Genomic DNA, 72,089 nt, shown 5'->3' with positions numbered 1-72,089 from the left:
CCCTTTCTTCTGACAGATATAGCAAGTATCTTGACTTTTATCTCGAAAGGAAGGAGAGTAGTCCGTGGGCTGGTCTGAAGAGAATTTTCTAATGACCCCTCGCAAAACTCTGACGAAACTTTCGATTTGGCTAGTCTCTTCCATCGTTGTGCTCAGCTTGAGAGTGAAATGAATAGTGAAAGGACAAGACACACACCCTTTTATATACGCTGGTCTGCCATGACTATAAATTAGTCTATGGTGTTTAAACTTGAGTCATTTGACGTTTTTCACTCAAGATGAAACGATCCTATTCATTCGAGAAGAAAGAAGAAGAAAGTAAGAGGCAGAAACGTGATCTATCGCCTCGTACCAGGGCTGAAATCTTGGCACAAATTCATGCCAGTGATTTTGAAGAGGACATGAGTGAACCACAATCCGAACCGTCTAAACCAAGTTCGCCACCCTTAGTCAACCCTGAAAAATACTATTCCATTCGAGAGACGGAAAAGCGCTCCTCTAGAAAATTTAGAACCACGGCTTACAAATACACGGTGAAGTTTAAAGATTTCAAGGCTGAAGTGCCGTTAGAGAAAGCAGAAGTGTTTATCACTGGGGTCTGGGATTCTTTGCTCACCACACTCAAGCGACAATGTCAACCCAAAGAAGACTATCGCTTGAGACTTTCCATACAACACGACGGTTTGAAATCCCCTGTTTGGATCGAGTTTAGCACCCCTGAAGACTTGACCGCTTCCAAAGTCATGGACAAAATTCAACACGTACAACAATCTAATGACCAGTTTGACATCACCGATGGAAAAGCCACACTGGACATGACCCACGTCTCTCCTCCTCAAGGGACTGGACGCAAAAAGATGTTATTGGTGGACGACCTTCGCAACACCAAAACAAGTCTCGTCCGAATTTACAACCCTCATGACCAGATGTGTTTAGCCCGTGCCATCGTGGTGGGACGAACCTATGCCAACAAGAACGACACGGTAGAATGGAAAAGAACCTGGAAAACTGTTCAACAATCCGACCGAGCCAAACAACGAAACGAAGCAGAACTCCTGTTACAACAAGCCGGACTGTCCAAAGACACACCCTGTGGCATTCCTGAGATGCAAAAATTGCAAGATGTCCTAGCTCCTCGCTACACCTTGAAAGTGCACCCTCAAGAAATGCGTGGGCCTCTGTTGTTTCGAGGCCAAGATTTTAAGGACGGAAAATACATTCATGTTTATTATCACGATGAACATTTCGATACCATTACCACCATCACCGGATTCCTGGGATATGTTTATTATTGTGGGAAATGTGACCGTGGTTATAATAATCGAGAGCAACACAAACATTGTGGATTGAAATGCCCAGGATGTTCGGCCTCTCCACCCTGTCTGAGCGAAAGACCAGTGCCTTGTTCAACTTGTCTGCGCACGTTTGTCAGCCCTACCTGTTACCAACAGCATTTGAAGACGCAAGGTTCACAGAAGAAATGTGCTTGTCAACTCCTGAGATTGTGCCCTACGCGTGGACAAGGCATACTTACCAATAATACCAAGGCACACGTATGTTCAGGAAAGAAAAAATGTCACATTTGTCACCACATCGTGGACTTGGAACACCAATGCTACGTGCAAAAATACCAACCCCCACCAGAGAAAGAGGACGGTCACAAGAAGAAAGGCAATTTCATCTTTTTCGATTTCGAATGCATGCAAGAGACTGGCATTCACATCCCTAATTTCTGCGAGGCTCATCGAGCGTGCGAGAAGTACATTCAAGAACCTATCTTCAGTCATTGCCCTCACTGCAGCAAGATTCCTGGAGGGCGTGAAAAAATCTTTCGGGGACCAAACACGTTAGCCGATTTTGCCCAATGGGTCTTAGACCCCATCGACAAGACGTGGAGCCAAGAGGACATCGAACGTTACGGAGATTGTCATCGTCATGACACAGTGATGGCTCACAATTGCTCCGGATACGATGGACAGTTTCTTTTGAGATACTATGCGGAACAAGGCACCGAGCGTCCTAAAGTGACTTTGAACGGAGCCAAAATCATTTTCATGCAAGTGCGACAAGAACAGTTTAAAGATTCGATGAGTTACTTGGCCATGCCTTTGAGCCGAATTCCTAAAACGTATGGAATGACAGAAATGGCTAAAGGGTACTTTCCACACTTTTTCAATACGGAAGCCAATTAACACGTCGTTCTACCCCATTTACCTGAGGCTCACTATTACGACCCCGACAACATGCCTACCGAACAACGAGAAGATTTCTATGCTTGGTACCAGGCTCACGCCTCGGACCCTTTCGACTTTCAGGAAGAAATGCTAAAGTATTGTCGTTCCGACGTGGACATTTTACGACGTTGCTGTGGAAAATTTCGAGAACTGTTCATGGAACACGGAGGGGTCGAGCCTTTGAAAGAAGCTTGCACCATTGCCAAAGCGTGTTCCTTAGTGTATCGACAACGATTCATGCCTGAAAACACCGTGGCTGTCATCAGCCCTCAAACGACCAACTATGTCAAACGTCAATACTCGGTCAAAGCCCTACGTTGGTTACATTACTTGTGCGACAAGGAAGACAAATGGATTCAGCATGCCCGCAACGGAGGGGGTGAAAAGACCATCGGAACGTATTCGGTAGATGGCTGGGACTTAGAAAACCCAAAGATCGTGTACGAGTTTAACGGTTGCTTATTTCACGGATATCCCGTCTGTTACCCTGATCGTAGCACTAAAAATCAGTTTTTACAACGAACCATGGATGACTTGTACCAGGACACTTGTCAGCGGCGCCTAAAGTAGGAACAGGAAGGATACCAAGTGGTGGAAATGTGGGAACACGAGTACGATCACCGTATGAAAACCGATCCCGAGTTTAAACGCCTCGTGGAAAGTTACCAGTTCATGGACCCGCTGAAGCCAAGGGATAGTTTGTACGGAGGAAGGACCAATGCCACCTGTTTGCTGTACCAAGCCGACGAAGAGAAAGGAGAAGAAATCAAATACTTGGACGTGTGTTCGCTGTATCCCTACGTGTGCAAATATTGTCGCTTTCCTGTAGGGCACCCGCAATTGTTAACGGAACACATCGACCTGAAAAACATTCGACAATACGAAGGCTTGATCAAGTGCAAAGTTTTGCCTCCCACGAACCTATACCATCCCGTCTTACCTCACCATTGTCAAGGCAAACTGATGTTTCCCTTGTGCCGTACTTGTGCCGAAACGTGCAACCAAGATCAGCCATGTCAGCACACCCAGGAAGAACGTGCCTTGAGGGGAACCTGAGTCGGCGTAGAATTGTTCAAAGCTCTGGACATGGGATACCAACTGTTAGAAGTGTACGAAATTTGCCACTTTCCCAAGACACAACAATACCACAAGGGTGATCCCAGTCAGAAAGGCATTTTCGCCGACTACGTGGATGCCTTTTTCAAACTGAAACAAGAAGCCAGCGGCTATCCTTCCTGGTGTCACACTCCCGAAGACCAAATACAATTCAAAGAGAAATACTATGAACAAGAAGACATCTCTTTAGACCACATCGAGAAAAACTAAGGCAGGCGATCGTTTGCCAAAGTGATGTTAAATTGCTTGTGGGGTAAAATGGCACAACGACCGTGTTTACCTAAGACGGAGTATTTGACAGAACCTTCCCGCTACTTCCAGATGATTCACGACAAAACCAAATACATGAAACACGTGGACGTCGTTCGAGAAGATTTGATCTTGGTCAATTACTAAGAAGATCTGGACTTTGTACAAGACGACCCTTTTGGAAATGTCATCATTGCGGCTTACGTGACAGTCCATGCTCGCTTAAAATTGTACGAAGGTTTAGAACTGTTAGGGGAACGCGTTCTGTACTTTGACACGGACAGTTGCATTTACATTCATCACCCGAGTCAACAGCACCCTAACATCGAAGGAGACCGTTTAGGAGCCTGGACAGACGAGCATCCCGACGACAAGATTCTAAGTTTCGTCAGTGGCGGTCCCAAAAATTACGGCTACGAATACCGGGACAAACAAGGAGAAGTGCACACGACGTGCAAAGTGAAAGGACTGACTCTGAATTATCGTATCAGTCGTGTGGTGAACTTTGGGGTATTGAAAGAAGCCTTGCAATCGGGAGAGGATGAACACTTTAAAGTGACCACCTATCAACCGAACAAGATTGTACGTTTACCCACTCACCACATTGTCAGTCGACCCTTGGAAAAAGTCTATCAAATCGTGTACAAGAAGCGAGTTCGACTTCCCAATCATTTCACCTTACCGTATGGACACGTTGGTATAAAACATTGGTTGTAAGAGGATAGTCACCCGCTAGAAGGATGACTTCGCCACAGCAAGAATCGAGTGAGAAACCCGATGAGAACTCCAAGTTCAAACCCTACCATTTTCCAGTCTTCTTACCTGACTATTGTGATTGTGCCCGTCGATTGGACACGTTTCAGAAATGGCCTACGGATAGGGAAGGATCACCTTCTTCGCATGTTTTTGCTAGAAGAGGATTTGTCTACTTGGGACCTGAGTCAGGATTGGGATACGAGGTACAGTGTTTCGCTTGCGGACTGAAGTTACGAATGGATCTATGTATCTATAAAGATTCAGCTATTCTGGAACATACTCGATGGTCTCCGCACTGCCCTTACCTTTCTATGGCCTTTCCACCCATCACACTACGGTACAGTTATGACGGTACCTTAGAGACGGTACCTTCCAGGACAAGACATAAAAAACATAAAAAAGGAAAGATGTACAAGCTGGAGACTGCATTGCGACTAGTATAAAAAGGGGGCTATGGTCAAGATCGATAGTTCATTGTGACTATCAAGACCGAGCGAACAAGATGAATACTTTCAGAGAAACACAAAACAAGTTGTTTAGAAAGGCACAATTCAAGTGTGAGGCTTCGGAAGTGGAATGCGATTGTGAGCCTTGCAATGGGTACGATGCTGTACGTTGTGACCTTAGCGATGCCGTGAAGCATCGTGGGAACTTTAGTGTCACTATCCCTATCATGGAAAGTGATGCTGTGCGTGTCAAACCTGAGGGATGCGAAAGTGATGCCGCTCGTCCTCTTGGACATTTTACTGGGTTTCGTTTTAAAGGGGAATGTTCACCTTCACGTCTACCCCCCTACGGATGTCATCCAGCCCTGAGCAAACTCCTGTTCATGTCACCCAACCCTCATCGAAACGAACCTGTGAAAGACGAATATTCGTTTCCTGTGCGTTTGTCGGAATACTGCGACTTTGAAAATCGTCTTCAATCGTTCAAAGGAAAATGGCCTAAGTATCTGGGAGGACCGACCCCTGAAGAATTAGCCAGAGCCGGATTTTTCTACTTGGGCGAAGGAGATAAAGTCAAGTGCTTCAGTTGCGGTGTGTCACTTCACCACTGGGAACCGCAAGATTCGGCCTACGTAGAACATGCTCGTTGGTCACCGAATTGTCATTATTTACCCTTAGTGGCACCGGGACATTGAAGTAACTTACCATAATCTGTTCATGGATACTTTACAAGAGAACATTCGTGCTTTGCCTGTGGAGTTGAGAGAACGCATTTACCGAGAGCTGGTCAAAATACAAGTGAAACGTAAAGAACAATTGCATCCGTTACGTCACCGGTGTTTGAACCACTGGTACCTGAAGGCTATACAAGGACTGATTCAATTGAAAGTGTTCCATTGGACAGACATTGATCAACGATCCCCTAGTTTTAAAAAGGATTGGTTTGTTATGGACGATTATATCTACTACATCATTGTAAACTTACTGCATCGAATTCCAAAGGAAGAGTTAACGAATTACCAACATCTTGAACACAATGTCAACTTAGTGAAAGAGGAAACTTCTGAACGAATTGTAATGTGTAAATTAGTGACTAAACGATTTAAATTCGACACTGAAGTAAAACCATGTTTGTGCAAAGAGTACATTTCTTGTGTCAGATCAAAGAGGATTTAGTATGACCTATTCATGGATACTTTGCTAGAGAACATTCGTGCTTTGCCTGTGGAGTTGAGAGAACGCATTTACCGAGAACTGATCAAAATACAAGTGAAACGCAAACGCAGAGTTATTCAACCGTTTTTAAATTATGCTCTGTTCCAAAGTACAAGAAGACTGATTATGAGTGGATATTACATTAGGCACAAAGGTAAACGAGGCTATTGGCCACCACCCAAGGATTCCAAAAACAGTGTATATACTTATGGATACTTTACAAGAGAACATTTTGGGCTTGCCTGAGGAGTTGAGAGAAAGGATTTACCGAGAGCTGGTGAAAATACAAGTCAAACGTAAAGAACAATTGCATCCGTTACGTCACCAGATCTTTAACCACTGGTACCTGAATGGTATAAGAGGACTGATTCGTCAGAAATTGTTTCAGTGGTCAGACCTTGTTAGTGAGTTAGTGAATGAACGAAATGTTCATCATTTTGGTTACTTCGAGATTCACCTAGAGCAACGCATTGAGGAAGACGAGTTAAAGGATTACCAACATATGTTACGTGGAATCTACTTAGTGGAAGAGAAAACTTCTAATCGAAGTTTGAACTGTAGGTTACAGTATTCTAGATTTCCTACTGGAGAACGAAGATGTCTGGGTAGAATGTACGTGTATTGCTTCCGAAACAAAGAGAGCACAAAAACAGGAATCCATGCCACGGCTTATGTCACAAGTGATTGAACAGATTCCGTGGAAGGAACTCAATGACCATATTCAAACCGTGGATCATTACCATCGATTATTACAAGAACTGTATCCATTCAATTTGGGTCGACAAGTGGTGTGTGTTTTAGTGACTTGTTTTCTGGGATTTCGTTTACCAGCCGATTCTTTGTGGACTCTTTACGAACAGTACTTACCACCTCAATGGCCTTAAATGGTCACGAAAGACTCCTTTTGCTCAACGCCTTGCGGTTTCATCTGGATACTTCTCGACCTCAACAGGAAAAAAGATTCGTCAACTTTTAGCTACCCAAGACGTGTATGACGATGTGTGTGTAGCTTGTGACTTAAATCCCCTTTGGACAGATGTCCGTGCCTGGAAAGAATGGGATTTTGAGGCTTGGACCCAACAAGTGGCCCAGTATGCACGAGAGTTGTTCAAGGAAAAAAGTTACTTTTCAACCCGTGTTAGTGACGGTGCCAGAAGAACCCGTCACCCAGGACGGGACTGTCGTGGACAGGCCTGAAAGACCCTTTCGGGAGGACACTTGTGTGACCTTACCCCCTACTATAGAACTGGTTAGAACATTACCCAAAACATGTTGTACAGACACTTGTGTTTATTCCACGTTAATGGTTATCATGTGCCTTTTATCCTTGTACTTAAGCCTTTGGCTTTTATGTATTTTTGTCTTTCGTATTCATGTTTGAAACATTCAATAAACGTGTTCTGAAAAAAGTATATAAACTCTTGTCTTGTTTGTTTTCGTGTCACAAGTGACATTTCTCACACTATGGCTACCTCTGCTGTCTCTGCTCCCTCTTCCTCTACTGTCAAAGTCATCGACGAACACTTAGATCGTGCCAGTTGGGAGGCTTTGTATCTTCGCCATCCCTTTAACATGCTCATTGCCGGACCTAGCGGTTCAGGTAAAACCGATTTCGTCAAACGTTTGATCGAACATAAACATCATTTGATCGATCGGCCACCTCAGCGAATCGTGTGGTGTTACAAAGAGTGGCAATAGGCGTACAGCCTCTTGCGAGAAAGTCAAGGCGATTCCATCGTGTTTGTGGAAGGCATTCCTAAAGAAGACGACGGCATCGTCTCTGACTCTCGTCAAACCCATTTGGTCATTTTCGACGACATGTTAGGAGAAGACGAAGAAGAAATTAAACTGTGGTTCACGCGCAAAGGGCATCACCGTAATGCCAGTGTCGTTTACATCACCCAAAATTTGTTTCAACAAAGTAAAGCCCATCGCACCATCAGTCTCAATGCGCATTACGTGGTCTTGTTTAAAAGCCCTCGAGATAAATCGCAAGTGCAAGTCTTAGCCAAACAGTTAGGAACGCCTTGGCTGACTCAGGCGTACGACGATGCCACTCAAACTCCACACGCCTATTTACTCGTCGATTTGAAACCTACAACCCCCGATGATTTGCGATTTCGTACCAACTTGTTTCACCACTGGTGCCAAGACGGAGGGCCTGTCCTGTACACGTCTCCGTCCTCGACTTAATTTCACTCCACATAAAAAATCTATAAAAACCTCAGACCCTTTTTCGTCTGTCTCACACAACGTCAACATGACGTCCCTTCAGTCGCATCTTCCCGTCAACTTGATTCGTGCCTTGTATGGCATCAGTCGAGAAAAAAATCCACAAATACGAGCTAGTGTTTTAGAAGCTAGTCTCAAAGAACTCTTACGATGGTTCACGGTGACGGCACGTCAAATACTCCAAGGGATCATTCAGATTCCTCATCAAACCAAACGCTTTTTCGATCGAAACAAAGTCGCTTTGGTCCAACTGGCCGATCCCCGCATCGACACTCAAACCAAAAAACAAATCATTTTGAAACCTGGAGGGAGCGGTACTCTAGGAGGGGTCATCATTCGCTCTCTCTTAAGATGGGATCTGAATGCCCCCAAAGTTATACCCAAGAAAAAAGTCCAACGAAGCCCCAAGAAGAAAAAGAAAAAGACCAGGTCCCCAAGGAGAACTTCTCCAGTGGCGGGACCCTCCTCTTACCAGACACCACCCCGGAAAAAGAAAAGAGGCCCCCAGAAAAAGAAACAGAGAAAAAGTCCCCAGAAAAAGAAAAGTCCACAGAAGAAAACTAGTCGCAAGAGAGGCACTTCGGCCAGGACGCAACTTTACACTCGCAAACCACGACCTGCCACGGCAGTGACTGCGTCTCCGGCATCCTCACGTTCAACCACTTCTCCGTTGATGACACCAAGAACTGAAGAGTACTTGGAGACGTTGATCACACCAAGAACTTCTCCGTTGATGACCCCAAAAAGAACTTCCCAGTGGCAGGACCCTCCAATTTAGCGGCAGTGGCTGCTGCTCACAAAGTACCTTCTCCCAAAATCAAAGTCCAAGAAAGATCGGGCATGTTACAAAGTTTACTGGATTTGTCCAAGCAAGAACTGGCTCGATTTAGTCCGTTGGGTACCCCTGCACGACGTGTCATGCCTGTCCTCAAACTAATACGACGTAAAGACAATCAGTGGCGACGCGTTCCAGTATAAAAAAGGTGTGTGACCAAGTAGGGTATCAGTGTTTTTTGGTGCTCCTGAAGACTCAAAGATGTCACCCTCCAAAAAAACCCCAAGGAAAGAAAAGGAAAGGACTACCACCACGTTTAGTCAAACATGGGGACCTGTTATCTGTCCTGTCCAAAGCTTCTCCACCTCTACGAAAAAAACTCATTCAATCGGCCTCCAAAGAGTTCATCGATACCGTGTGCGAATGTTGTTTGAACGTCTTGAAAGGCACGATCCCTTTGTCCAAACACCAGAAACAATGCTTAAGCAAACATCGTCACGTTCCTCGCCTAATGGTTCAAAAGAAAATTCCCATTCGTCAAGAAAAGAAGATGTTGGTCCAACGTGGAGGCATTTTACCTCTCTTGTTAGGCCCCTTACTGAAAGGAGTCTTGGGAACCATGTTGGGAGGACTGGTGGGAGCAAGATAAAAAGGCCCTCGGAAGTCCCAAGATCTCAGAATCGACCCCTGACAACCCCATGGAAGGACGAAAACTAGCTTTAGTGCCTTACAAACGATGGATGGAATACCATCGTTGGCAAGAACAACGCACCCCGCATTTACCTCCCAATCCCAATTTGAGCGAGATGTCCCAGTTACAACACAAATTGCAGTCCTTGATGGATCGCCAAGATTTGTCCGAAACAGAAAAATCGCAAAAGTACGGTCAACTCTTGCAACGACTACAACTCTTTCACCAGAAAGCTTTAGACGAATCAGCTCTACCCACTTTGAAAGATTTTAAGACCTTGATGAAAAGTCCAGCTCCATCATCACTACCACCACCACCACCACCACCACTACTACCATCCCCAGGGGTCACCAGAGATGCTACCCCACGAAGGCCTGAGGAAGAAGAGATGCGAGAAGTGTTTCAAACACCGTCAGCAGCTCCCATTTCGAGTAAGATTGCAGCATCCTTGTTGACCCCGTCCCCCACACCCCAACGAGAAGAAATGAGAGCTTGGGTTAAAAAGATGATGTCCACTCCTCCTTCGACAGAAGTGAAAAAGAAAGAAGGGAAACCAGAAGTGAAAAAAGAAAAGAAGACCAAAGTCATTCCATTGCCACCTCCACCACCACTACCTTCGACTTCTACTTCCGTAGCCCATTGTACACGTAAATCCGTTTCTAAACCACCCTTTCGTCCCACCCAAAGTAGCATCACCGAAGAGTGGGTAACTTATTAACACACCAAAAAAATGGAAAAAGTCTTAGCCAGCATTTACTACGATCCCTCGCATCCTGCAGGTTACGCAGGAGTTCAAAAATTGTATCGTGCTGCCAAAACTCGATTGAAAAGTCTCCGTTTACCTCAAGTGCAACGATGGTTACAAGAACAAACTACCTACACTTTACACAAACCCATTCGACGCAAGTTTGCCAGAAGTCGCACCCGAGTGGAAGGCATCGATCATCAATGGCAAGCCGATTTAGCCGATGTCTCTCATTTGGCCAGCTATAATCGTGGCTACAAATATTTGTTTTGTGTCATCGACGTCTTTTCCAAATTTGCCTGGGTCGTGCCCTTGACTTCCAAATCGAGCAGCGAGTTAGTGCGAGCCCTGCAACGGGTGTTGAAACAAAGCGGTCGTCACCCTCTTCGATGGCAAACGGACAAAGGCACCGAATTTCTGAACCAAGCTTTCCAAAAAGAATTAAAGAAACGTGACATTCATTTTCTTACCACCGAGAATCCCGAAACCAAAGCCAGCATCATGGAACGTTTTCAACGTACTTTGAAGGAACGCATGTGGAAATATTTTACGCATCACCACACTCTGAAGTACATCGACATCTTACCGCACCTGGTGCAAGCGTACAACCAATCCTACCATCGAAGCATTCGACGTGCCCCGCAAGACGTGACTCCCGAGAACGAAGTGTTGGTGTTTGAGCGCCTGTTCGGTACGTCCCCGACGAGGGCTGTCCCCAAGAAAAGTGGAATGTTGGCCGTAGGAGATTGGGTGCGCATTGGCAAAACCAAACGCACTTTCGACAAAGGTTACTTACCTAACTGGACGACCGAATTGTTTCGCGTCACTGGACGAGTGCATGGTCGTCATCCTGCCGTCTATAAATTGGAAAACATGAACGGAGAAGTGCTCAAAGAAACGTTTTATTTGCCCGAGTTACAACGTGTGACCAAAAAAGAAGACGACGTGTACGACATCGAAAGCATTCTCGAACGCAGAACCCGTAAAGTGGGCAAACGACGTGTCAAAGAAGTCAAAGTACGTTGGAAAGGATATCCACCCAGTTTTGATTCTTGGATCGACGCTTCGCAAGTCATCGACTACAAAAAGAAGTGACCATCATGCCCTTTCACACAGACGCAGCTACGTCGACCACTCCTTCACCTAGTTCTTCTGTGCAAGATTTGCAAAAACAACCTTTGTGGGTGTGGTGTGGAGAACGTGTGCCTAAAACGCAAATCGTCTTTCTCTGCCAAATCTTCGTGGTGTATTGTGTCATCGGGGCAGCCATTGCCAATTTGAGTTTGCAACAAGGAGACAAACAATTGTGGACCATTTTATTGAGCAGTTGCATCGGTTACCTGCTTCCCAATCCCTCCCTGAAATTCTCTTCCAACGGGAACCACGGGAACTTTGTGTCCAGTGCCAGTGCCAGTCACCACTCCAACAACAACAATAACCCCATTTTGAGCGGAGACACTCCTCTGACGTCCAGTAACCCCTCGGACAGCCACAGAACTCTGGAATTATGAGTCACCAAAACCAATTTTACTTAACCTTACCCAGTGACAGTTCCATGGAGGTGTTTCCCAACAACACGTTGTGCTGTTACACGGCCAAATTGCCTCAGGCCATCCAGTTAGATCACGAAGCCCATTGGGAAGTGGCTTTGGTAGAAATGATTCACCCTACACAAATCCAAAACATCACTGAAAAGCAAAACACTTTTGAGGTCGAAATCCTGAACCAACAATTGCAACAAACCATAAATGAAATCGGGTTTTCAGAGGACACAAGACCATCCAAGAATCCACTCTTCAATATCTACACCTTGAAAATTCCGGCAGGGTTTTATTTTAGTGGCCAACATTTGGCGGACACCATTGCTTCCAGGTTTGAGTTAGCCTTTGGCAAAGCCCTGAACAGAATCAAAAAAAGTGTCACCCTGGAATACCATAAAATGGCTCGTCGCTTACTGATGAAATTTCAGGACACCCAAACGTTGTCCATCAGTTTTAATCGTGACTTGTTTGACATTTTAGGTGGAGACACAAAAATGGCTCCAAATTTTAAACCGAAGATCAACAGCAATACGGAATTTTACAAGTTTTTTCGATTCCCTGTAGAACTGAACCAAGGACTGAATTTGATCCTCGTGTACTCCGATGTGGTGGAGTACAACGTGGTGGGACACACCTACGTGCCGTTACTGCGTGTCATTCCTTTCAAAGTGGATAGTGCCACGACCAGTGACCAGGAAGGTGGAAACACTTATCACGTCCACCGCGAATTTGTACATCCTCACTATTTGCCTGTCAGCAAGTCCTATTTGGACACGGTCAACATTGCTATAAAAGGAGATTTGGGACAAAATATTCCATTCACCAAAGGAAAAGTCACGGTAAAACTCCATTTTCGAAAACGGTTCTCTCACGACTCGTAAGTCATGTATCCAGTGTACCGAGGGGTTGCTCGACAGCGAGGACACGGTTTAGGAGATATGTTAAAATCAGCCTTTCGTTCGGTGGCCCCAGTCTTGAAACCGATGGTGACACGCGGATTGCACGCCTTGAAAGATGCGGCACTGACGTAAGGCAAAGAATTTCTCCAAAATGTCATCATCGACAAACAAAATCCTAAAGAAGCCTTCATGAGGGCAGGCAAAAATGTCTTGCTGCAAACGGGTAAAGACATTTTGGGCCGACGAGACACACCTATAAATGCCCTGCATGCTACCGAGTCAGGCATTCAGCAAGGACAAGGCAGAAAGAGACGACGAAGAAAACACCCTTTCACCAGACTTCAAGCTAGAAAGGCCAAGAAAAGAAGAACCGTTCGAGACTTAGACGTTTTCGATTATTGAGAAAGAGAAAAAAATGATGCACCGAGAGTCTTGCGCTTGTTCCAAGTCGGAACTGGGTCTGTTTGCCATGCCACCCACCATGATGACGATGCAAGAATCCCAATGGGTGGAATTTCATCCCGTCTCCTCATTGACCGATTCCACTCCCATCGAGTTTGACATCAAAGGACAGCCCGAAGATTACATCGATCTGAATAGCAGTTACTTGTACCTGAAAGTCAAAGTTCTAGATAAGACAGGAGGTGATATAGACACTGAGCCAGTAGCTCCCGTCAACAATTTCATGCATTCCTTGTTTAGTGGAGTGGACTTTTACTTGAATAACAAACTAGTCAGTAGCAGCATGGATACTTACCCTTACCGTGCCTACCTGGAAAATCTCTTGACGTACGGAATAGATGCCAAGAACACTCATCTCAATGCCTGTGTGGTATGGGAAGCTGACGATGCAGACCAGTTTGAAGAATTCGAAACTGATGCAAGCAAAACACCAAACAATGACGGATTTCTAGAACGAAGAAAGAGAATATTAAATGGACAGAGTTTAGAACTGATGGATCGTTTGCATTTGGACATGTGGTTCCAAGAGAAATATTTGCTGAACGGGGTGGATGTCCGCCTGAGACTGAATCGTAGCAGTACCGCTTTCCATTTATTGGCTGATGCTGACGGTTACAAAACCAAAATCCAAGAAGCCAGACTCTACGTACGCCGTGTGGAAGTGTTACCTAAAGTGGGAAACGACATCAGTCAGACGTTGAGCAGAACGACCGCCAAGTATCCGATCCGACGCGTGGAAGTGAAAGCCTTCACCATTCCCAAAGGACAGCGATCCATGATCGAAGATCATCTGTTCCAAGGACAGTTACCTAAACGTTTGATCGTTGGTATGGTCGAGAATACAGCCTTCAACGGAGCTGTCAATAAAAATCCTTTCCACTTTCATCACTTCAACGTGTCCAAGATCGAAGTCAGTCGCGATGGCAAGACCTTGTGTACCCGACCTGTCGAACCTGACTTTACCAACAAAAATTACTTGAGATCGTACTTGTCCTTGTACGAAGCCACCGGCCAGTTAGGGACCAACACCAGTCACGGTATTACGTACGAAGATTACGTTGGAGGCTACGCTTTGTGGGCTTTTGATTTCACTCCAGACCAAGGCAGCGACGAGGGACATTTCCACCCTATAAAATCCGGCCAGATTCGTGTGGAACTTCAATTTACTAATGCTCTACCAGAGACGGTGAACGTCATCCTGTATGCAGAATTCGATAATGCCATAGAAATCAACAGTTTGAGAGAAGTTATTCTAGACTATTAGAAGCTATGGAAGACTGTTATCCCTCTTTACCTAGTGGAGAAACTTTGGACATGGTATGTGAGGAGACCATGGAAAAAGAAGAAGATATCATGATGAAGTCGAGATGGCCAGAACAAGAAGCCCATTTAGCCTCCTGTTTCGCCAAACACTTGGTCGAAAAAATGACGGAATTGATCAAGAAAGATTGCTATGGATGTCAAAATGATCATCCCAGTCAAATTCAACACGACAAATGCCTGATGTTGAGTCAAGAAGAAAAATTGGACGAGTATCTGGACGAAGCTTGGAGACTCATCTCGGACGAAGTCGTGTTGCATCAGTGGTATAAAGACTTGCGTGAACATTCTTGTCCACCATTAACCACTCAAGAGATCCATCGTATCGAACCTCTCCTGAATCAGAATGAGGAAACGAAACGAAGAAACGGTTATTTGTCAGACACTTTCAAGCAAAAAGTCAGGATCGAATTGATGACTTATTATTACCTGTGAAGAAGAAAAACACACAATTCAATGGATACGTGGGAACTTTATTACCTTTTGAACCACAGTTCGTATACGGCTTCTTGGAATCCCGTCGTCTGTGCTAAAGATGAACTCCCTCATCGCAAACCTCAAGACCATCTAGCTTATGTCATCAACACGGACGACAGTCATCTCCCAGGAACCCACTGGGTAACCGTTTACTTTCCTCAAGAAGGATGTGTGGAATATTTCGATTCGTACGGATTGCCTCCTTTGGAAGACGATATCATCGACTTTATGAGAAGAAATGCTCAGACCACCCGATTCAATAATGTGAAATTACAAGGCACAGATTCCTTAGTGTGTGGACAATATTGTGTGTATTTTCTGCATCATCGCAGCCTGGGCTATTCCTTAGAACATTTAATAACTCATTTTGATCCTCGTTCTTCTTCTAGAAATGATGTGAAAGTAGATCGATGGTTTTGTGACCATTATGCTTATCTTTTGTCTCAAGCTAGGAAACGTAGTGTCCATCAATGGCCTAATGACTTCCAACAGTGGAAATCACAATTTCATTCACAACGTTGTCAGCCCTGTTTAAAGTAGAGTGTGAATTGAGAAAAAATGTTTGTCATTAGAAAAAAAATGTTTGATGTTATAATGTTGGATTATTGTTAAAAATGTTAGAGTTGTTGGTTAGTGTTAATTGATTTTTTGAATAAAAATGTTGTGTTCTGAAAAAAATGCCTTTGTCTTTTGTTTGGCTATAAGACTGTTTGATTCATGCTCTTTGACTTCTTACTATCCCTCTCATGACACTCATTGAACGTTGCGACTCGAAAACCGTAGAGGGATGTTTTCCTTCACGTCCGCGCTTTGACTTTAAGAACCGGGGAAGTTTCCAGTCTAACCATCCATTGTCGACTCATCCTTCTACGAAGATATGCTCCAAACTAGCTAAGCTAAACGAAGCCTACGTAAATTTGCATAGGGTCAGACACAGCTTGATACCGAAGCCAGAAGAGATAGAGAATGTGAGAATGTTAAAAGTCACTGAAGACCTGATAGAAGAGCTCTTCAGAGAAGAAGTGAACAGGGAGAAAGAAGAATGGACAGAGAAGTACAGACTTCAGAGACAGCAGCAGCAACAGCAACAACAACAACAACAGCAGCAGCAGCAGCAGCAACCTGAACCTGACAGAGGCTTTGTCGATTGTCGTATCGACACCAAAGAGTTCTTCTTCTCTTTCCGAAGAAGCAGACCTATCGCCAGAAAGTCTATCCTCAGAGGACATCGCATTCTTAGAAACTAAAAGATTGCCATAGCAAACAAAAAAACAGCCCTTTTCAGGGCTACCCCCAATACTCTAGAAAAGAAATAACCATCAATTTGCCAATGTGTGTAGGTAGAGTAGTGTGAATATAAACACTAACTCTTTTTTATAGTGTGAGGGTATGTGTTTGTATATAGGATTGTGTGTTAGTAAGTGCTCACGTACGTTGGTGTGGATAGTAGATTAAGATCATGTCTTTTTTTGGTGTTTGAGGTGTGGGGAGAGTAGATTTAAGGTTAGATTACTTTGCGTATGTGGATAGTATATTGAAGTGATTAATGAAAAAAAAATTTTAGAATAGGAATGGGAAGTATAAAAAAAGTGAGTGAGTGTTTCTTTTAGGTCCGCGCGTTGTTTTTGGTCATGATCTAGGTAAGATCAATTTTATGTTTTTAGGGGGATGTTTTCCTTCACGTCCGCACTTTTACTATAAATTGAAACTCGTTCGGCAGTCCAGCTACCCTTGTTGATTGATCAACACCAGAATGAACACCAGACTAGCGAAACTGTTGGAACTTCATGTGCATCTGGAATATGCCAGGCGCCTGTTGAACGAACTGGCCGCGGAAGCCATTGTGGAAGAGGGAAGGATGAGACAGGAGGAGAGAAGAAACAAAGAAGAGGAGGAGAGAAGATACAAAGAAGAGGCGGAGAGAAGATACAAAGAAGAGGAAGAGGAGAGAAGAAACAAAGAAGAGGAGGAAAAGGAGAGAAGAAATTTCAGAATCCCAGAAACAGAAAATTGGGATTCTGAAGCTATTTATCCCGCCTCTGCTCTCTCCCCAAAAAAAGTAAAAAGCAACTGGAGAACAAGATGTGTATGTGGCGCCAGGCCTGGAAGGTGCCACCATTAACCAGGTGTCCATGAAGTTCCAAAACAAACAGCCCTTTTCAGGGCTACCCAATACTCTAGAAAAGAAATAACCATCAATTTGCCAATGTGTGTAGGTAGAGTAGTGTGAATATAAACACTGACTCTTTTTTTATAGTGTGAGTGTATGTGTTTGTGTGTTTGTGTTTGTGTTTGTAACTGCTCACGTAAGTTTGTGTGAATAGTAGATTATGGGTTTCTTTATTGTTTCTTAGCGTATGTGGAGAGTATAGTTTGGGCTTTATTATATGAAATGAGAAAGTAGGGGGATGTTTTCCTTCACGTCCGCGCGTTGTTTGGTCATGATCTAGGTAAGATCAATTTTATGTCTTAGGGGGATGTTTTCCTTCACGTCCGCGCTTTTCGTATAAGAACCCACAGTATTCGTCGTTCAAACCATTCTACAAAGAATAAAAAACAAGATGGCTTCGAACCACCTTGACAAAATGCAAAAATTACAAGACGTTTTGGACAATTTAGGAATAATGGAGCAGATGTTAGTGAGACTCAATGAAGACCACTATTCCTATAGTCCCCATCGAGTAAAGATGGAGATTAATAACTTAAGAAAAGTAAAGGACATAATAAGTGGTGTCATGAAAGAGATAAAGGAGGAGAAGGAGGATGAAGAGGAAAGGATAAGGATAAGAGAATGGAATGAAAAAATTGAAAAAGAAGAAGAAAATGAGAAGAGGAAGAAAGAAGAGGAGGAGAAGAAAGAAGAGGAGGAGAAAAAAAAGAAGAGAAAGAGTGTAGGCGAGAAAATAAGAAGTTGGTTGAGAAAAAGAAGAAATTAGAAGCAGAAGAAGAAGAAAAACCAAAGGCCCTTTTCAGGGCCACCCATATTTCTCGAAAAGAGAATGACTTTCCATTGCCTACCCCTTTTTTTTTAAAAAAAAAATTTTTAATTTTTTTTTTAAAAAACAAAATCCCATATTCAATTTCCCTTGACGCTAGACAGTCCCACGATTTTTCTCCATATTCAATTCCTCTTGACGCTAGAGTGACCCACGATTTTTCTCCATGTTAATTTTCCCTTGACGCTAGAGTGACCCGGGGGGGGGGGGTCTGTAATGCTAATTCCCATTGACGCTAGGGTGACCCACTTCACTACTATTGCCTCTTGGAACGGGCCCAAGTGGCCAAAACATATATGTATGCAAATATAAACTTTATTCTAAAATCAATTGATATTGAAAATAAAAGATTAGATAAGATCGATAATCCGATAGTTAAATATATATATATATATATATATATATATATATATATATATATATATATATATATATATATATATATATATATATATATATATATATGGGACTTTTTTAAAACACACTATATAAAAAAGAAACACTTTACAAACCATGGGAAATGGTGGGGGGTAGCAATACCAAACCCTATAATAATTAAATACGCAAATATCCTAAATAGATTTAAAAGAATAAAGGCAGAACCGAAATCACCATGGGAGGGGATATATATTTATTGTTTTTTTTTTTTTAATGAGAAATAGGAAAGACATCTACCAGAACAATACATTAGTTTAAAAATTGGAAGTAACGAGAAAACTTACAAAAATACAGGGATAATAAGGATTTGTGGGAATTAGATGAAAAACTAACGTACAAATGGTTAAGGGATACAATTACTGGTAAAAACCAAAACAAAGTACAACAGGAAAACTTATATGTAAATTGGGAAAGAGCGTGGGGACACTGGATCAAACTAGGATCACTTAAAATACAAAGCCTCTGCTTCAAATACATGCATGATGCATGGTTGACGGGAGAGGTTGCAGTGCGACGGCACATGGACAGAGCATCGCCGAAATGTCCACTGTGTAAAAATGCAATATTTATTATTATAAAAAACACCATGGTGCAGTGTGAAGCTAGGAAAATCCATAGAATAAAATTAATAAGTGAAATATGCAAAAGGGAGGAATATAAACACCAAAATATACTCTATTTAGATGGCAATTTCGACAACAAGAAAAACAACACTTTATTCAATAAATGAATATATTATAGAGACCATGAAAGCCTGTGGACAGATAATAGTGATTGGGAAATAAATCGGGTAACCTCCCTTGGATGATAAACTAGCACTTAAATATATCTCAATCATTAAATAATTTAAACTTCTCCTTTTGCAACCTTATAGAAAACAAAATAATGTATATCTAGCAAACAAGCTGGGATAGAGATAGATAGGTAAAGGGGAGGGGTAGGGGCTATGAGACTACCCCCAAGGGGGTAGCTGCCCAAAAAGGACATGGCCCCTGCTCCCCCCCCCCCGTTTTTCTTTTTTTTTTTTTTTTCTTTTTTTTTTTCTTCTTCTCTATTTCTGGTTTTTACCTTTTTTTCGCCAAATTCAGGAAACATTTCCTTTAAAGAGACAACAATTTAATGACAAATCTATCGCTAATTATTTTAATTATCCCTCTATTTTTCTTCTCACTGGATAAATTTTAGAAAATAAACAAATTTGGACTCCTTTGGCAGTAGTACTAAAAATAAATAAGGCGGCCCAACATGAGACGGGAGAAATACAGGAAATAAAGAGAGTATGGACCCCAACTCGAACCCAGCCGACCTAACATATATAACGCACTTAAGCGAAGAACGACACAGATTAACACGCTATTAAAACATTAGTTGTTGTTGTTTTTTTTTTTTTTTTTTTTTTTAAAGTTATCACAGTTCTTCGACAAAATTAAAAAAAAAAATAATGCGAAAATAAAACCTAGACCAAAAGAAAACGGGGCAAAATTTGAAATAGATGGCTATCCCTACAAAGAAACTATATAGCATACAAACACTATATCATCACACACATATGGCACACATGGGATATAGGAGACCTCTAGCCAAGGTCAACTTGAACACCAGGGATGAGATTTGGAATACGGTGATAGAAACCGACTCGGAAGAACTACCCTATAGAAAACACTAGGGTTTGAAATAAATACCCCGAGAAAACGTATTTTAAATAAATTTTTTATCGGAATCCTTTTTCAAAAATACAAACAACATATCAGGAGGTAAACATATACACATAAAACACCTTTGATTGTTTGGTTTCGGGGGCATCTGTCTAGTGCCCCCCCCCCCAAAAAAAAAAGATAGAAAGAAATATATCAGCGTTTATTCTTAAATAGGTCGCGCGAGAAAAGAGAAAAGTGTTCTCCATTGTAGTTATAATAGAGTACATGTATAACAGGTAAATTGTAAGCAACGATACGAGCCCCTGTGCCAGGAACTGGTCAGAGTATGTAACAGATAATTACAAAAAAAAAACGTTGCAACAGCATCAGAATATTGGGCTAATTTGATATTTTGGGAGAGGTTTTAAATAATTATGGTAACAGGCGAAGAATGTGAGGAATTTGAAAGCGAAGTAAAATAAGTATAAAGAGGGAAATGGACCACCGCATTCATTCTGATGGACACAAGGATCAGTTTGTTTTAGAGGGAACGGTATGTTTTTGTTTGAAAGATTTTTTTTTTGTTCGCTACAGAAACGGCTAACTAGTTCCGAAATTGTATCGATTTTTGTAGTGGACCTCTAGCTTCCGCTGCTAATTTTCTGCACAGTGATCCTGACACACAAAAAATAATATTTATATTTTACCACCCGGATTATCCATTCGGATCACTTCTGCTCTTATTATTCAATCCGTTCGACTCATTAGTTGTAAGATTCATTGATTCTATGTGATTAGGGTTCTTTTGTAATTCCAGCTTTGTTGAGAGTTTAAAATGGTATCATCAAAAGTAAAAGTTCTGAGTTTACTTTCAATCATCATCGCTTTAATAGCTTTTCTATACAAAAAGCACACTGATGATCGCTTACGAAAGAAACTGGACCACGTCCTATCCGGTTTGCTCCTGGCTGAGAAGAAAGCTACTCCACTCATCCCTCAAACCAGAATAGCGATCGGCTTTGGAGGATGTCTTGACTATGTATTGGACGCAATGGAATTTGCGAAGAAATTCAATTTGACAGCACCGGATGAACCAGAACACTATGACTCCGTGGAAAGCAAGGAACAATTGTCTAAACTGTTTGCTTATTTCTTCAGATATGGGGCTGCGGCAGAGTATGTAGAGCTCAAGATAAAGTGCTGCTGTACAGTCTGTTCTTGGACTGAATTATACATTAATGTAGTCTTTTGTGCGCCTTTACTGATCGGAAATATGCATTGTTGAATTTAGTACTAAAGTGGTTTACCGAATTCTGTTAATTCCTAATTATAAGGTAATCTGCACTTTAGCTGCCATCACAAAACTTGCATGCGGTAATCAACGGCACGATTTACCCAAATACTGCCAAAATATACCCCAATACACTCAGATGTACCCAAATACTGCCAAAATATACCCCAATACACTCAGATGTACCCAAATACTGCCAAAATATACCCCAATACACTCAGATGTACCCAAATACTGCCAAAATATACCCCCAATACACTCAGATGTACCCAAATACTGCCAAAATATACCCCAATACACTCAGATGTACCCAGATACTGCTAAAATATACCCCAATACACTCAGATGTACCCAAATACTGCCAAAATATACCCCAATACACTCAGATGTACCCAGATACTGCCAAAATATACCCCAATACACTCAGATGTACCCAAATACTGCCAAAATATACCCCCAATACACTCAGATGTACCCAGATACTGCTAAAATATACCCCAATACACTCGGATGTACCCAAATACTGCCAAAATATACCCCAATACACTCGGATGTACCCAAATGCTGCCAAAATATACCCCAATACACTCAGATGTACCCAGATATGGCAAAAATACTCCCAAATACTGTCCAGAAACAAGCACATGATACATTTACAACTAAAGAGATTTTTAAAGTCATTGCAAAGTTAAATTCTGGGTAAAAATGAAATATGTTAAATTACTAAAGCAATTATAATGATCCGCCATGTTTGATTTTTATGTTCCATAATGTTTTGTCTGATATATAGTTTCTGTGTCTGGACTGGCCATTGTGGGGTCAAATTTTTTCTTTTGGTTATTTGGTGTTTATTTCTCCTAGAAAAGATACAGACTGATGTTCAGTATATATATACATTGTTACCTTTGGCTTTAATCCTTGGATGAATGCATATGTATATAAAAAGTACTGCCAAATATACTCAAATACTTATGAAGACCTCCCAAAAAGTATATTTAAATGCTACTAAAACATGCCAATACTGTCCAAATGCTCTTAGATGTTTCTATTCTATCTCACAACTTCAGTCTTTTTTTGTTCATTGGCCTGATCATTATTTCTTTATTTGCATCAATTCAAGTTGTATTTTCCCTGCAGAGTTTGTTCAGCAGTTTGTTTTGTTCCATTTGATGCAATCTTCAACAGTTTAAATAACTTTCATTCGTCCTAATTATTGCATGTCAAATTTTAATGTTGGCCATTTCTAATACATAAAATAAACTCGTTAACTTGATTGATCAAGGATGGAATTATCAAATCTTTCTGGTATTAAAATCATCATGTGAAGTCATTATCCAATAATTGACAGTCATGGGCTGAATTAATGACATCATCCTTAGTTCTTTTGAATTCTCTATTGTAATGGATAAGCAGTTGCATTGTGAAAGGCACAATACTGCACCTTTTTGGTAACTTTTGACACTATAAAGGTAATTACATTCATATTCAAGTGTAAATTTAAGCTCAAATTGGAATTCAAATAAGGTTATGTTTTTTCTTTTATTAAAGTGGCGAAATACATTAAAATAAGAATTATTTCCCAAAATACAGATGCAACTGCCATACAACTAGCAATAAAAACAGTTACAACCTTATATAATTTATTTCACAATCCATGAATTAACTGGGTACATGTACATGTTAGAAAATGTTTATTAACTATCGGTGTTTTATATCTGTTGTAATTTGAGCTCATGGTCTTTTCGACTGCACCGGTGGCCTAGTGGTTAGAGCATTCGCTCGGATGAGGGAGGTCATGGGTTCGATCCCTGGCTGAGTCATACCAAAGACTTACAAAAATGGTACTAACAGCTGCCTCGCTGGGCCTTCATCTTTAAGAGGTTAGTGTTAGGAATGGTCGGCCTAGTGTCAGGATAAGGTGACTGGGTGGGACATCATGCTACATGTCTGTGGCATAATGCCCTAGTGCTAGACATCACTATAAACTGCCACATTGCAGACATTGTAGCGATATGACTGAAAAATTGTTAAAGCCACATTAAAAATCCAAATCACAGCACACAACGCCCCTGGTCTTTTCCATTGGCCTGGTTTTCATCCAGCAGTTTGCTTCAGTCGCATGCACTTGAATATTCCATCTGATGAATGGACATAGCTGGACTTGGCTACTGTGGTGATCGGAGCAGCAAGAAATTTCTTGAAATTTTTTTTTTCCTTCTCTGTTACACTCTTTGAGTGCCAGGATTGTTTGTCCTAAAGAAATGAAAGAGACTGACCAAAAAAAACCTGTAGTTGCCAGCACCATACAAAGCCTGACGTAGGTCTATTATCTGTTTTCTTTAATGGAAGACAATCTGTGTACAAGTTTTGGGAGCTTTAGCTGTTTCCACTCATTGTCTTGTTTTAAGCAATTGTTCAGGGACTCTGCATTGTTCTCGGTTCATAACTTAGAAATGATAATTGCTTTTAAATGGTTGGTAAACATATATTTTAACATTTTACCTTTGAAATGTGTTTCATAATACATTTTAAATCTTGGATATTTATCAAAATATACAGAGAGGTTGTCCTTTTGCTTTGAAAACTCGAGGTTGTCTTTGCTAAAAACTAAAAACTAAGCCGTTTTTGTCTTCACTGAAGATTATAATCTTCTCTCTATCTGCATCATCAAAAACAGTTTTTTGAAGAAAATCCTTAATGTTATCTTTCAGATGTTTTGTACACAGCAGATCATTTGCTTTGGGGAAATTGTTTATTAAAGAATTTTTTATTGCTTTCTCATCTTTGGTTCCAGATGTCAAGTTCTGTGAGTCTAGTTATTCTCTGACATGTGAAAAGAAATGGTGATAAGTACGCTGCTCACAATCCCAGTGAAGACAAAGAGGTCCTAGCAAAATTGGATACTGGTTAGATTTTCTGCTAAGCACACTTCTGTTCTAATAACATGTTTTTGTTGCAAGATTAAACGTTCTGTCACTGCCTTCCTCCCCATAACAGTTTTTCTTTAAGTCTAATAGTTGATCATCAGTGTACAAAATTATAATTGTTTGTATACTTTTCGTCATTGTAACTCTCTGGACCAAATTATTGTCATATAGCTCTCTGATTATTGTCAGTATCTCATCTGCAGTATAGTTTCCATGCACCCTCTGAGGTATTTCTTTTTGTTTTCTCTGGATTTTATCCTGGAGTTGGCGACCATATTTAGGGGCCATGAAACTATCATCATCAGCCATCTTTCTGACACTTCCATCGCCTTTTTTCACCCCACCTTTTCTTATGCTATTTGGAGGATACATGGATCTGTTTTTGTGTATGATTCGCCACTTTTTGAGTTTCCATGCGGATTATTTGAATTTGAATTCATTACACCTAAATACTCAATCATTGCGATTGTGTTTAAATGGCTAAGCCATTTTGGTGCTTAAGTTACAGTAGTAACTCTCTTCATGTAGCTCTCGTTGTCTTATAGCTTAGTGTAGTAGCAATAAAGAGTTAATATATCTGTGGGTTGAGGATCAATTGAAACATTTTACCTTTTTTCCATGATCTTTTTCAGGTAAAAGTGATCATTTTTCTTGAAAATGTTTTTAATTTGTTGTCCTTGGTTATGACAAATACCTAGTTTACAGTGGTGCATGAGTTTGAGTCCTATGACCCACAGTTGTCAGGGAAAGTTGTTGTGTTTCCCCCCTTCACTCTGTCGATGCCTCACTATAATGTGAACATTGCTTTTGTGACCCAAAGGTACTCTTTCTGCTGGTGCATCTTCACTTAAAAGCGTTTTAAATAGTCCGTCATTTTCCAGGAGCCTGTTTCCTGGATTTTCCTTAACTTGTTACCACAAAGCAGGATAGAGACAGCATTGAAGAGGCAGTATCCACCACTGTTTGTCATCAGGGGGGTTTCCAGTTATGTTGTCAACTTAATTGTCCATCACATTAGCCGCGACTGGATCAATGTCTGGCAAATAAGACGGCTCTTATGGAATTTGTAATTTTACTTTGAACATTAGCTCTCGCTGAAAAGCCTCCTTTAGTTTCTCTTTGTTCTTTGATGCAGCCGCCTAGAGAGAAAAGAAAACCGCATTAAAATAGTCGATAAATACTGGAATTAATGCAGATTGTTAGTTTGTTGAGGCATTAGTAATATGCAAATTAGGTCAAGAACAATGCACATAGACAGGTAAAGCCAACACAAACTTCGTTATTTTTTTTATCTGTTTGCACTGAACATTGCAAGGCATTATGTTAAATATTCAATAAAGCAGTTTGTCAAAACAATGGAATATCATCATTATTTGTAATTTTTATGTCATTTAAAACATCTGCAGAATGCTCCTTGTGTGTATATATTTTATATGTACATATGGTAAGTACTAGAAAAACTAAATTTGCAAAGGTGGCGCAGATGCATTATATATTTACAGTATTGGAAAATACTTACAGTTGATACAAAATTAAGCCTAAGAAATGTTTGTATTGTCTATATGTTTATCGTTATAGTTCTTTTCTTTACTTATTTAAATATTTGCAAATGGGGAAATTACTTTTCTCTCCTTTTTTCTTATTGACCATGAATTGTCCTCGTGTAACATTCTAAACATATCTAATTAAATGTTGAGACAATGGATATGACATGCAAAGATATCAAATTTATATCAATGAAAACTGTTTACTGTTAATACAACATTTAAGGTATAGAGTAGTGAAGTGCTACTGTAATCAGATTGACGTGTTATTGTGTCTTGCAATCAAAAGTAGCTGAGTATATACGCGCTACCTCAGTTAGCACTGCAGCACTACAGATACATTTCAAATGATTTTCAAGAACTAATATGTAAAATTTAAGTTGTGCCATGCTGTCTGTTTGGCAAAATCATCTTGCGAGAAATCCTAACCAATATACTCATTGAAAAGCTACGATGTTGACTCTAAAACTCTTGGTACGGGGCAGCGCACATTTGTGGACTGATTTGTATATAAATTATATATGTATCGTATTTAGATGCAAAGAAAAGAAAATTAAACTAAATCTATTATATCTTTATTATCTCTTTATCTTTTTTCATTAGTTCTATGTGTAAATGTTAAAAGAAAAGAATTAAAGAGATTTTAATCTCTTTTTTTCCTTTCACTTTGTTTTTATGTAAATATTAAAAGAGTTTTGATATTCTGTATCAATTTATTCATTGGTCATTTCTTTATACTTACACATCTTAATTGTGGATTCATGTATTAATAGCTAAATAATTTGCATTGGGAAATCAAAAGACAGAGTCTACATGTTTTTTTAAGGAGAAATAAGCATCAAATAACTAAATGAAACAATTTGACCACACAAAGGCCAGTCCAGACACAGAAACTATATAGCAGACAAAACATTATAGCATATACATAGTGAAAATCGTTGGCCATGATCATTGGAAAATGGGAATTTCTTATGTAGTTATCCACCAACAAATATGTCAGTGGGTGATAGTACAAAACATATAAGTTATTAATTTTATAGAATTAAGCTATCAAGTATTGGAAGAGGAGGAAATAAGGGCTTGTATATATAGAAACCTCAGAGAATAACTCATCCAAGAAAGTAGCAAATTTAGAGAAACCACCGCAACAAGAACGATCATATAAATACATTTTCTTTTCAAAATTCTTCTTGATTTTTTACAGAAAATACAACACAAATATCAGAGGGTGGGGACACAAACACATTAAAGTCGTTGAATGTTTCAAACTAAGAGCCATGGGGTGGGACACACTTGAGGCCAATAGCTAATTATAGCTAAAGGTTGAAGGTGTGTCCACAAATAAAAACTAAAATTCTTCTAGAATAGAGATATCTGCAACTGAGTATGCAAATTAGGGAAATACGTGTTGTCCTGGACTCTGTTGATAATTTCCAAGCTAATGGTAATTGGAGTTGTTTGTTACATTTCGTACAAAGAATTTCTAGTTGCTTTAATAATTTAACATATTTCACTTTGACCCAGAACTTAATTTTGCAATGAATTTTAAAAAAATTATTTAGTAGTAAATGTATCATGTGCTTGTTTCTGGACAGTATTTGAGAGTATTTTGGGCATTATTTGGGTAAATCATGCCACCCTACGATAATTGTTGATCACTTTAAACTTTTACAGTGGCAGACTGACACTAAATTAGGTTTTATAAAAACAGACATTGGATCTAATCATGACCAGTATAGGGTATAGTTCAAATTTGTTTTATTACACTTCACTTTCATTGTGACTGCATAACACAACACTGGATCACACCTCTTAACCTTTATTTTGTCATATGTAATTCTCAGTGAGTTTATATGATGGACTTTGAGAGTATATTGATCAGCAAGACCAACAAGTTGGTCATGGCTTTTTTTCTTCCTGACCACTGTCAGAAAAAAGAAAGCAGAGACCTACTTGTTGGCCTCATTGATCAGCAAGGAGTGAAATAAAGTAAATAACCACTATTTGAAGGTATGTATAATCAAATTGTACAAATTACACCTAATGTTGAAATAGTACTGAATACCTACATGGCCTGTATGACTTTTTCTTTGGAATTTCACAGCGATATTACTTTCCTTATCTTCTTTATTGAATATCACTCTTGTGCCACCAGGGCTTCCAGTCACTTGACACATTCAGGGCCATTACTGCCAGATTATTTTCTTGTTTATAAAGAATGGTGTTGAAGATAATGTTTACATGGTAAACCAGGGATGATTCCACAATATTAATTAAGGCTGCCAGGCGGCCAGGAATTTTGTTTTGAAATCTCCCAATTGAAAGTTAATAAATTTTGCTTGCCAGAACTTGTCCCTCATTTCATTCATACCTGATATATGTATTGCTTGATCAAAACTGTAATTGTACCTTTACTTACCAAAAGTCATCTGAAGCATATAAAAGCTTGGTATTGCTTTTAAATACATACTAGTATAATAAGTCAAGATGAAGTGAATGCAGAAAGTTAAAAAGCTAGTCACTTTGGAATAATGTTTTTGCATCTTATCATGTCAAAGATTATTAAAATGATTAAAAGTTCTTACAAAATTTTAAACTTACTGTGCTTCATCACAGTATTTGTACAACATAACTTAGAAAAAAGGTTACAGCTGAAAATTTGCAACATTTTCCATAGCAGAAGTCCTCTTTTTATGTATTGTAAAAAATGATTAATTTTATTAATAATGGACCATGATATGTCCACAGGGTCATACTTTTCTAAAGATTAGGCAACAAAAAACAATTTTTTTACATGCTTTTCAAGGTACCAGTTTGAATTTTCTGCAGGAATTCCATACATAGCATTGTTATTTCTGTTATTTGTGATCCTCACATAGCACCAAAATTGACTACAGAACACAGGACTTCTATTTTCCACCTTCGTATTTGAAGGGAAAATTGATTCAGAAGTCAATATTAATACTGCATTGTATTGACACCAGATGGGGTGGAGGTAATGTCATGAAATCAATGCAAGGTGAAGTGACAGACTCTAACATGATCTTTTCACAAGAATAACCTCCTAGCATAGACCCAGTATTTACTGGGATTCTCCCAACATAAGACAAGCTGACATGAGAGCAGACAACTCTTTATTTCCATAAAGATATGTATTTCTTCCATAATTAGAACATTTTTGTTGATGAGTTGATTATTGACAGTATATAATGGTAATGGTCAATAGGTACATTTTTTCAAAGCAAAATATGTGCCTATTAATCTTAAGGTTGAACCGTATGAATACATATGATGATACTATTTTGTATTTTATGCAATAATGACTTTCAGCTTTTTGAACCTGTAATTCACACTGCTGAAATTGAACATACAAATTTATTTCATTATTTACAGGCGCTTTGTATCCAATGAGACTCTGTTCAACGAGGTCATTACAGAAGCAGAGGGGATGGCCAGCCTAAGAAAAGCAATGGGAGGGAATGCTCCACAAATGGCTCGACGCCTTTCTATGGAGGGAGCCAATGTCCTGCTAGCCACCCACCTTTCTGAAGAGCTGCTGAAAACTCTCCCAGATACCATCAAAGGTACATCATTCATTCCTTATACAGTGCGACCCCGCTATAGCGTGCTCCGTTATAACACGAATTCGTATATAATGCGGTCGTGGTGTGGCTCCTGAAATTTCATATACATGTATTTTTCTTGTGCACAAAAAAAAAACATTCTTAAAAAATACGAAAAAAAACATAAAAAGTTGCTTATCATTTTGGGGAAGAGATCGCATATGAATAATACAAGATGATCTTGGCTTGGTTCCTGAACTTTTATATGCATTTTTCTCATACACGAAAAAGTATTATTTTTTTTCTTCTTAAAAGTAAGAAGAAGAAAAAATGCATAAAATGTTTATTCTGGGATTGCGTAGGTCTTCGCCAATGTCGCAAACTTGGATTGTTTTTCCTTATTGGCTGCAAAACATACCATGTGGCTTTTTTATTTATTGGTGACATTGTTGGCTGTTTAAACTTTTATATACAACCATTGGTTTGGAGTGCAGAAATTCAGAGGCCCCATGAAAGGAAGCCGCAAACTGGATATAAAATGCACTGAAATTCATCTATTGTTACATAAACAAATTCTTTGTCCATACTGACAAACCATCTAAACAGTGCATTGTTATATCATAATCCGCTTATCTTGACATCTAGACTGACATTTGTATGTGGATGGTAAGTCAAACTCCTCTTCTTTTCACTAAGAATTAAATCCTTCAGAACTCTCACGTTTTCTGTAATAATCCCTGTCATCAGAACACCTGCGTCTCTATCGTCCATTGACCTTTTGTTAATTTTCAGACACATGCGTGGAAGGTAGCATCACGCTGCTACCACAAATGTAAAAAAAAATTTAAAATTACATCTTACTTATTGGTTTATTCAGTAGGCATGGAGGGACAGTAACTAGAATAGTCTAAACGACGGCCAATTCCTTTTTAAAATGTACCCAGATGAAATAGTTTGCTGAAATTTCAAAGGAAACAGATTACCTTTAAAGCACCGACTTATGAAAACGTACTCAGCAAATGGAAAAAATACCAGTCTCAATCACGCAATACATTTATTTGATGTTGCCAACACAATAAGAAATGGGCATTCGTTTGGTTCTCCAAAGCTGCCCTTTAGCGGTGACTTCAATAGCGCATGCACCCTTCATCAAAGAAAGCCGACTACAATCTTTCAACAACAACAGAGAACATTTCTTCAAAGGACGTCGGTACCAAACTTAAATAAAAGTGATGGAATCTGATGGATTTTTTGCATTTTCCAAATATGACTGGAACACGTTAACTGTGCTGTGAAAGTTTCCCTTTTGTAGGGAAAAAGTTTATGCTTATGAACGCTACCAATGGCAGCTTAAAACACAAACTAACTTTTACCAACTTTGAATGTGCTTTAAAGTAAATGTGTTTCGTCATTCGTTACTTGATTGTGTTATCAGGGCTGAGCAAATCCCATAGCCCGACGTCCCGGACTAGTCATTTTTGAAGTCGGACAAGTAAAATTTTCCAAGTCACTAGTCTGGGACAAGTACATTTTAAAAAAGTCGGGCAAGTCCTTATTTTCGTGCTTTAATCACTATATCTGCATTTATTTGGCCAATCATGCCCTCTGGGCATACTGAATACTTGATTCTACCCCTCTTAGTGTATACATTTTCATCCTTTTACCGCTTTACTGCATATTGGGCTAAGCGACCAAATTATCGGCAAATCAAAACACGTCAAACAAAAGAAAGCCAGTATGATCAATTAGCAGTGTTGTAAGTGGTTTTGTTGCAATGAGTTTACTTGATCTAGATCATAACGAGCGGCTCACTATGATTTTAATCCAGTGAGTCAGTGTAATTAAATTAATGAAAGGTACTTTACCGACATCCGTGTTGGTTTCCTTTATGAACTGATTAAATGACAGTAATGATTCTTTAATTAAAATTGATTATACAGATGATTAACTTCCATGTGCGATATTGTGTTTGAAGCGAAACAATTATGCTAATTAATGAGTTGTTTCAGTTCATATTTAAAAGAGAAAATTGATGTTATGATCACTTTAGAAGTAGTTGTCAAGCAAGCTGATAGTTACTGTGTGGATAAAATGAGTTTGCTAAATTATTAAGTAAGGTAATAACGGCGATTCGGTGAAGGTAAATTTGCTTGAAAATGGAGGGATAAAACATAAGACGGATACTGAGTGTGCGGTAGCTATTTCTGAGTGTGAACGAGGATTTAGTTCAGTGAACTTAATCAAGACTTCTTTAAGGAATTCCTTAAACCAAAAGAGTTTACAAATGCTAATGAACATTTCTGGAAATGGACCAGAGCTTGAGGACTTCAGCGCAGACACAGCTATCAACTGCTAGCTTAGTGCTGGTACAGGTGGCATACATATACATGGACATATTTTCAAATCCATCAGATAAAACATGTATACATAAACCTGAAGAAGCCAAATGTATAACAGCCAATGTTTTTGAAAAATTAAATTCTTTTAAGAAATAATTATGTTGTATATCATTGTTTTTTTCTTTGTTCTTTTCTATGGATTAAGCACATACGTCTCATCAAATCTCGGCAAGTGATTACCATTTTGAGACCAGTGAAAAATAAGGTGGGACTAGTGAAGAGAAAGGTGGAACTAGTGAATTTTCTGAAACCACTTGTCCTGGACTAGTGGTTAAAAAAAAATTTTGCTCAGCCCTGGTTATGTTTTTAGACTGAATTCAGACCAATATGACCTGTTACAAAATTGATGAATATTTTAAAGCTCTGTGTATGCATATTTTAGATGGAATCACTTGTATTGTGGATTCAATGTATATGATGAGGTTCGCAGGTGAGTACATTGTGTTGATACTCTAGTCATGCTATAAATTAGACATTCATATATAAACAGGATTCACATATATGTACCAATTCATGATTCTCTAAATAAAGTAAACTATTATATTATGTCTTCTCTGTTTTCAATACAGGTGTATTTCTTATTTAATATGCATCAATTTAAGATGGTAACTGTGCCGACGAAGCACATATTTTACCATCCGCATTTATTACCCCCACCCACCCCATACAATTTTTTTGTTTGGGGGGGGTACATTTACTTCAGCTGACTTGGTTGCGTATAACACGGTTCGGTATATAACACGGTTGGGTTTTATGGCTCCCAACTACAATGTTATAGCGGGATCACACTGTACATCACAATACAAAAAAGTTGTTAATATTTGTTGCAGAGTAATTATTATGGAAAGATATGTTACACAGATTTAAATTGAAAACAATTTTTGACACTAAATGTTATGTCCCAAATTGGTCAGTCCATTCATCATTCCATAAGTGCATCTTGATTAGGATTTGCTTAGAGAAGTTTTCAGGCACTGTATTGGGACATCACTGTTTACTGAACACATTAATAGCAGGAGAATATCAAAAAGAACTTTCAAAACAACAATATTTTAATGCCAAAATGTTTTAATTCCACAAATTATTGTTCTTTCTTATTCAGACTTTTTAAACTCTGTAAATGGTTTGTCCTGATTTTACAGTTTATTCTTTATTAAATTATCTGTAGCAAGAGTAATCAGCAAGACACACTCTGTCTTATAGTTAGTCTGAGCAATACAGATTTTATTGCACACTCCATGTCTCATAGTGAGTCTGAGCAATATAAATTTTAGTGCACATTCTATGTCTCATAGTGAGTCTGAGTAATACAAATTTTATTGCTCACTCCATGTCTCATAGTGAGTCTGAGTTATACAGATTTTATTGCACATTCCATGTCTTATAGTGAGTCTGAGTAATACAAATTATTTACACACTCCTTGTCTCATAGTGAGTCTGAGTAATACAAATTTTATTGCTCACTGCATGTCTTGTAGTGAGTATGAGTAATACAGATTTTATTGCACATTCCATGTCTCACAGGTCCTTCCATTTGATTTAAAGTTGGAAGGTGAATTGCCAAAGTAGTCAGGGGGTTTGGGGGACCTCCCACAATTCTGATACAGGTGTTTCTTAAAACTAGCTGGGTATGATGTAAAAGTTGCCAGGTAAATCACCCAGCTCCTGGCTGATAAGGAAAGCCCTGTCACATAGTCTGAGTGATACAAATTCTATTGCACACACTCTGTCTCATTGTGGGACTGAGCAATACAAATTTATTTTGTTGCGTAGGATTTCAGGTCCACACTTGACTCAAATGCTTTGAGTGGAGTGTCGAGTAAATAGGGAGTAGTGAATTTTAGAATGATTGCAACAGTTGCTTAAAATAGATACCGTATTATACTAAACCTCTGGGTTAGATAACATACGAGACTTGCAGAAATATTAAAATCTTTTTCATTTCATTCAGCAAAAATGTTACTTAGTTTTGTTATTGTAAAAACAAATTGTAGCCTCAGACTAGGTAACTATCATGAGCAGGTGAGAAATGTTGAGGTAACAACCCTTTCTACCTACTTTAACTGGATGATACACAAAATAAACTCATTCACTTTAGTGGTCACCCAAGATTAAAAATAAATTAGCTCAGTATTCACTACAAATGCATAGAATTCTTCACAAGCTTCAGGTATGAATTTTTGACAGGAATTTCATAGATTGATGCTAAATTGCAGACATTCATTTGACACAGAAGTTGATCAAAAAGCACAAAATGCTCTGTTTGGGCCTCAGCACAGCATCTTGTACACAGGAAGTAAGAGTTGCTGTTGTACTCACAATGCCTCAACACAGCATCTTGTACACAGGAAGTAAGAGTTGCTGTTGTACTCACAATATGAAACCTTTTATTGGCATGGAGGAAGGAGGTGAAGACATTCATTTAAGAAAATTCAAAGTCAGCTATGCTTTTCTGTGTTTAAAAAAAATAACAGGCAATGTTTTTGAGTTTTTCACCTGAATTAACCCTGTAGTGTGGACTGAATGATTTTACAGACATAGATATGCACATGTACGATGACATCATTTCTTTTTTAAACACAAACTTGCTTCAGATGATGAATGAATATGGACAGTTACAATCAGATGGTCCATGCGGTGCAAACTGGGTATTTGAATATAAAAATAGTTTTGTTTTACAAATGTCACCAGTAATTTATATCATATGTTTAAAGTAAGATTTAAGGGGAACAGCAATCAGAATGTTAAGATAACAACATGACTTATGTATGCTATACCAAACTTTTTCCTTGATAACCTGCTCTGGATACTCTTGAACCTGCTTTTAACATGCCATCAGGCTTGGATTCCATTTTTTCTAAACAAATACCCGAAGAATTGGCCCTAATTTGTTTTAATTATAGTCATGTATTTTGTTAACTTTTCTTAAATTAAATTCTCATTACGCTGAATAACTATATGATTAAAAATCAGTCAATTAAAATGTCACTGATGGTTGCAATAATTTAAGAAATAAATATCAATAAAATAAATTCTGTTCAGTGAAATTTGTGTTTTAGTTTTAAATTTATTCTCGGTATAATCATCATAAATGTGATGTGCCCGCTTGTATTCAAACACGAAAAGTGTTAGTCAACCATAACAGTGATGTTCATGAGAACCTAATTAAATACAAACAGTGTTTTGGGACCCAAACATTTTTTCTTCTTCAGTTTTGGGAAGTTTTCAGTTGACTGAAAGTTTTTGCAAATGTGAAAAAAGTCTCATTCTAAGCACTTATATGATTAGAGAGTTAGAAAGACAGACAGACAGACATATTATGCAATTACAAAGTGTCATTATCCTTGTAAAAGTGCACAAAATTATTTATTTATTTATTTTTTTTATATATATTGAAACTCCCTATATTTTTGAAATTTGTGTGCCAAATAATATATCATCATTTCTGACTTCATCCTGCTTTAGTGTTAGTATTATCCTTGCATAATTAATTGGTTTTCTCTCAAACTTATTATTTATAAAACTCAATGAATTTCACCCAACAACATTTTATTTCATTCTGCTGTTTTAAAAAGTGAAAAATCTGATTGGCTATCTCAAAATATGTAACACCTAATTAACATAGTTGTGTGGTTATAGAGTGTTTAGACAGTTGGGAAAACATACTGACCAAACAAGCTTAGCAAATGACACCTGTTGATTGTCCGACAAAGGAACTGTAAATTAGACCTACCGGTAGCCACCTTTTTTAATTAGGCTTTGTCTGTAACATCTTTACTGATTGTCAGACATAGAAACAATCTATAAACCAGATTTAAACTTTAACTTTATATTTTACCTCATTAATGTGTTTTTTTTGGGGGGGGGCAGTTAAATGGATAAAGAAATCAAAGACAAGTTGATACAATGATATTTGAGAACTCCTATGACTTTTGTCCAGTGGCTCATAGTATGTGCCTGTCAAAACCATTGGTCTACCGGCCATGTCTGGCAAATACACATATATAGTTCTAGATAACTTTTCATGTTTATTTTCATGTGCAGACATTTTTGCATTTAAAGTGCATTATATTGGGTGATGCGTTTATGTTTTCCTAATAATTTCAGAACTAGACAAGTTCATTTTTTCCTACTTTTCCACTTGAGAACTAACATTATATTTTACATGCCCAAATAAAAAAAATAAGCTTGGAAAGCAGAATTAACTCTGTATATAATGGCTTTTTCCATGAAATGGAAACAGAATATATGTTGCCTCCTTTTATAGAGGCTCACCATAATGCTGAGCATATTATGTTATGGTATTGTCTGTCTGTCTATCTATTACTGATTTGGTTTCTACACAATCGCATAAGTTTTCCACCATCTATAGTTGTCAAGCTTTGAGGATGTCTTGCACATGGGGTAGTAAGAACCATATCAATTTCAGGCTTTTTAAAAAAATGAAGGTCAAGGTCAGGCTAAAAAAGACTTGAAGGTCAAGGTCATTATGACCTGCACAATAACAAGAGTTCTTCACCTTATACAGTTACTAAAACTTTGTTGATTGCTTGTACTTGGAACAAAGAAGAACCCAGTTGATTTAAGGGTCTGAAGGACAAGGTCATGCCTTTTCATTTCAGGTTAAAAAGATCAAAAGTCAGCGTCTTTTCTACACAATAACATTAGTTCTGCATTACAACCTTTTGAATGGCTTGCACTTACAATAAGAAAGAAACCTATTAATTTTAGGGTCAGAAGGGCATAGATCAAGGACACCTCAGCTGAAAGAAAAAAAGGATTTTAGAAAAATTCAGTTATCCATGTAGAGGACATTTAAATGTGTTATGTATTTATATTGTGCCATTCAATGTTCTTGTTTTAAATTTAAGATTTGGGAGTGACTTTATATCAAGTAAAGATTTAAGGTTTTAGGTCTGAGGCCCCCAAACCAAGATTTTGGAAAATGTGCTTTTGTTAGCAGTAGCATATGTAGACATTGTCCTTAATAATTGTATTGATGATTATTAATCCATCATTTAGGTCCATATATGATCTGAATTTGTAGTTGTGTTCCGATATAATTTGATAGTAATTATGTATTTAATTTATTTATTGGAATTACAGAGTGCTAATTGATTTTTTTGGGACAAAAACACTACTTTGAGATTATTAAGAACCAATTCAAAGACTCGGTTATATCATTGTGGTACATAAGGACATTCAAGACTCTTGGAAATTGTTCTGAACATTTTATACTTTTTGACTTGTGATACAGTAGTTATGGTTATTTGGGATTTAATTCAAAACACTGTAATTGTCTTTTGAATTTCCACTTTTTATTCAAGGGAAATAAATTATTTGTTCATGTTACACTGTCATAATACAACCAATCCATTCTTGTACTGAAAAAAAATATCATTAATAGATTCAAATATAAGTGTCCTTATAGTTAGTCACACGTAAGATAGACACAAATTAAGTGTATATTTAATGTATTTTCAATTTTATAAATGACAAGATATTCTTACTGAACTAATTTTTATTTGTCTCTGATCAGCATCTAACTGGGGAGCTTTCATACAGTTTTACATTAAGAAAAAGACCTATGATGGTTTACAAGATTGAAATGTCTTTTTTCTAAGAAAATAAAGATTGATTAATTTTTCACTAGATGAATATGCATTACCAGAATATATGATGCATAGCAAACAAATTTCCATCCTTTTTTTTTGTCTTCTTTTTTTCTTTCATTTTTAACTATGTGATAGCAAGTGAAATTTAGGGGTACATCCAATTCACGACATTTTATACCCTGGTAACAAACAAAAGCTTGTTGATTAAAGCAGTTGCTAAGATCAAACATTGGAATAATTAAACATCAATTAATTCAACATCTGATTACAATCTCTCGAGCACTGACAGTAACAGATGTTATCTAGAAAGAAAGCACATAAAAATATTTCACCAGAAAAGGCTTGCCTGGCTGAACATTCTCTAGAAGTACACTAAGCCAGCAGATGTTCAAGCAGTGGATTTATTTCTAGCCATGACATTGCACCTTTTAATTAAAAACCATTTTAATCATCAGAACTTTTAACTGAGTTGAACTTTTACAAGGCTCAAACCAAGTTGGATCCCACTCCCCCCACCAAAAAAAACTAGTATTAGAATTATATCAAGTCAGTTCCCTCTGCCCCCCTCCCCCCACAAACATACAAGACTGAAACCAAGTCAGGTCCCACCCACCCACCAAAATGGCTGCAGGACTCAAACCAAGTCAGGTCTAACTTTCCCCTTAAAAAAATTGGATAATCGAGCACTAGAAGTAAGATTTTTGAATAACATGATAGTTAACTCATGAAATTATAACAGCATTCGTTGAAGAGCACTCATATGTCATTGTACTTTATGTACAATCGAAGTAGATACAAAAATAATCATCAGCAAGGGTCCAGATTTACTATAAAAGACGTGTGTTATATATGATCTTTGTTCCCATTCAAGACAAACACGATATGATGAAATATTATTGAAAAAATATAGTCTTATATGTGTCACAAAATTATGTTGTATGGAAGATGTAGAACACTTTCATGGGTACATTTGAACACAGAGCACAGCATTCAGCCATATTAGCCTAACAAAGTGCAGCATTCTGCTGTATTAGCCTAGGTCCCATACTCTTGAAACTATTTAAGCATGAAACTCAAATTCAAGCTTTCAGTCAGATATTTTTGATCTTCTGTGACAAAAATTTTGAGTTATATAAACTTAAGAGTTTTATAGAACTCTCTGGATTTTCTTAACTTCATTTATTCTATCAGCATGCTAAATTTTATTTATGTAAATCTAATCCAGAAGTCAAAGCCAGATTTGGACTTTTGAGCTTGAGTTTCTGCTCGAAACGTTTTGAGAATACGGCTAGGAGAGAAATTATGATTCTTAAAATATACCACATTTAGCATGGCTGATGAAAAATTGGTGGTAGCTTGATTCAGTTCCAAAGTTATATTTTAATACTTATATTTATAAAGAATTTTCTTTGAATAATCAAACTGAATATAACATTATAGGTATAAAATACATTTTCATTCTAATGTTCAGGTTAATGAAATATCATTGTACTTTCCATTTACAGTGATAGGTAATCCTATAGAAGTAGATGACATTCATGTGATTTTGGAGTATGACAGGGGCTCCCAGTGGGGAAACTTTACAGCCCCAAGAGCCAATAGGTGAATAGCAGTTATCTTTTTCTTTAAATTTCTCTTGATCTTAAATATTATTTTTAGCAGTTAAATTTTAACGGTAAATTTTAGGAGTCATCCATTAAATGATACATAACCTATACAGTCTTGCAGTTTTTTCTATTAAGAATGATGAACCTCTCCTCCTTTTCAAAATCCAATAATTGATGGGTAAAATGAAAAAGATTAAAAAACAAAAACCATCTCTTACAGAAGAAAAGACCTTTAAGATCTGTTTTTTTGTGCTGAGCATAGTTTATGGAATACAGATATGTGATAAACAACCAGATTCAGTATTTTATTTATATATATACCATGCCCTAATGGTAACCTTACTCAGCAGTCACCTGTTCACAATGGTCATTCTCTTTTCCCTTTGGAAAATTTCCTGTATAAATGTCCTGTATATAATGGTCACCTGCCTTCTGTGGACAATGACCAGGTGTTTCCTAACCAGGTAGTGGTTTGTCCCTGCCTTAAGTGGTCACCAATGCATGCACTGTATTTAGGGGGCCCCGAGTGGCCGAGGGTCTAAAGCGCTCTCTGTTACGGATCACTGCCATCTCACCTCTGTCTACGTGGGTTCGAGTCTCAGATTCAGCTAATGTGGGCATGTGAGAAAGCTTGCCAGTAGCTTCTCGTGGGTTGTTGGTTCTTTCTGGGGTTTTCCCGGGTTCTTCCTCCACCATTAATATTGGCCGCCATGTATAGCCTATCATGTGCTGAAAAATGGCGTTAAACCCTACAACAACAACAACAACACTGTATTTACACTGACCATTTAGTGTATGAAAACTGAATTATTTCATCATGAGGATGGCATTACTTAGATAATCAAATGTATTGGTGTGATTTTTTTAATAGCATGAATAAACTTAAGATTGGTGTGTATTTTAAGTTGGTGATGATTTCATTTATTAGATGGATTAAAGTGAGCAGGACATGGTACTCTTGTGTGGAACATAAATTTGGTAGAACAACATATACCTGTTACATGATTTTTTTATAATTTGCACATTAAACAATCATGATAATGTGATAATACAAATTATAATAATAATTCTCTAGCCATGTGATGACTGATAAAAGTCAAGCATTAAAAACACTGGGTTCACATGCTTGTTTCCTAGTAAGTGTCACTAATGGCTAAGACTGAGTCTGGTCAGGTGTAACAATGCTAATGGCTAAAACTAAGTCTGGCCAGGTGTAATGATGCTAATGGCCAAGACTAAGTCTGGTCAGGTGTAACAGTGCTAATGGCTAAGACTAAGTCTGGTCAGGTGTAACAGTGCTAATAGCTAAGACTGAGTCTGGTCAGGTGTAACATTGCTAATGGCTAAGACTAAGTCTGGTCAGGTGTAATAATGCTAATGGCTAGACTACATCTGGTCAGGTGTAACAATGCTAATGGCTAAGACTAAGTCTGGTCTGGTGTAATAGTGCTAATGGCTAAGACTGAGTCTGGTCAGGTGTAACAATGCTAATGGCTAAGACTAAGTCTGGCCAGGTGTAATGATGCTAATGGCCAAGACTAAGTCAGGTCAGGTGTAACAATGCTAGTGGCTAAGACTAAGTCTGGTCAGGTGTAACAGTGCTAACAGTACTAATGGCTAAGACTGAGTCTGGTCAGGTGTAACAATGCTAATGGCTAAGACTAAGTCTGGTCAGGTGTAACAATGCTAATGGCTAGACTAAGTCTGGTCAGGTGTAACTATTCTAATGGCTAAGACTAAGTCTGGTCAAGTGTAACAGTGCTAATGGCTAAGACTGAGTCTGGTCAGGTGTAACAATGCTAATGGCTAAGACTAAGTCTGGTCAGGTGTAATGATGCTAATGGCTAGACAAAGTCTGGTCAGGTGTAACAATGCTAATGGCTAGACTAAGTCTGGTCAGGTGTGATTATGCTAATGGCTAGACTAAGTCTGGTCAGGTGTAACAATGCTAATGGCTGAGACTAAGTCTGGTCAGGTGTAATGATGCTAATGGCCAAGGCTAAGTCTGGTCAGGTTTAACAATGCTAATGGCTAAGACTAAGTCTGGTCAGGTGTAACAATCCTAATGGCTAGACTAAGTCTGGTCAGGTGTAATGATGCTAATGGCCAAGACTAAGTCTGGTCAGGTGTAACAATGCTAATGGCCAAGACTAAGTCTGATCAGGTGTAACAATCCTAATGGCTAAGACTAAGTCTGGTCAGGTGTAATGATGCTAATGGCTAGACTAAGTCTGGTCAGGTGTAACAATGCTAATGGCTAAGACTAAGTCTGGTCAGGTGTAACAGTGCTAATGGCTAAGACTGAGTCTGGTCAGGTGTAACAATGCTAATGGCTAAGACTAAGTCTGGTCAGGTGTAATGATGCTAATGGCCAAGACTAAGTCTGGTCAGGTGTAACAATGCTAATGGCTAAGACTAAGTCTGGTCAGGTGTAACAGTGCTAATGGCTAAGACTAAGTCCGGTCAGGTGTAACAGTGCTAATGGCTAAGACTAAGTCTGGTCAGGTGTAACAATGCTAATGGCTAAGACTAAGTCTGGTCAGGTGTAAGAGTGCTAATGGCTAAGACTGAGTCTGGTCAGGTGTAACAATGCTAATGGCTAAGACTAAGTCTGGTCAGGTGTAATAGTGCTAATGGCTAAGTCTGAGTCTGGTCAGGTGTAACAATGCTAATGGCTAAGACTAAGTCTGGCCAGGTGTAATGATGCTAATGGCCAAGACTAAGTCTGGTCAGGTGTAACAGTGCTAACAGTGCTAATGGCTAAGACTGAGTCTGGTCAGGTGTAACAATGCTAATGGCTAAGACTAAGTCTGGTCAGGTGTAACTATGCTAATGGCTAAGATTAAGTCTGGTCAGGTGTAACAATGCTAATGGCTAGACTAAGTCTGGTCAGGTGTAACTATTCTAATGGCTAAGACTAAGTCTGGTCAAGTGTAACAGTGCTAATGGCTAAGACTGAGTCTGGTCAGGTGTAACAATGCTAATGGCTAAGACTAAGTCTGGTCAGGTGTAATGATGCTAATGGCTAGACAAAGTCTGGTCAGGTGTAACAATGCTAATGGCTAGACTAAGTCTGGTCAGGTGTGATTATGCTAATGGCTAGACTAAGTCTGGTCAGGTGTAACAATGCTAATGGCTAAGACTAAGTCTGGTCAGGTGTAATGATGCTAATGGCCAAGGCTAAGTCTGGTCAGGTTTAACAATGCTAATGGCTAAGACTAAGTCTGGTCAGGTGTAACAGTGCTAATGGCCAAGGCTAAGTCTGGTCAGGTGTAACAATGCGAATGGCTAAGACTAAGTCTGGTCAGGTGTAACAATCCTAATGGCTAGACTAAGTCTGGTCAGGTTTAATGATGCTAATGGCCAAGACTAAGTCTGGTCAGGTGTAACAATGCTAATGGCCAAGACTAAGTCTGATCAGGTGTAACAATCCTAATGGCTAAGACTAAGTCTGGTCAGGTGTAATGATGCTAATGGCTAGACTAAGTCTGGTCAGGTGTAACAATGCTAATGGCTAAGACTAAGTCTGGTCAGGTGTAACAGTGCTAATGGCTAAGACTGAGTCTGGTCAGGTGTAACAATGCTAATGGCTAAGACTAGGTCTGGTCAGGTGTAATGATGCTAATGGCCAGGGCTAAGTCTGGTCAGGTGTAACAATGCTAATGGCTAAGACTAAGTCTGGTCAGGTGTAACAGTGCTAATGGCTAAGACTAAGTCTGGTCAGGTGTAACAGTGCTAATGGCTAAGACTAAGTCTGGTCAGGTGTAACAATGCTAATGGCTAAGACTAAGTCTGGTCAGGTGTAACAGTGCTAATGGCTAAGACTGAGTCTGGTCAGGTGTAACAATGCTAATGGCTAAGACTAAGTCTGGTCAGGTGTAATGATGCTAATGGCTAGACAAAGTCTGGTCAGGTGTAACAATGCTAATGGCTAGACTAAGTCTGTTCAAGTGTATTGATGCTAATGGCTAAGACTAAGTCTGGTCAGGTGTAATGATGCTAATGGCCAAGACTAAGTCTGGTCAGGTGTAACAATGCTAATGGGTAGACTAAGTCTGGTCAGGTGTAACAGTGCTAATGGCTAAGACTAAGTCCGGTCAGGTGTAACAGTGCTAATGGCTAAGACTAAGTCTGGTCAGGTGTAACAATGCTAATGGCTAAGACTAAGTCTGGTCAGGTGTAAGAGTGCTAATGGCTAAGACTGAGTCTGGTCAGGTGTAACAATGCTAATGGCTAAGACTAAGTCTGGTCAGGTGTAATAGTGCTAATGGCTAAGTCTGAGTCTGGTCAGGTGTAACAATGCTAATGGCTAAGACTAAGTCTGGCCAGGTGTAATGATGCTAATGGCCAAGACTAAGTCTGGTCAGGTGTAACAGTGCTAACAGTGCTAATGGCTAAGACTGAGTCTGGTCAGGTGTAACAATGCTAATGGCTAAGACTAAGTCTGGTCAGGTGTAACTATGCTAATGGCTAAGACTAAGTCTGGTCAGGTGTAACAATGCTAATGGCTAGACTAAGTCTGGTCAGGTGTAACTATTCAAATGGCTAAGACTAAGTCTGGTCAAGTGTAACAGTGCTAATGGCTAAGACTGAGTCTGGTCAGGTGTAACAATGCTAATGGCTAAGACTAAGTCTGGTCAGGTGTAATGATGCTAATGGCTAGACAAAGTCTGGTCAGGTGTAACAATGCTAATGGCTAGACTAAGTCTGGTCAGGTGTGATTATGCTAATGGCTAGACTAAGTCTGGTCAGGTGTAACAATGCTAATGGCTAAGACTAAGTCTGGTCAGGTGTAATGATGCTAATGGCCAAGGCTAAGTCTGGTCAGGTTTAACAATGCTAATGGCTAAGACTAAGTCTGGTCAGGTGTAACAGTGCTAATGGCCAAGGCTAAGTCTGGTCAGGTGTAACAATGCGAATGGCTAAGACTAAGTCTGGTCAGGTGTAACAATCCTAATGGCTAGACTAAGTCTGGTCAGGTTTAATGATGCTAATGGCCAAGACTAAGTCTGGTCAGGTGTAACAATGCTAATGGCCAAGACTAAGTCTGATCAGGTGTAACAATCCTAATGGCTAAGACTAAGTCTGGTCAGGTGTAATGATGCTAATGGCTAGACTAAGTCTGGTCAGGTGTAACAATGCTAATGGCTAAGACTAAGTCTGGTCAGGTGTAACAGTGCTAATGGCTAAGACTGAGTCTGGTCAGATGTAACAATGCTAATGGCTAAGACTAGGTCTGGTCAGGTGTAATGATGCTAATGGCCAGGGCTAAGTCTGGTCAGGTGTAACAATGCTAATGGCTAAGACTAAGTCTGGTCAGGTGTAACAGTGCTAATGGCTAAGACTAAGTCTGGTCAGGTGTAACAGTGCTAATGGCTAAGACTAAGTCTGGTCAGGTGTAACAATGCTAATGGCTAAGACTAAGTCTGGTCAGGTGTAACAGTGCTAATGGCTAAGACTGAGTCTGGTCAGGTGTAACAATGCTAATGGCTAAGACTAAGTCTGGTCAGGTGTAATGATGCTAATGGCTAGACAAAGTCTGGTCAGGTGTAACAATGCTAATGGCTAGACTAAGTCTGTTCAAGTGTATTGATGCTAATGGCTAAGACTAAGTCTGGTCAGGTGTAATGATGCTAATGGCCAAGACTAAGTCTGGTCAGGTGTAACAATGCTAATGGGTAGACTAAGTCTGGTCAGGTGTAATGATGCTAATGGCCAAGACTAAGTCTGGTCAGGTGTAACTATGCTAATGGCTAGACTAAGTTTGGTCAGGTGTAACAGTGTTAATGGCTAGACTAAGTCTGGTCAGGTGTAACTATGCTAATGGCTAGACTAAGTCTGGTCAGGTGTAACAGTGTTAATGGCTAGACTAAGTCTGATCAGGTGTAACTATGCTAATGGCCAGACTAAGTCTGGTCAGGTGTAACAATGCTAATGGCTAGACTAAGACTGGCCAGGTGTAACTATGCTAATAGCTAAAACTAAGTCTGGTCAGGTGTAACAGTGCTAATGGCCAAGACTAAGTCTGGTCAGGTGTAATTATGCTAATGGCTAGATTAAGTCTGGTCAGGTGTAGCAATGCTAATGACCAAGACTAAGTCTGGTCAGGTGTAACAATGCTAATGGCCAAGACAAAGTCTGGTCAGTTGTAACAATGCTAATGGCTAAGACTAAGACTGGCCAGGTGTAATGATGCTAATGGCTAAGACTAAGTCTGGTCAGGTGTAACAGTGCTAATGGCTAGACTAAGTCTGGTCAGGTGTAACTATTCTAATGGTTAGATTAAGTCTGGTCAGGTGTAATGATGCTAATGGCCAAGACTAAGTCTGGTCAGGTGTAACTATGCTAATGGCTAGACTAAGTCTTGTCAGGTGTGACAATGCTAATGGCCAAGACTAAGTCTCATCAGGTGTAACAATGCTAATGGCTAAGACTGAGTCTGGTCAGGTGTAACAGTGCTAATGGCTAAGACTAAGTCTGGTCAGGTGTAACTATGCTAATGGCCAAGACTAAGTCTGGCCAGGTGTAATGATGCTAATGGCCAAGACTAAGTCTGGTCAGGTGTAACAGTGCTAATGGCTTAGACTACGTCTGGTCAGGTGTAACTATGCTAATGGCCAAGACTAAGTCTGGCCAGGTGTAATGATGCTAATGGCCAAGACTAAGTCTGGTCAGGTGTAACAGTGCTAATGGCTAAGACTGAGTCTGGTCAGGTGTAACTATGCTAATGGCCAAGACTAAGTCTGGCCAGGTGTAATGATGCTAATGGCTAGACTAGGTCTGGTCAGGTGTAACAATGCTAATGGCTAGACTAAATCTGGTCAGGTGTAACAATGCTAATGGCCAAGACTAAGTCTGGTCAGGTGTAATGATGCTAATGGCCAAGACTAAGTCTGGTCAGGTGTAACAATGCTAATGGCCAAGACTAAGTCTGATCAGGTGTAACAATCCTAATGGCTAAGACTAAGTCTGGTCAGGTGTAATGATGCTAATGGCTAGACTAAGTCTGGTTAGGTGTAACAATGCTAATGGCTAAGACTAAGTCTGGTCAGGTGTAACAGTGCTAATGGCTAAGACTGAGTCTGGTCAGGTGTAACAATGCTAATGGTTAAGACTAAGTCTGGTCAGGTGTAATGATGCTAATGGCCAAGGCTAAGTCTGGTCAGGTGTAACAATGCTAATGGCTAAGACTAAGTCTGGTCAGGTGTAACAGTGCTAATGGCCAAGACTAAGTCTGGTCAGGTGTAACAGTGCTAATGGCTAAGACTAAGTCTGGTCAGGTGTAACAATGCTAATGGCTAAGACTAAGTCTGGTCAGGTGTAATAGTGCTAATGGCTAAGACTGAGTCTGGTCAGGTGTAACAATGCTAATGGCTAAGACTAAGTCTGGTCAGGTGTAATGATGCTAATGGCTAGACAAAGTCTGGTCAGGTGTAACAATGCTAATGGCTAGACTAAGTCTGGTCAGGTGTAACTATGCTAATGGCTAGACTAAGTCTGGTCAGGTGTAACAATGCTAATGGCTAAGACTAAGTCTGGTCAGGTGTAACAGTGCTAATGGCCAAGGCTAATTCTGGTCAGGTGTAACAATGCTAATGGCTAAGACTAAATCTGGTCACGTGTAACTATGCTAATAGCGAAAACTAAGTCTGGTCAGGTGTAACAGTTCTAATGACCAAGGCTAAGTCTGGTCAGGTGTAACAGTGCTAATGGCTAAGACTACATCTGGTCAGGTGTAACTATGCCAATAGCTAAAACTAAGTCTGGTCAGGTGTAACAGTGCTAATGACCAAAGCTAAGTCTGGTCAGGTGTAACAATGCTAATGGCTAAGACTCTGGTCAGGTGTAACAGTGCTAATGGCCAAGACTAAGTCTGGTCAGGTGTAATGATGCTAATGGCTAGACAAAGTCTGGTCAGGTGTAACAATGCTAATGGCTAGACTAAGTCTGGTCAGGTGTAACTATGCTAATGGCTAGACTAAGTCTGGTCAGGTGTAACAATGCTATTGGCTAAGACTAAGTCTGGTCAGGTGTAACAGTGCTAATGGCCAAGGCTAAGTCTGGTCAGGTGTAACAATGCTAATGGCTAAGACTAAGTCTGGTCACGTGTAACTATGCTAATAGCTAAAACTAAGTCTGGTCACGTGTAACAGTTCTAATGACCAAGGCTAAGTCTGGTCAGGTGTAACTATGCTAATGGCTAGACTAAGTCTGGTCAGGTGTAACAATGCTAATAGCCGAGACTAAGTCTGGTCAGGTGTAACTATGCTAATGGCTAGACTAAGTCTGTTCAAGTGTATTGATGCTAATGGCTAAGACTAAGTCTGGTCAGGTGTAATGATGCTAATGGCCAAGACTAAGTCTGGTCAGGTGTAACAATGCTAATGGGTAGACTAAGTCTGGTCAGGTGTAATGATGCTAATGGCCAAGACTAAGTCTGGTCAGGTGTAACTATGCTAATGGCTAGACTAAGTTTGGTCAGGTGTAACAGTGTTAATGGCTAGACTAAGTCTGGTCAGGTGTAACTATGCTAATGGCTAGACTAAGTCTGGTCAGGTGTAACAGTGTTAATGGCTAGACTAAGTCTGATCAGGTGTAACTATGCTAATGGCCAGACTAAGTCTGGTCAGGTGTAACAATGCTAATGGCTAGACTAAGACTGGCCAGGTGTAACAATGCTAATGGCCCAGACTAAGTCTGGTCAGGTGTAACTATGCTAATAGCTAAAACTAAGTCTGGTCAGGTGTAACAGTGCTAATGGCTAAGACTAAGTCTGTTCAGGTGTAATTATGCTAATGGCTAGACTAAGTCTGGTCAGGTGTAGCAATGCTAATGACCAAGACTAAGTTTGGTCAGGTGTAACAATGCTAATGGCCAAGACAAAGTCTGGTCAGTTGTAACAATGCTAATGGCTAAGACTAAGACTGGCCAGGTGTAATGATGCGAATGGCTAAGACTAAGTCTGGTCAGGTGTAACAGTGCTAATGGCTAGACTAAGTCTGGTCAGGTGTAACTATTCTAATGGCTAAACTAAGTCTGGTCAGGTGTAATGATGCTAATGGCCAAGACTAAGTCTGGTCAGGTGTAACAATGCTAATGGCTAGACTAAGTCTTGTCAGGTGTAACAATGCTAATGGCCAAGACTAAGTCTCATCAGGTGTAACAATGCTAATGGCTAAGACTAAGTCTGGTCAGGTGTAACAGTGCTAATGGCTAAGACTAAGTCTGGTCAGGTGTAACTATGCTAATGGCCAAGACTAAGTCTGGCCAGGTGTAATGATGCTAATGGCCAAGACTAAGTCTGGTCAGGTGTAACAGTGCTAATGGCTTAGACTACGTCTGGTCAGGTGTAACTATGCTAATGGCCAAGACTAAGTCTGGCCAGGTGTAATGATGCTAATGGCCAAGACTAAGTCTGGTCAGGTGTAACAGTGCTAATGGCTAAGACTAAGTCTGGTCAGGTGTAACTATGCTAATGGCCAAGACTAAGTCTGGCCAGGTGTAATGATGCTAATGGCTAGACTAAGTCTGGTCAGGTGTAACAATGCTAATGGCTAGACTAAATCTGGTCAGGTGTAACAATGCTAATGGCCAAGACTAAGTCTCGTCAGGTGTAACAATGCTAATGGCCAAGACTAAGTCTGGTCAGGTGTAACAGTGCTAATGGCTAAGACTAAGTCTGGTCAGGTGTAACAATGCTAATGGCCAAGACTAAGTCTGGTCAGGTGTAACAGTGCTAATGGCTAAGACTAAGTCTGGTCAGGTGTAACAATGCTAATGGCTAGACTAAGTCTAGTCAGGTGTAACAGTGCTAATGGCTAGACTAAGTCTGGTCAGATTTAATGATGCTAATGGCCAAGACTTAGTTTGATCAGTTGTGATGACACTAATGGCCAAGACTAAAAAAAAGTTTAGAAGTGTGGGCCAATCAGTTGGTATACTGTAGATTCTGGTTAAATGGACCATCTTCTAATCGAGGCAGCCATTTGTTTGGGACAAATCTTAAAGAACAAAACACATGTATAACTTTTTAACTCTGCAGCATAATTGGGGCAGCTGCTTAATTGGGCCAAAGTGTTCAGGTCCCAATGTGTCCCAATTAACTGGATTCCACTGTAATATCAAATAAGTGTATGTTCAGCAATAAGCATTACCAGAAAAGTTAGACTGGGTCAACACCATATAAATATATGCTTGGTTTCCCAAAGAAGTGAGGATTAAACATTTTGGTATTTTCCTGTTGATTCTGGCAATATGATTCTTCCTAGGTTAACACATCATTGTCACTCAGGAAAAGATAACCTTTGAGAATCAAGAGATGCCAAACTGTCTGTTTTTCCTATGATTAATTTAGTACATTTATCAACATTAGTTTTTAACTTAAATTGTTGAGAGGAAAGGGTCACAACTTGAATTGCCTTAATTCCCAATGTATTCTAAAAGGTACTGCAGAGTAAAGGTATTTTTATATTTGAAAGTACAGTGAAACCCTGCTATAGCACAATGATCCAAGTCCCAGAGTGCCTTTGTGCCATGTAATGTCTCAGGCAATCATCTGACAAGTCATTTACCCTAACTGAGGAAATAATGCATGTGTATCCCCTACACTCCACAAAAGTTTGGGGGGTATCTGTTTAGGTGCCAAGTTCATCCTTCAGTGGCAGTTACCATCTTAAATTAATGTATATTAAATTAGAAATGGGGAAATTACACTGATTGCTTATATAATAATTTAAATTAAATAGCATTGTTACATACTATATTTAAAGTATTGATACACATATGCACTGTCCAATGCCATTGCATCCATAACAGTAAATCTGTAATAATTATTAAAAAAATATGTTGAAATTCAGTTTTAAAAATTAATCAAAAACTAAAGTAAGGAAAGAAGAACATCGATGGTTTGGTATTAATTCATATTTACATGTCAAGTAGACATTTCAAACTGCTAGAATTTTTTCATTTATATTTCATATGAATCTAAATAATGAACATAATTCTTGGGGCCTAATCATGTACTAATTTTGAAAGTGTAAATAGAATAATTTTTTTCTTCTTATGGGAATGGACATGTAATTGATTTGGTGAATGACTTCATGATGATTATCTCACAACCTGGCTAAACCATGTACTTTGTTTTTATGTAGCAGTGGCCAATAATTTCAATAACCTTGAGCTGGTAGATCATTAATAATTAGTAATTGCTTAATTAGGCAGGTACATTAACTGATTTATCAATTTTAGTGACAAACCTTTTATTTAAGTACCACATTGTTTGATACCTAGTTGTATATTTGGTTGACTGGGCACACATATGCTCCTTCATTGTTTTCCAATGAATAAGTAACAGTTATAAACAGGAAGCGTTCAAGACAAAAACAAAGAAAATGTAATGGCCGTAATTTGATGGTTAATAATTAGATTAACATTTATTATCTTTTTTAAGAGCTGACATCTTTCAAAAGTAAGTTAAGATAAAAGCACAGTGAATGAATATTGACACACTATTTCGACACAGAGAGTACATAATATTAATTGCTAATAGGTGCATATATTAAATATGGAACTGGAAGAGAAATATTTCTTTTTTACTTTTGAAAACTTAAAGAAATTAACTAAGTCCAAAAGATACAAACCCTTAATGTTGCACTGAAATTTCCATTCCCAAATCAAAACTTCTAAGATCTGTATTCATATAAAGACAGTGATGCAACATATTTTTTTGTTGAAGAATACAGCATATTTTGCCATATTATTTAACTAAATTTTTGTTTACTTTAGCACTAAAACATTGAATTACTTGAATAAACTTGTGAAATTTTTGGAAGCTCTGCCATGATCATGTTACATATGAATCTGTGTTATAACAAAGTGCGCTGAAGTGTGGTGCCACTCTAATGGAGTGAGTTACTCCAAAGTACAAAATAATTTAATGGAGAGTACTCTGACCCATGTCTGTATTTATATTACAATATATCATTGGTTTATGCAGTGTTTGCAAGTTAAAATATAACGTCAAGGAAAGAAAATCATGGAACTGCTTACAGTTTTGAGAATTTTTTTCCAGGTTGATTATTCACAGTGATAAGGGCAACCCTTTTCTTGAAACCCTTGAACAGTTTGAGAAAGAATTAGAAGGTTTTGATCCCTCTTTGTTGGTCATTGGTGGCTTGCAGATGATGGACAACTTCCCTTTTAAAGAAGGTAATAATTTCCTCCCTTTCTTAATTTACTAAAATGATGTTATTCAAGGCTTGTGTTTTGTTAAATGCAGGAGAACTATAAACAGGTCTCCCAGTAGTGATCAAGAGTTATTCGCTCTCCTTAAATATTTACAATATCATTATTTATGGCACATCATTGTTTATGGCATATCATTGCATATGGCATCATATATCCATCAAAATGCATGATTCTGTAAACATACCAGTATTTGTAAGAGGCAGCTGCCATGAAATCTGGCACAAAAATTGAGAAAACAGCTGGAAATCTTTGTTTGAACATTAAGATTGGGGAGAGTGATGGATCGCTTTCCTGGAATCAATTTTAGGAGCGCAACAGCTTGAGACCAATCACACTTCTCAAAAACACATGCCCTGATAAGATATGCTCACACTTTTGCTTGTAATGAGGAGACTAATTGATGAATCTCCAAGATGCACTTACTTACCACCATCAGCATTTTCATGGACTGCTACCCAGCTGTTAGAGTGGCAAGTTGTATCAAATGCTGTTGGGTCCCTCACAGAACTGCATTTTTTTAATATAGTTTGCATGCTACAAGATTATTTATTGTAAATATGTACACTGTTCCTCATGCAGAAAGTTAGATGTGCTTGATTATTTGTATGCATTTATTAATTCAATTTAATGTTTATGTAACATGGCCATTGTATCAAAATTCATGGTGTTGCACCAAAAATGAAGGCCTTGACTACAGGAGTGTACAACAATTATAGAGAATAGGTCAAACATTTTTAGACAATTCTAGCAGCTGAAGGTCTGACCAGTTTCTGTAATGAAGCTTAAAGGTATGATCATTATCTGTAAAGAAGCTTAAAGGTATGACCATTATCTGTAATGAAGCTTAAAGGTATGACCATTATCTGTAATGAAGCTTAAAGTTATGACCATTATCTGTAACAAAGCTTAAAGGTATGATCATTATCTGTAACAAACCTTAAAGGTATGACCATTATCTGTAAAGAAGCTTAAAGGTATGACCATTATCTGTAATGAAGCTTAAAGGTATGACCATTATCTGTAATGAAGCTTAAAGGTATGACCATTATCTGTAATGAAGCTTAAAGGTATGACCATTATCTGTAATGAAGCTTAAAGTTATGACCATTATCTGTAACAAAGCTTAAAGGTATGATCATTATCTGTAACAAACCTTAAAGGTATGACCATTATCTGTAAAGAAGCTTAAAGGTATGACCATTATCTGTAATGAAGCTTAAAGGTATGACCATTATCTGTAATGAAGCTTAAAGGTATGACCATTATCTGTAATGAAGCTTAAAGGTATGACCATTATCTGTAATGAAGCTTAAAGGTATGACCATTATCTGTAATGAAGCTTAAAGGTATGACCATTATCTGTAATGAAGCTTAAAGTTATGACCATTATCTGTAACAAAGCTTAAAGGTATGATCATTATCTGTAACAAACCTTAAAGGTATGACCATTATCTGTAAAGAAGCTTAAAGGTATGACCATTATCTGTAATGAAGCTTAAAGGTATGACCATTATCTGTAAAGAAGCTTAAAGGTATGACCATTATCTGTAATGAAGCTTAAAGGTATGATCATTATCTGTAATGAAGCTTAAAGGTATGACCATTATCTGTAATGAAGCTTAAAGGTATGACCATTATCTGTAATGAAGCTTAAAGGTATGATCATTATCTGTAATGAAGCTTAAAGGTATGATCATTATCTGTAATGAAGCTTAAAGGTATGATCATTATCTGTAATGAAGCTTAAAGGTATGACCATTATCTGTAAAGAAGCTTAAAGGTATGATCATTATCTGTAATGAAGCTTAAAGGTATGACCATTATCTGTAATGAAGCTTAAAGTTATGACCATTATCTGTAACAAAGCTTAAAGGTATGATCATTATCTGTAACAAACCTTAAAGGTATGACCATTATCTGTAAAGAAGCTTAAAGGTATGACCATTATCTGTAATGAAGCTTAAAGGTATGACCATTATCTGTAAAGAAGCTTAAAGGTATGACCATTATCTGTAATGAAGCTTAAAGGTATGACCATTATCTGTAATGAAGCTTAAAGGTATGACCATTATCTGTAATGAAGCTTAAAGGTATGATCATTATCTGTAATGAAGCTTAAAGGTATGATCATTATCTGTAATGAAGCTTAAAGGTATGACCATTATCTGTAAAGAAGCTTAAAGGTATGACCATTATCTGTAAAGAAGCTTAAAGGTATGACCATTATCTGTAAAGAAGCTTAAAGGTATGATCATTATCTGTAATGAAGCTTAAAGGTATGACCATTATCTGTAATGAAGCTTAAAGGTATGACCATTATCTGTAATGAAGCTTAAAGGTATGATCATTATCTGTAATGAAGCTTAAAGGTATGACCATTATCTGTAAAGAAGCTTAAAGGTATGATCATTATCTGTAATGAAGATTAAAGGTATGACCATTATCTGTAATGAAGATTAAAGGTATGATCATTATCTGTAAAGAAGCTTAAAGGTATGATCATTATCTGTAAAGAAGCTTAAAGGTATGACCATTATCTGTAATGAAGCTTAAAGGTATGACCATTATCTGTAATGAAGCTTAAAGGTATGACCATTATCTGTAAAGAAGCTTAAAGGTATGATCATTATCTGTAATGAAGCTTAAAGGTATGACCATTATCTGTAATGAAGCTTAAAGGTATGACCATTATCTGTAAAGAAGCTTAAAGGTATGATCATTATCTGTAATGAAGATTAAAGGTATGACCATTATCTGTAATGAAGATTAAAGGTATGATCATTATCTGTAATGAAGATTAAAGGTATGACCATTATCTGTAATGAAGATTAAAGGTATGACCATTATCTGTAATGAAGATTAAAGGTATGACCATTATCTGTAATGAAGATTAAAGGTATGATCATTATCTGTAATGAAGCTTAAAGGTATGACCATTATCTGTAAAGAAGATTAAAGGTATGATCATTATCTGTAATGAAGATTAAAGTTATGACCATTATCTGTAATGAAGCTTAAAGGTATGATCATTATCTGTAACAAAGCTTAAAGGTATGATCATTATCTGTAACAAAGCTTAAAGGTATGATCATCAAAGAGTTATAAGATGGCAAAAAGCATTTGTAGCCTGAAATTTACTTTCTTATACAGTTTTGAGATTTCACCATTCTAGAACATAAATTAAGGGCATAAATAAAACAAATCCCAAAAATAGCAGTTACTTTCCAAATCCAAGTTGGTGGTTGGAAGGGGGCAAAAACATTCCTAAAATAAAAAATACATAAACCTTTGCTACATGCATGGGAAGTTGACACACTGTGTAAAAGTCTAAGTTTTCTAGATGATCTGTTTGCTGGTCGCAGATGTAAATTTAAAGTGGCCATCTTGAAAATTTTGTTTTTGCTGCTTCTCCAAAATGGATGGTCATATCAACACAATAGTTTTTGCTAAAAGACTTCTCATGATGAATAGTTGGCATTAAATGAAAATGGTGCTGATCTGAGGTCTTGTATGGCCGCCACAGGAGCCATTTCCTATCAACATGATGTTTGCATCGAAAGACTTCATATGATGTTTAGTTGGTTATAAATGTAAATGATGCCAATCTGACCTCCAAGATGGCCACCAGAACAGCCATGTTGAAAAGATTGTTTTAGGTACTTCTAGTTGACTGGTCATAATAGCATTGTGCTTTCAACAGAAAACTTCTTATAATGTCTAGCTGGTCCTAAGTGGAAATTGTGTAGATCTGATATCGAGTTTGGCCACCATGGTAACCATCTTCCAGATCTTATTGTTACTCCTTCAAAAAAGAGTCATATCAGCATGGGGTTTCACTTCATAACACACTGGCCCTAAATTAAAATGGTGCAGATATCTTGTCCAATATGGCCACCATGGTAGCATACATACCAACCATTAAGCTTTGGCATAATCATCAAACTTGTTTTTCACCAAATTACATTTTAAACTCACATGTGTAAGCATTACGCTTTTTTGGGACATTACAAAAATTAAAAATAAAGCAGCAAAATGTTTTACTTACCATGAAGACTTCTAATGATGTCTGTTGCACTTGGTCCTATATAAAAATGGTGCTAATCTGACATCCAGTAGGTGTACCACAGCAACTAATTTGAAAATTTTGTTATTGTAGAAGGATATCAGAGTTGGTTTCAACACTGCAGTTCAAAGGAAGACTGGTCTTACCTTGAATTCCTGGAAATTCTTTTTGCCCAGATCATCAATCCCTTTGAGGAACATTTGTAGGAAAATTATTTTTATGCTTTATTTCTTGCAAAGGTATTCTGTAACAACTTGCTTAATCACAGATCTGTTTCCTAAATAGCCAGTATGCCAGTCAGATACAGAACACAGCATTGGATTTATCCAAGGACAACCAAATGGAATGTCCTTGTTCTCTAGCCCAGTTTGAAGATCATGTCTTATGCTTTTTCAAAAAAATCAAGTTATGCCCAATTATTTATCCCTTTTTTGTGTAATTATTTGGAAATAAAGATGAATCCCGCAATCAAAAATTTCAAAAAATATCCTGATTCATCATTTAGTGTTGTAGAAATAAAGAGAGCACAAAAATATATATTATCATTTTTGACCTGTTTAAAAACAAACAATCCTTTTAATTCTAAACCTGAAATCCTGAAAAATTTCAATATTTCTTTTGAATTTTCACAGGAGAAAGAATTGCAAGATTACAGAAGTTACAGAATCTGCTAGCAAAGACCAAAAGTTCAACCAAAATCCACTTTGAACTGGCTTCCTTTACAGATCAATCATTGATACAGGATATCATAGAAAGTGTTGTATTCTATGCAGACTCTCTTGGCATGAATGAACAGGAGTTGCCAAATCTAGTAAGCCAGTTAACAGGAGATAATGTTTCCCTTATATCGGATTCATATCCTCGCACAGCCACAGTGCTTGACCAGATGAGAACAGTTTATAGATTTTTGAAAAACACAAAGGAAATGAATGGCCGTCGAAGACTGACACGACTTCACATTCACACATTAGCTTACCAAGCCATTCTTACTTCCAGAGAGTCACATTGGAAAAACACAATGTCTGCAGCAGCCAAAGCTTCACTCACTGCCAACAGATATATCTGTGGCTCAGACAATATAGACACCATGAAGGTACGGCTAATCATGGATGATTCATTTTCTACAAGTAAGTCAGAGTTTGGGAAGAGGATTATGTTTACAGAAGATAAACCAGTATCTTGCTGGGAGGAAGAAGACTATCAAATTTGTGTAGCTCCGGTTCTGGTTTGTACTGCAGTGCTTCAGACAGCGGGAGGAGGCGATAACATCTCTTCTGCTGCTCTGCTTTATCAAATTTAATACTAAAAAGCAATACAGAAAAAACCCATATCATGTGTTATATATATTTTCACAAAGTATACATGGGTGGAATTTACTGAACATCTGCATGTAACTTTATGGTACATTTTATGTCTTTCTTTCTTGCTTCGTTTCATGTAACCTGCCAATATATTAATATTCTTTTAATTTTTTTAAATTATTTGGTTTACATTAATATGGTTTACAAACAGATCTGCAATCATTCTGAATTAGTTCATTGGTTGATATTTACTGTGAAAACATTGCTACTTTCATCAGTTACCTTCAGTGGCCATGGAAGATGACACTATTGAATACACAAGCAAGGACCACAGGTATTTATGAAATCTGTCCAGGATTTTAGTAATCATGTAAAATTCCACTTATGTATAAAGGTGCTGCAAAGATGCTGTTTGTACTAGTTGTCTTGGGGTTTGCTGTTAGTAACTTACACACAGGATGGTAATACTAATAGCAGACATGGAGGCTGAGCCTAAATTTGGTATCACTTTATGGGTGGTCTGTATGTTGGGTTTTAAATGTTGCAAAAGTATTACATGACCTCATGTAATTTGGGCTGTTTTGGAGGGTTACAGTTACTGGTCTTATTAGACAAATCAAGTTGGCTGTTGTTGTGCAAATATCAGTTTCATATCAAAGACAGGATTAACTACTGTATTTTTAGAAATACTGTGAAAGGATGAGTATAGATGAAGAGATCAACGGACAGAATAGGCCAGTTGTTTTTGCATATGACTGTTATATTATTCCAGAAGAAGAATATCCTACACAACTTTAATTTCTGGCAATTATATATTTTGAGATATAATATTTACATCATGATATGTTGAGTAAATTATGCAGTTTTTCCATTGTTTGCTTGGGACCAGTTCAGCAAGATTGCATTTTGTAATTACAGTAAAAACTGCCATTTTTACCATTAGTACATGGGACCAATTCATTCAGGATTTTAATTTGTAATTACAAAAAAAATGCCATTTTCACCATTTAGTACATGGGACCAATTCATCAGGGTTTTCATTTGTAATTACAATAAAAAATGCTATTTTCACCATTTAGTACATGGGACCAATTCATCAGGGTTTTAATTTGTAATTACAATAAAAAAATGCCATTTTTACCATTTAGTACATGGGACCAATTCATCAGGGTTTTAATTGCATATACAATAAAACTGCAGTTTTTACCACTTAGTACATGGGACCAATTAGTCAGGATGGTAATTGTAATTACAATGAAAACTGTCCATTTAACCATTTTGTGCTTGGGACCAGTTTGTCAGGTTTGTAATTGTAATTGCAATAATAATGGGCCTAAATGATGCCTGTTTTGAGAGACACTTGTCATTCATATGTATTGTTTTATTGCTCAGGTAATATACATATACTGAGTACATTTGTTAATTGAATATGTGTGTGTGTGTGTGTGTGTGTGTGTCAATATTAATAACTAACTGATGGTTCGCATTTGAAATAACATTTGTGTTATGTATCATATTATCATATTTTAGAGTTCATCTGTCTATCGTATGTGTTAAAATTCCGCAGTGAAGATCGTATAAATCAGACTGTTGGGTAGAATAACAATATTTTAACAGAGACTATTTACATGAATAATTGCTAAAAATTTATGTTGTAAAGAGCTAACAGTCAGGGGCTAGCAGTCAACATAAAAACTTCAAATGGCCCAAATGACACAGCATTTCTCTCTTTATACATAGTTTTCTTTGCTGGAAACTTTGCATCAGTGCAGCTAATCTGTTGAGCTTATTGTGTGGCACTATATCTTCCATTATTTTGTGAGGCAAATATTATATCCATGTATCTCATCACTGGTCCTAGTGTCTTGTGAGGAACAGTTGGAATGGATAACCTATTGAATATAAATGTAATTATAGCCATTGTTTTTTCAGCTGGAAGTCAGGCTCATCAATGGACAGATGTCATTCAGCAAATGTAAGAAATGAGAAATGCCATAAGTATGTTTTTGCTATGCACGAAATCACTCTGGACTGTGTAACAAAAATCTTGGGACTACTTTGACTACCAAATACTAACATGGTGTAGAAATACTGTTTATCCCTCCACTTGACACCATACAAAGGCCCCCTTGTTAGGAGTATGGGAATTAACATGAATGCATCAGTAATGCAAGCTCATTATGTCTAGCAATGGTTGCTTGGTATGTCATTGACATTATTTCCCCATTATGTCTAGCAATGGTTGCTTGGTATGTCATTGACATTATGACACCATACAAAGGCCCCCTTGTCAGGGGTATGGGAATTAACATGAATGCATCAGTAATGCAAGCTCATTATGTCTAGCAATGGTTGCTTGGTATGTCATTGACAGTATTTCCCCATTATGTCTAGCAATGGTTGCTTGGTATGTCATTGACAGTATTTCCCCATTATGTCTAGCAATGGTTGCTTGGTATGTCATTGACAGTATTTCCCCATTATGTCTAGCAATGGTTGCTTGGTATGTCATTGACATTATTTCCCCATTATGTCTAGCAATGGTTGCTTGGTATGTCATTGACATTATTTCCCCATTATGTCTAGCAATGGTTGCTTGGTATGTCATTGACATTATTTCCCCATTATGTCTAGCAATGGTTGCTTGGTATGTCATTGACAGTATTTCCCCATTATGTCTAGCAATGGTTGCTTGATATGTCATTGACATTATTTCCCCATTATGTCTAGCAGTGGTTGCTTGGTATGTCATTGACAGTATTTCCCCATTATGTCTAGCAATGGTTGCTTGGTATGTCATTTACAGTATTTCCCCATTATGTCTAGCAATGGTTGCTTGGTATGTCATTGACAGTATTTCCCCATTATGTCTAGCAATGGTTGCTTGGTATGTCATTGACAGTGAGTGTGGTTGCTTGGTATGTCATTGACAGTGGGTGTGGTTGCTTGGTATGTCATTGACAGTATTTCCCCAAGTCACATGTAGTCATTGTGGCTTGTAGGCAGCTGTAACTGCTTAGCCACTAGGTTGCATTTGAACTGTGAATCTGATTGTTTTTGCAAGTCAGGCACACAGGCGCATTAGGATGGTAAACTCTGAAAAGCATTTTCTTTGTTGAGCTTAATGCATATTTCTTTTCAAAAGTGTAATATCATTTTCCATCCTTTTTTATCCATTGTACTCTACTGATATGCCAGTAGAGTCTGTCTTGGTAGATTATTGCTGACTGTGGAGCAAGACTGCAGAACTCTGCAACATGAGCTAAACTGCAACAGTGCTGGCATGCAGCTACCTTATAAGCAGATGGGACATTTAGGTTTGTAGTGTGGAGTCAGTTGTACTCCAGTCTACTTTAATGTTCACGGTACTGAAATAAGTGACTGTTTGGTGAGCAAATTCTTTGTGATATTCATCAGATGCAGGACTTATTTTGGTTAGGGAATGCATTTTTTCTATCTCGTGATATGCATTCAATTCTTGCATTCTGGAATAAAAGACCAGTGGCAGGAGCCCTGCTTACCAAGGGCATGAAATGAGGCCTTGCAGTTGCACACTAACTTGACTGGTTCTCAGTGACGTGCTTGGATATGTATCCAGTTAAATATCTGCAGAGACCACTCTGGTGGCCTAAGTGATTAGAGCATCTGGCTCAGATGCAGGAGATCATGGGTTTGAACCCTGGCTGAATCATACCAAAGATGGTACTAACACTTAGCACTTAGCATTATTAAGTTAGTGTTGGGACCAGTCAGCCTAGTGTCAGGATAATGTGACTGGGTGAGACATGATGCTACATGTCTATGGCAGGATGACCCAGTGCTAGACATCACTATAAACTGCCTCACTACAGACATCATAGCGATATGCTTGGAAAATTGTTAAGCTACAATAAAATTCCAAATCACAGACACACACACAATGCAGGGTAAAGAGAAATTGTTTTATTTTAGTGAAGAACAATAAACAATATATTTTGACCTACTTACATGTTTTGTTTATAGGTGATCTTAATGTATTCTGCATTAAAGCTGGAGAATTTTCTATAGCTCTTCAATTATCTTTAGATGGGCATTTATAACAGGTTCAAGTGCTATGACTAATCGACCTCCCTCAGGATAAGGGTATAGTAGATATCTCTTGTCAATCAAATTGACATAAATTGGCTGTTATTTTTTTGCTTTTTTTTTTACAATCTCTACATGACTAATTATATTGGCTACACAAAGTGTATTAGGCATGAACATTTGTCGCATTAAATATTTGCATATAAATCTTAAATCGTAAAAGTTTGATCTATTTTACCTTCTATCAGTGGAGCAATCCTATACACCTGTCTATAAATTGTTGGAAGATATTTGAATGTATACATTTATGGTATAAAATTTGGTACACCCATGACTGTACCAACCAGACTACCCACAATGACCTTGTATCATGAGAAATTTCATATTCATGGTTGTCTTTTAGATGTATCTTACAGAAAGAACTTGATTGCATTGAAGATCTGAGAGGTCAGTTAATGTAATGCACTTAAATTCATAGGGGTGTGAGAATATTGATGAATTCTAAATAGAAGCAAGCTATTTTAATTCCTGATATAACACAAAATACAAACATATCTAATGCATTTTATGTTCCGCGTGGCTTTTATTTCAGTAGAATTATTAAAGTAACCGTAACCAAACAATTTTTGCTTGCAGTAATAAATTTGTATACTGTACTACAAAATCAGGACAAATCATGACTCTTAATCGGACATGACAAAAGTCCCATAATTTACATACTCACTTATGCGTCCAACTGCAAACTGCACAGACCCAGATCTGCCATTGCACAATGTGCCAGCAGATCTGGGTCTATGCAGTTTGTTTGGAGTAATCGGTGAAGCAAGCAACATGGACCCTGATATGCCAGCACATTATGCATTGGCTATTTCAAGTGAGTACATATGGTATACACTGATCATCAATTTTTGTTGTTTACAAAATTGTGGCTGCAAATACTGTTTAAAAATTGCAATAAGTTAATCAAGAACTTAAGTTAGGACTTTAATTATAATACCATATATGCTCGCTTATAAGTCGTCTGACTGCAAACAACAAAGATCCGTATCTGATGTATCATAATGCTCCAGCTGATCAGGGTCAGTGTTGTTTGTTCTACTGATTACTCATAATAAACTGCACAGACCCAGTTTGCAGCTGGACTAGTGTAAATAGCCAGTATTTATGCAGTTATTATTTGTAACTTTTTCATGAATTCCATTTTTATATAATGTAATTTATAGCTCATTCTTGACTGCTCAATTTATAGTTGCTGCTTAACAGGTGTCCCCTGTAATGACTTGTTTTATTTTATGAAATCCATTATATATATATATATATATATATATATATGTACTCTAGTATATTATTATCCACACATTATTTGTAGTCATTGCTGTATACATATTTGTATATTGTTATTTTGATATTCACACAGTTACCCCCCCCCCCACTTTAAGTTCTTCATTTTTATTTAAATCACAAATTTTTTTTTGTTCCCCCTACTTGTTGAGTGCTACATGTTCTGAATGATATATTTTACAATGGATTTTGATTGATTCATTGATGGAATGTCTGTATGTTGAGGGTCTCATGTTGTCATTGCCACATGCTTATAAATCAGGTCTGTGTTGATTCTTCTTATGATCACTTCTAATAAATTGCAGATCTGCCATCACCCCATATGTGATAGCCAATCTGGGTCTTTGAATTTGCAATTGGACCTGAATTATAAGCAAGTATATATGGTATCTTCTGAGACTTAGGATTTTCTATTCCTCCTATCTCAGAATCAAAGTATCTCTCTCTCTCTCTCTCTCTCTCTCTCTCTCTCTCTATATATATATATATATATATATATATATATATATATATATATATATATATATATATATATACACTAATCATTGTGTATATAACTTAAGAAGTTAAGTTTCCATACAAACAGTTGTATTAATGGCCATTTTACTGAAAGTTGTATGGCATGTAGTGATGCTTATACCATACTATGATTGATGATTTCACATCTTTTTCTCAAAATATTGCTCCTTATTTACAGTTATTAAAATTATCTGAGGACAAAAATGTTATTTTGAAAAGAAAGGATTATGTTGAAGAGGGTGTGGAAATTATTTAACTTGTGTTTTCAGCATTCATTTTTCACTTTCTCTCATGTGAAGTAAGAAATGTAATTGCATCCTAAAGCTACTTGCCATAGCTTGTTATTGTTATCTGATATCATAATGTATCAAATGAAATATTCCATGTTCAACTATAATAAAGGCACATTTAATTACTAATGTTTTCTGTTGTCTTATTTTCATTAAAAGTTGTTTTAGGTTTTTACATTTGTTAATCCATCCATCTACATTTTAATATCTATAGCAACACATAAGTCAATGGAAGAAATCAGACGTATTAATTAAGACCCATTAATCAGGTGTATTAATTAAGACCCATTAATCAGGTGTATTAAGACCCATTAATCAGGCATACTAATTAAGACCCATTAATCAGGCATATTAGGACCCATTAATCAGGTGTATTAATTGAGACCCATTAATCAGGCATATTAATTAAAACCCATTAATCAGGTGTATTAAGACCCATTAATCAGGTGTATTAAGACCCATTAATCAGGCGTATTAATTAGGACCCATTAATCAGGCATATTAATTAAGACCCATTAATCAGGTGTATTAATTAAGACCCATTAATCAGGTGTATTATTTAGGACCCATTGGGAGAGTAGAAATAAACTCTATGACACAGATAATATTATCTTTTATGTCTTTCCTTTTCTGGTTTGTGTATCTTAGCCTTGACATTCAGGCCAGAGAGAATAATTCCCAACTACTTCATTTGAGTCAATGCTTGCCAAAGGTGCTTTGTCAGATTTGGGTCAGGCATAATAGAATCTGATTCTAACGTCTGTTGTTGGTAATATTCAGACCAGTTTGTGTAAGAACATTAGCATTAAAGAGGTATTGAACTGCACATGACTCTGTTATTTACATTTAAACATGATTCAAGAACGAAAAGTATTTATAGCACAAAGTTTAGTCTTTCTGGTATTAATAAATGGCGAGATATAGGTACCATGTTTATCGTTAACCCTTTTTTTAAAAATATCGGCAAATATTTACTGTGGGTATATTTATTTGATAAATAAGCCCCATCAATTTTTGTCTGCCACCACCCACCCATCCACCCATCCCATCTCAAAATGGGAGAAATATTGTACCGCCATTTTGTCCTCAGTCTTGTCCATGTTACAGTACTGTGCTATATTTTTCTTAAGTCCGATGAAATAAGTCAGAGTATGGTGTACAAGTGGACACTGTTCTCTGTTTGATTCATGACTGGTTATCAGCTGGACAAAATAAGAAAAGGAAAAGATAAAAAGGTTCCTATGATATGGCTTTAAGTGAAAATAGATTATTGTGAAATCTAAAACAAGATAAGTCATACAATAAATGATGTCTACCAGAGCATCTTCCAAATGGACTTTGGGATCTAATTGTATGGAAGAAGGTAATTTGGCTGTGAAACAACACAAGTTGTTGTTGGGGAACACATCCATTTAATGGTCACTAGGCATTGTTAAATAAAGTATGTCAACCATTGTGCTTCTGGTGTAATCATTATGCTTCTGGAGTCTTCATACAATTTAGACAATGTAAGAAATTTACGTACTTGAATACACTTCTCACAAGCACGATGTTAACATTCAAAGTCAAAAGATAAAACCCGCTTGTTTCAATTTATTTTTGTTCTGATCTTCCTTTAACATTTCCACGACTTGGTCACAAAAACTTTTTTTTTCTTCCCTGTGCAAACGTGTGCTTTTCAGTTATTCATTCAAATGAGATGTCCACAAAGGAAGCATTGTCTCAATAATTTGCAAACACTTTTTTCTTGTTGTTAAGATTGTTTCTTGCTATATTGTTTGTACCAATTTGAACTGGGAAGTAGAGCAATGAATTCTTTTATTTTCTTTCAGGAATACAAAGTCTGGAAGCTAAACAAAAATAACTGTACCATCTCTCTTGACAGATGAATATATTGCTCCCAATGGCAAAAACCATGGTCACGTTTCTCACAATAGTAAGTGTATCCAATTAATCATGTGATGGTTGTAATGGCATCAAAATGATCTTGACAGTATACACATAAATGTATTTTCCATCTGGGAAGTCTGGTCCTCGAAACAAGAGACCTCAGTGAACGACTTGGGGGTTTCCTTGCCACGTCTTGAAATTTCTGCAGCTCAGGAACTCCATACATAGACTCTTTAGATATGCCTGCATGCTGTAAAAAAATTCAGCTTATCTCCATTGTTGAAATCTCTCCTATTTCCAGTGATCGTTTCCACTGTAATCATTCTTCTCTGCATAAGTTCGACCCATTACAATGACACGGGCTAAACACATTTGGTATTGATCTTTGTAAATTGGAGAATACTTTGCTACTGCAAAGTTCCTCCACATATGAAACTTTGCGTGGCCCGCTACTTCTGGGTGGTTTAATGTCTATCATGTGAAGAGTGGCTTTTCCATCAGTTAAGTCACGCTCGTTTTCAGAATGTTGGGTGTGTTGAATTGTGTCGATAATTTTGTAAATGTTATTATTCTGCTGGTCTACTAATTTTTATCCTGGCAGGAGATTCCAAAATGTTGTGAATGATGGATAGTCTGAAACGATTGTCATTTTTAGTTTGGCATTGTATTGTCAATGTCACTAATAATGAATCCGATAAATCTGTAATGAAACCCACTGCTTTCTCTGATGGCACATCGGACTTGAACTCTGGACAGGAGCTACCGAATGACTTTCTTTCTTCTTTCTTGGTTGATCTTGACTTTCATGGTGTTGTGATAGAGGTAGATGGCATTTGCTCAGACTAACTCTTATGGTCTTCAAAATCGTTGGCATGCACTTCATTTACCTATACGACGATACTGAATGACGTCGGTTAGCTATGGTTTCTCCTCGGTCAGGTGTCGTCGTTTTATCAAGATTGAAAATTTGTTTGACTACTCTTTCCCTATATAGAGAGCTTCTCTCCCTAACAGAATATATTCATTCAGCTTTTAGTCTGTGAAGATGGAAAAGCAAGCACAGATCGGCCTTCTTGTCAGAGACTTACAGAGTCACTCGAAAGTACACTTCCAATAATACCATGGACTACTCAGCACAAGATAAAAGTTAGGATAGTTGCAATGTCTATCAAGATGAATAACACTGGACTCCAGAACATCCACAACATCAAAGGATCGGAACCACTGCTAAGACGGGATAAAAGAAAGAAACAAAATAAAGATACTTTTTATCAATGTCAAGAGAAAGAGCATTTGTCTTCAGAGCGTCCCAAGAAAATTGAGAAGAAGAAGGAGAAAAAGCAAACTTCAGAAACAGAAACAGAAGTCATACCTGTCAAGAAATTCAAAAAGGCAAATGAAGAAGAGATAGAGCACCTGCCAGTAAAAAAAAATTATTTAGCAGAAGAGGGACAGATAATTTAAGAAAGAAGAAAGAAATTTATTATGGTGCTGTGTAAATTTCATTGTGATATCAAGAAAGACAACGTAAGTGTCTCTTTGTCCTTATATTTTTCCACGTTCAACAAAATCCAGATTCTCATACATATGGATAAGATAATCATACACGCTCATGCACACACACCTTGTATTATGGAGGGTTTTAAATTTTACTTGATTGGGGCAAACACTGAATAGTTTCTCATTTTCTAAGATATGTGAGTGGTCCAAACAGGGTTTTTAAATAATAGACTTTTCAAAACATATTTAACCTTAAGCCTTTTCCACGCAAGTCCAACTTCTGCTGCTGATGTAGTGGTATCGGTGGTGACTGTTGTTGCTGCTGGCATCTCAGTAGTCAACATCGATGTAGTCATAGCAGTTAGATGTTTTGAATCATGAAGGTCTCTTTCTCTTGGGTTGAGCTAAATAAGTCTGATGCATTTCTCTCAGATATTTTAACTGTCAAAATGTTTCTTCTCGCTGTTGAAAGTTTTAGTCTTATCTTCTTTATTCTTGTTTTTTCCTCTCTTTTTTTCTGTTGTTGTTGAACAAATGCCTCTCTGACGTTGTAATGAAACTCTTTAATTCTTACTTCTGATTCTTTCTGAAATTATCATACACTGGTAATGATGGAAAACGAGGTAAAGTTGGTACTACCGCTGCAGGCACAAAATATTGTTGAGGCGACATGAAATCAGTCAATGCCTATGGAAGGAGACTACAGGTTACATCATCAGCAACGGTAGAAGTCATTGTTCTATTACAGTGTTTCCCCAACAGGCACACCCCAATACGTTGTCTTTGTTTCAGCCATAGTTGAACTGCTCGATAATGGTAAATCATAGGAACACTGGTGTATCTGTCTTCTGTCTGTCTGTCCGTCTGTCCGTCCATCCATCCATCAATCTATCTATCGATCTATTTGTATACATGCATTCTGATTGGTGGAACATTCAACTCCATTTCGACCTGGTCCTATACTATATATCCAACTATACATACAGGAGCATTGACCCAGTGTGACCTGTTCTCAAGACAACCTAACCAAAATATATGCCAATGCAGAATCGTCTATCATCGTTCATCCCCAACTACCTCATGTATGTGAAGGTATCGTGAACGTCATATGGAAAAGAAGGATTTATGTGGTTATACAAGGATGAATGAAGAGGGTTTTGCCTCATGACCAAAAGTGCGACAATGTCTGCGGAAAAGAACAGCTACATTCGCAATATATGTTAACCCTCTTCTTTGGCTAATAAACATAACTGCCTTTACCAGGGTCACCGAGATCTCTAGCAAAGAGAGGTGCTACTCACTGCCAATATATATTTATTTGTTTATGCTTGTGTATGTCTATGTTTACAACTAATACTTAAAGCCCCTACCCCAGTGTGATTGTAATTTTGAGTGAGGGTAAAGTGTATGTGCTTGGATATTAATCTAACAGATGGTACTGGGTAGTAGGGGTGTGCGTATGGATAGTAAGCAAAAAGTGGGTGCTGGATGGCGTGTGTGTGTGTGTTTGGATAAGGTCGCAAACCAATGCAGGTCTAGGTTACTCTAGGATAATTCATTGATTGAATCAGGTTTTGTGGTTAAAGACACAACTTCATGGTGTTTGACACCCACAATTTATTTCAAAAATCAATTAGGACTGAGTGTATATGTTTAGGAGTGTCAAATGAACTTTCTGTCGCTGACTTTGGTAATGTCTGCCAGAAGTGAAGGCCTAGAAGAAGAAATAAACCTCAAAACAAGGATATCCTAAGAATTGTGAATAAGAAGATCATTATTCGCTAAAACACGTAGAGTCAGCTGCTCTAGATAAATGTGTTACCGCTTTCATACATCTCAATAACAAAGATAGCGGACTGGCGGATGAATACAAATTTCCACTCCAGAATGCCATAAAGGGGATGTTAGTTATTAAATGTCGTCCATATATGGGATGTCACGGTAAACGCACGCGCGTGTGCACACACACGCACGCATGCACAAACATGTTCGCTTTGCTGATTTTTATGGTGAATGTCAGGGAATTAAATCATGTCATTTAACCATGACATATTCCACGTTCAACAAAATCCAGATTCTTAATGTGAATATTAAATTTTTAAAATAAAAATAAAAACGTTTCTTTACGCTTTGTATTCATATTGTCCATAAATTGACGCGTATTTAACTCAATTTAGGAATACTTACAAAAAAATGATGGAGCAAATGTATAGAATGCATTCGTTTTTTACTACGTCGTGTCTGCACCTGATATGGTTTGATTTAAATTGCATTTCGTTCATACCGTTCATTTGTTCGTTAGTGCGATAGTCGTGTATCATACAGTAAAGCAAGCAGCAGAATATAATATACAGAAATCGTGACAAGCATAGCTAGAAAGAGGTACGACTCCAGCTGGGAAGTTTCATACGTAACGCGATTTATCTCCCTTGATACATTGGCGCCTCTGGCTCGTTAAAAAGAAAATTAAGACTATCTATCAGTAATAGATAGAGGGATGGGGGTTCCAAACCTGTGTTTATTGTTACAGGTTGGACCCCCCGCCCTCTATCCAATGACCTATACTCTTAATTTTCTACGTAACTCGGTCTATCTCCCTTGATACATTGGACTCTCTGGCTCTTCTTGAGTATTTTCACTACAGGGGTTCGTTAAAAAGAAAATTAAAGACTATCCGTCAATAAATAGAGGGATGGGGGTCCAAACCTGTGTTATAGCTATAGGTTGGACCCACCGCCCTCTATCCATTGACCGATATTCTTATTTTTCTTTGTAACAATCCCGTGCTTTTCACCAAATTGTTTGAAATCCATAACCCAAAATTCTAAGGCTGTCAAGTTTTATATTGATCTCACAAAAGCAATGAGAGTAATTATATTATACTTAAGTATTAATATCGTTATCGTACAGGGACCGATATTATTCTTGCATACTTTTTGTTATACTTAAGTATTAATATCGTTATCGTACAGGGACCGATATTATTCTTGCATACTTTTTGTTATACTTAAGTATTAATATCGTTATCGTACAGGGACCGATATTATTCTTGCATACTTTTTGTTATACTTAAGTATTAATATCGTTATCGTACAGGGACCGGTGTTATTCTTGCATACTTTTTGTTATACTTAAGTATTAATATAGTTATCGTACAGGGACCGATATTATTCTTGCATACTTTTTGTTATACTTAAGTATTAATATCGTTATCGTACAGGGACCGATATTATTCTTGCATACTTTTTGTTATACTTAAGTATTAATATAGTTATCTTACGGGGACCGATATTATTCTTGCATACTTTTTGTTATACTTTTGTTGGCGGATCTTAGGCTTTAATCACAAGCAACAGCAAACTACCTAAGTAACCACCTAGCTAACTAACTTGCTAAGTAACCAACCGATCAGTCAAGCGACACGGGGCTCTTTATATTTGATTTTTAAAAACATCCGCAAAGAAAGTTATGTTAAAAAAACCAGATCACCGCCAAAATGAATTTTAAGGTTCTTTAAAGAGCAAAAAAACAAAATGCAACCTGGGCGGATAATTCTACATATCCCAAAAATCCGCAAAAATACGATTTCCGCCGCAGGATAGAAATTCCACAATGTGCAAAATGTTCACCTGCATGCAACTAATCAAACAAAAGAGTATATAATGCAAATGAGTAGTAACAGTGATCTATGCAGCAACGTGGAATGAATTGCCCACTGAACTTAGACACAAAGACACAGTGATCACATTCAAGAGTGCTCTCAAAACTCACTTATTTCGACTGCAAGAACAAACTTAAAGACCAAATAATGTTTCCTATCTTAAATATTCTCAGCATGTTTTTTCTATGTTTTCTAATTTCATGGTGTTTGTGTTTGCAATCATATCATTATATGTTTTTTATCTTACAGGTGTTGTCTAATGCTGTAAAGCGCTTAGAGCTTCTAAAGATTAGCTTACAAAGTCCTCATTATTATTATTATTATTATTATTATTATTATTATATATCTAGCAAAGAAATGATGTGTTCTTTACTGTTTTATGAACATAGTTACTCATTAACAAACATAATATTGAACTAATTATAGTAAAGAGAAAAATATTTATTTACAGATTTGTTTACATGCAAAAGAGAAACATACGTGTTTCATTTTCGGAAAGGGGAAGCACAGCCCCCCACCACAACATAAATACATGAGCGAGAAACAACTGGAACGTTTCATAAAGTTTTCTTTACAGTTAGAGAAGGTTAAAATTACGCCCTGGAAATGCTTAAAATGTAGGAGCTCAAGGGGGGGGGGGAGACCCATGGGCCACCACTAACAGTATAAAACCAACGACCCTTTGCCCACTTGTTTACACCCCACCCCCCACCCCCCAAAAAAAAGAATATTCCTATAACAGCCCCTTCACTCAGTCTGCATGTTTACATAAGACGTTGAAACAATATTGTTAATCAGCAGTTGTTCAGGGTCACTGTGACTCAGTGGTTATTGTAGTGTACTTGCTAACAAAAGGGTTTCTGAGTCTGATCCTACCGTCAGATCATCCACTTGAGGGCTCTGGGATGTAGAATAAGCCCCATGCCCACTCCTGTATGTCGTAAGAGGCGATAAAGGGATTAATGGAGGCGACTTGTTTGTCTTAACTGAAGTTGTATGGGATAGCTTCCTAAACTGGACACTGTCAGTCTTTCCTGTTAATTTTTTCATCTGTTATTGTTTAATATTTAAAGATACGGACATATTTTGAGAATGAGATGTGTTTGGTTGTTTTGTTCTTTTGAATAATGTGGGGCATGTAGATCTCCCGTAGCTATTTAACAGTCTCGGGATAATGAAATAACATTAGTCGGCTACAAAGTCGAGTGAGCCACCTCTAGCAGGATTCACACTGAGTTCAAGCAAGTACAATATCTCCAAAACGGCCTGGATGTAATTTTGCATTTCGTTCATACCGTTCATTTGTTCGTTAGTACGTTAGTCGTGTATCATATAGTAAAGCGATCAGCAGAATGTAATATACAGAAATCGTGACAAGCATAGCTAGAAAGAGATACGAATCCAGCTGGGAAGTTTCATACGTAACGCGGTTTATCTCCCTTGATACATTGGAGCCTCTGGCTCATTAAAAAGAAAATGAAGACTATCCATCAGTAATAGATAGAGGGATGGGGGTTCCAAACCTGTGTTTATTGTTACAGGTTGGACCCCCCGCCCTCTTTCCAATGACCTATACTCTTAATTTTCTTTGTAAGGAACCCCTGTGTTTTTAACCAAACTGTTTGAAATCCATAACCCAAAATTCAGATAAGTCATGTTTTCTATTAATCTCATAAAACAATGAGAGTAATTATTACACTTATGTATTAACATCGTTATCGTACGGAGACCGATGTTTTTTTTCCATACTTTTTGTTATACTATTATAGGGTGATCTGAGGCTACATTCACAAGCAACAGCAAACTTCCTAAGTAACCAACTAGCTAACTAACTTTCTAAGTAACCAACTAGCAGACTAACTTGCTAAGTAACCAACTAGCAGACTAACTAGATAAGTAACCAACTAGCAGACTAACTTGCTAAGTAACCAACCGATCAGCCAAGCGACAAGGGGCTCTTTATATTTGAGTTTTAAAAACATCCACAAAAAAAGTTTTGTTCAAAAGTATAAGAGATCACCGCCAAAAATGAATTTTA

The 72,089-nt window shown here is 38.0% G+C and overlaps 1 protein-coding gene across 1 annotated transcript; it reads left to right on the top strand.

Annotated features, from left to right (window-relative positions):
• Positions 1 to 20,726: 20,726 nt before the first annotated feature.
• On the top strand, positions 20,727 to 63,125 carry LOC149804380 (ADP-dependent glucokinase-like). Its single transcript, XM_089939570.1, has 5 exons — positions 20,727 to 21,405; positions 29,385 to 29,575; positions 39,074 to 39,170; positions 51,246 to 51,382; positions 56,117 to 63,125. Exons 1-5 carry the CDS (start codon positions 21,065 to 21,067, stop codon positions 56,782 to 56,784), a joined length of 1,434 nt encoding a protein of 477 aa, XP_089795696.1. The 5' UTR covers positions 20,727 to 21,064; the 3' UTR covers positions 56,785 to 63,125.
• The last annotated feature ends 8,964 nt before the right edge of the window (positions 63,126 to 72,089 follow it).

Source organism: Sinohyriopsis cumingii, chromosome 2, assembly GCF_028554795.1.
Source record: "Sinohyriopsis cumingii isolate HCF-2022 chromosome 2, ASM2855479v2, whole genome shotgun sequence".
NCBI classification, from domain to species: Eukaryota; Metazoa; Mollusca; class Bivalvia; order Unionida; family Unionidae; genus Sinohyriopsis; species Sinohyriopsis cumingii.
The sequence above is the reverse complement of the archived record's forward strand: the minus strand, read 5'-3'. Positions and strand labels throughout refer to the sequence as shown.

Bases quoted from the DNA above. Each gene is read 5' to 3' on its own strand.
- LOC149804380 (XM_089939570.1), top strand. From the start codon at position 21,065: ATGGTATCATCAAAAGTAAAAGTTCTGAGTTTACTTTCAATCATCATC. The intron at 21,406-29,384 runs GTATGTAGAGCT...CATTATTTACAG, and splicing joins AGATATGGGGCTGCGGCAGA to GCGCTTTGTATCCAATGAGA. The intron at 51,383-56,116 runs GTAATAATTTCC...GAATTTTCACAG, and splicing joins CAACTTCCCTTTTAAAGAAG to GAGAAAGAATTGCAAGATTA.